The following is a 70,127-nucleotide window of genomic DNA, read 5'->3' as shown; positions in this document are numbered from 1 at the left end:
CGTGCTGACCCTCAGACTCTCCCCGGCTACCACTCCCAGCATGCCCAGCGGTACTACGAGCGCACAGGGGTCTCAGACTCCTGTTCTACCAGGACTGTGCACCTGACAGCTACATCTGCAAAGTTGTTCCCTCGAGTTACTGGAAACATTTCTTTATTATGTGATTTATACTTTACCACAGCTACTTCAGTCAGTAGCTGCAAAGCTTCTAACAGTTCAGAGAAAAACCCAGCATTCTTGATTGGAGTCCCTTCCATGTTGGGGAAATCCCTATTCCTTCACTGCCATCCAAAATTGTGGCATACACCAAATGTATATATACAGTCTATATAAATTGCAACAATTTTCCATTTAGCATATTTACAAGTTTCAATTAAATATTTTCATTCGGTCTGCTAGTTCTGCACCAGATTATTCACAGTTTATACAGCCAGGCAGGTAGCCTGCACAACACATAAACATGGCCCCTTGGCCACCGCGTCAAGGGGTCCTGAATAATAATAACCCACCAGACGATGCCTATCTCCATGCTCCTGCACCAGCACAACGGCTCACAACCCATTTCTTTCACTTACAGACAGATCACATACAGATGATCAGTCTGAGGGAATACAGTCCAGGGCCAGTGTCTGCAAGAAAGCTTGTTTCAAAACATCAAAAACGGTTTCTGCTGCAGGGGTCAAGGCAATTTTGTCTTTAGACTGCACTACCCCCCTTAAACCAATACGTCACTGGACAAGCTCGTTCTGAGAAGGCATTCACCCTGGCTTTATCATGCAGTTGGTTTTATACTCCTTTTTTTCCTCTTTAGATCCAATACTTGGAGTAGCCGGCCTTATGGATTCCGTAATTAGGTAAAACAATCACAATATCACATAACTCTATTGAGTTAGTTTACATAAATGCTATTTCATGCAGTAATTCCTTATAAAATGCTGCAGTCTGGGCCTAAAATAGGTCTGGGGTGTCCCCCACCCACATCAGTAGTTGAAACTGTACATCTTTTTCCAAGCAGACTGTGACAGCTTATATTTGCTTTAAACACAACCCTTGCACCCCTTCTCCTGTAGCCTCCTGTTACCCGTTAGAAAACGTTATATCACATCTTTGTGCTGTTTTAGTCTAAAAACAGGACAGCTGTGCTCCTGTGACCCCCAGTTACTGCACACTGTAAGATTATTTCACTTTTATTTAAATCCTGAGATAAATTTAGGAAGGCTACAGAGGGGTTTACTAGATTAAAGTTCACACACGGCTCTCGTTTCAGCTTCTGACAAGTTCTTTAATTGTGAAATCAAGCCTCTTTCTTACAATTTCTCCAAAAAACACCTTTTTTTTAGTAACTGTACACCAGCTTATTAGTAGTTTTGTCTTTGGGGTTTTATATCTCGGTATAACATTAAAGTCGTACAATAATTTCAACAAACTGGCGGCTCCCTTTTCTCCTCCTTGGGAGTCTTTTTACCTCCCATTTGCAGCGCTCGTACTTTTGCATGCATGCTTCGCGAGTTATTAAATCAAATCTGTCTCCGCTGTCCGTAATATCAGGAAAGCATAGTTGTACATTCTTGGCAACATCAGGTTTTAACCCACTCAAGTAAATTTGTTTTATTACTGTGGAAGTATCTTCATTCACTTCCTTCTCATCGGCTAACCCCGAGTATACTATCCATAAAGCTATAAACCTTTCTGTAAAATCTGAAACATCCTCACTTCCTTCTGCTGACATGCTGTCTAATCAGTTTTCGGTGGGTAATGCTCTTTCAAAAATCTCCACACTAATTCCCACCCTTCTCCTAGATTCTCTCTTAAGGCGTTCTATTTCTTCTTTTGGTGTTTCTTTTTCTGCATATATAACTTCGTTTCGTTAAGCCATTGCTTTTAGCTTTTCCATCAGAGATTTTTGTGTCTCATCTATGATATTCTGTTGAATTCTCAAATATTCCTCTAAATATTGTTTATTTTTATCCAAATGTTCATACACTTTTCTACATTCCTGTTCAGCCTAAATTCCGTCCGACATATTTCTTTGTTTCACATTGGATTAATCAAAATTCTTTTTTTCTTCACACCAAACCATTTTCACTTCTCCCACGCGCCCCGCGGAACCCCCCAGTCGAGACAAACTGACGAACTATCACAATTCGGGAACACGGACCAGGTTCCAAATCCTGGCTTTAAACACACAGTTGAATCGAGTTACCATTTTCGGCTCTTCTGTGAGTACAGTTCTAGTTACTACCTTCAGCCGTACTGCAGTCGTGTACCAGGATGCAACACCTGGATTGTTTCGCACGGGCAGGGCGAGACGCTATTCCTTCAGCAATCCCTTTTTTTCTACCCCACCTTCACAAAACAGGCATCTAAAAACACATACACCATTAACTCATTTTTCTGTTGTACTTGCTTCAGCACCACAGCAACATGGAGAGGACAAGGGACTTTTTAGAAAAGAGGAGTCCTTACCTCTTTTTAGAAGCGGCCGCCTAACTTTTCCTCTCCATGTCCGTGTGGTTTAATTTAGATGGATACTTCTTCATCATTTGGGTCACATATTCGCCAATCTGCCTCCTCCTTTTTAGAGGACGTTGTAAACCTTTAGGAACAATATAATCTAGCAACAAGGTTATGTCACTGTAATTAGGCTTAAGACAATCAAGAACAAGGCTTGCCTTTCTTCGAAATTCTTTACGGTCATCAGGCAATTTAGGAAAAGACTTAACTAATGCAAATAATTCACTAGGAGACCAATGTCAATGTACATAAGCTGGAGTTCCTTCTGGACCTGTAAAAGTGCACATTGGCATTTCACGAACAAGTGAAAAGGCTTTGGCTCCGGACCGCTTTCTAGTTTCGGTGGAGACTTTTTCTTTTTAGAAGGCATGGCCATGACTTTAGCTGCAGCTTGCTGTTCTTTAGTTTCAAGACTAGTCTTTTTTGAAGCTTCCCATTATTTCTGTGATTCCTCTTTCCATTACATAAGTTTTCCAATTCACTTTCTTTCCGTTCTTCTCCTTCTCTTCTAAGTTTCCCCTTCTTCAGAAAACTTCTTTTTCCTAATTCAACTTTCCTCTGTCCATTCTGATTCACTTACAAAGATCCTTCATAGTTATGGGCCCCTAATTATCATATATAAATTATGTGCAGGTTCCCTTACACCTATTACCCTAGCTTTACAGTTCATGAACATAAAACATTTTTTTTTACTCTAACCCAGGCTATAATTGTTTCTCTGAATTTGTCGTACATGTACTTTTGCTGGACTGCTCGGTCCCATTTTCATCTTTGAATTTTAATTTCCCATTTTTACCGATCGGTGCCTTACTTAGAACCTTATCACATCAACTACTCCGCAGAGCAAAAACCACACGTCTGTGTTAAGATAAGTTCTTTATATGAGTCCCAGACTCATCAAACCTGCGTGAGAACACCCCTGTGGCTCGCTTCTCAAACTATTAATTTTTAAGGATCACTTACTGGCGTCAGACAGCTGCCAATTCTCCAGACGCGTCTCTGGAAGGATAAACAATTTATCCTCTGAGGTTCGTCCAATTTTGCTAAAATTGTCAGGGTCCAGATGGAGTTTCAGCAGCCGTTCGCGTTCAGGTTTCTGATCCTGGACGAGCCCCCAAATTGTCATGGAACTATCAAGAAGCCACAAGAGAGAGTTCTCACCTGAGTAAGGTCTTTATTTCAATATTGCAAGCTCTGCTGCCACTTCGCAAAGTGCAACCAGAGACTCAATTTGTTACAAGCAGTACAGGGTTTTTAAAAGATGTTGCACTGTAAAAAAGCTAAGCGCTTTGTCCTTTCTAAAAGTTCCCCTTTCCCTAAGAGGAAACAGATTACATCAAAAAGCGAGAGAAGAGGCACTAGATTTGTTATTCAAAGCTAATCAGTTACTTTCAGCTAATTCTAACGACCCAGAAAGCATATATTGTTTTGGTAAATTGTCTTCTAAAGTAACCTAAACAGTGTACTTTGTTGATGCACTGTTTTCTAAAATTCTGCACGTACTGTAGCAAAGCATTTACATCCTTGAAATATATTATCTTAAAGCACCAATATATTTTTTGCAAAGCTCTCTACATTTTAAGAATGAATTTACTTATTAGATTTCCACTTCAAGACTTGTTCGGCTGGCGTTCTGGGAGTCGCGTTTATCAGAATTGTATTGAAATCGTTTCCCACAGAGCTCAAATGTCACAGCACAGCGATCCTCTATAGCGCCCTTTCTCCCGCAGCTCCGTCCTCATTGGAAGGAAGCAAGAGTGAAAGGCTGAAGTGAAATTGAGCGGGGACGAAGGCACTGAAGAGAGAGAACGTGGGAAGAAGAGAAAAACGCAAGGGAAAAAAAGCAGCGTCGTAAAAGAGGTGACGGAGCTGTCCTCTCAATAAGAAGGGTGCCAGCGAGCCTTGCTCTCGCTTACGGCCACACCCCCTTGAGCACGCCTGATATCGTCTGATCTCGGAAGCTAAACAGGGATGGGCCTGGTTAGTACTTGGATGGGAGATCGCCTGGGAATACCAGGTGCTGTAAGCTTTTAAGCGCAGGAGGCGCTCGCTCGCTCATTCCCCTGTTCACACGTGCAGTGCGGCTTTTCCACAGCTTTTCTTGCTTACGGCCACACCCCCTTGAGTTCGCCTGATCTCGGAAGCTAAACAGGGATGGGCCTGGTTAGTACTTGGATGGGAGACCGCCTGGGAATACCAGGTGCTGTAAGCTTTTAAGCGCAGGAGGCGCCCTATCCCCGCTCGCTCGCTCATTCCCCTGTTCACACGTGCAGTGCGGCTTGTCCGTCTGTTTATTTGTCAGCTGTGGCGAGACACGGGTGCTTGTGTATTAGCGTGAGCGTTTTTTATTCTGATCATGAACAGTTTTACAAGTCCGCAAAGGATCGAGGAAAGGTTTATCGCCAGCTGAAAAGAGACACCACGCTTCGGCTGTGGAGACTTGTTCGGCTGGCGTTCGGGGAGTCGCGTTTTTCAGAATTGTATTTAGATCGTTTTCCACAGAGCTCAAATGTCAAAGCACAGCAGCAGCTCTCCACAGCGATCCTCTATAGCGCCCTTTCTCCCGCAGCTCCGTCCTCATTGGAAGGAAGCAAGAGTGAAAGGCTGAAGTGAAATAGAGCGGGGACGAAGGCAGTGAAGAGAGAACGTGGGAAGAAGAGAAAAACGCAAGGGAAAAAAAGCAGCGTCGTAAAAGAGGTGACGGAGCTGTCCTCTCTATAAGAGGGGTGCCAGCGAGCCTTGCCCTCGTTTATGGCCACCCCCCCTTGAGCACACCTGATCTCGTCTGATCATGGAAACTAAACAGGGATGGGTCTGGTTAGTACTTGGATGGGAGACCGCCTGGGAATACCAGGTGCTGTAAGCTTTTAACCGGGGTAAAGTTAGCTTGAAGTTCGAAAACGATTTTGCCACGCCTGTAGCGTTTACACGAAACCTCTTAGAATCGCGAGAATACTTGCTTTGTGCATAAAATACATTGTGAATGCTTTCTCAGCCTTTACTTTTTCGTTTATATTACATTTTTTGGACCAAGCACGAATATTCTTTTGTCCATATCTTCGCAACGGAAGCACAGAACGCCTTCAAACCAAATGCATTTTAAAGACCACGACGTGGATATTTCCACAGCCTCTACATCAAAGTATCAGTGAGCTAATTATCTTTTTTTAAACCTCCGGTTTTTCATCGATGCGTAATTACGCACTAACTGGAACACAGGGGACCGCTGTATTCACAAGTTCACAACGCGAGAAATACTGTTCAATACGGCTTCATGCGAAAAACCCGTATATGACCATAGGCAACAGAATAGCGCAGTCTCCAATTACTCAGACTGTAAGCACGGGAATAAAGCTTTGTCTGATTTCTGAAACCCTTCCTTTACGTCCTGTTTTCATTCAGGTAAGAGTCAACTATATGCACAATACTACTGACAGCAGGAAGATTAAAATATTCTTTACTCAGCAGCTTATTAAAAACAGCTCCCATGATGTTCAAACCGATTTTTTACACAGAACACTGACACAGCTTTGCGTTCTGAATCTCTTTTTCTCGTGTGTTTATTTAATGTAAACACAATGCTGCAAGTAAGTGTTTTGCACACTAAGCAGAGAGCGATGTCTTCCTCGTTAGTATAGTGGCAAGTATCCCCACCTGTCACGCGGGAGACCAGGGTACATCAGGACGCGCATTGAAGTGAAAGCAGGATGCGCTGCGACATCCACTGTGCAGATCCCGCCACACAAAGAGGTGAGTGGGTCTGTTCGATCACAGCGCTAGGCGAATCCCCAAACAGTGTGAGTGGCAACAAACGAAACGGGCCTGTTTCCGCCCGGTTTCGATCCGGGGAAATCGGGCCCAGTAGTGGCGGGATCTGTACAGTGCATGTCGCAGCACTTCAATGTGCTTCCTAATGTCCTACCCCGAGAACAGAAAAGACAGCATCCACAGCAACAACAGCTCAGGTCTCTGCACAGGAGCTAAGCTGCCCCCATCTCCTCTGCTCTGCGGCTCCTGCGGAGTGGAGTCCTGCCTGGAGCCGTGTTTGCAGGCGGCGGCTCCCCGCGCCCTGTCTGTGCGTCGTGTCCAAGAGCTCCTGGGAGGAAGAGAGAGCCCTCCCACTCGGGGGCTTTTCCACGGTCTGTGTGAGGAGGGGCGGGTGTGTCCAGTAGCTTATCGAGCGGAAGCCTGGGGCGGCGGAGAGCTGTGATCGTGCAGACCTTGAGGTGTCACCTCTTTGTCTGCTTTCCCGCCCCCCCTCCGCCCAAGCTCTGCTCCAAAGTAGCCCGGCAACCCCTCACACCTGCACGTGTCACAACCTAAGGTGCGGTCATGAGACACCCATGGGGTGTCGTTCTGTTCTTGCTAATTGTTTCCTGCCCGTCGCAGGCAGGAGTCCATGCGAGGAAGATGCGCTGGACAGAGCTCAGAGGGTGCAGCTGGGTGGCTTTCCTTCTGAGTGACGTTCCTGCAACACTCTCCCGCTACTCTTGGTGCGCTCATGCCACAACACAGGAAGGCTGGAGCAGGTGGCTGTGGGCTCTGCGCACTGCCGAAATAGCTCAGTTGGGAGAGCTTTAGACTGAAGATCTAAAAGTCTCTGGGTCGATTCCGAGTTTCGGCATTTTGTTTCATCGCGCCCTATGTTCCTCTCTCCAGCGCCACCTGCCTAAAGTGACGCGTCCCTTTCTCAGCCCGAAAACGCAAGCGAGACACCAGCAGCGGTCCCTGCAGGTTTCCGTAGTGTAGCGGCTATCACGTTCGCCTAACCTGCGAAAGGTACCCGGTTCGAGACTGGGCAGAAACCGCCTCGTTTTGCACGCTCCTGTACTTCAAAGAGGTTTTGAGCGACCGGTCATTTGTTGCCAATGTATTTCCGGTGCCTTCATGCACTCTTGTACCAAACGCACGTTCCTTCTGTACACGGAGCCGATCATTTGCAATTGGGCTGTGCCGACAGACCAGGACGAGCTCTGTCGGCTCAAAAGCAGCGCAGGACCTGCAAGAACAACAGAAAGATTAGCATCCAGCGGGGGCCTCTTAGTGAGCCCAACAGCTCATCAAGAATCGGCTCCAGCATCAGGGCTGGGCGCATTGTTCCATTCTCCGCCCACTCTCGGTGTAAACAAGTCCCTCCTGGTCTCTGCTTGAAATGCACTTTCCTGCGTTTGCTTTGGTGTAACTGGCTTCCCCTGCATGGGCGAATGTGACGAAGATCCTTAGTAAGTCATTGAAGAAAACCGAGAAGAGGTCGGAGTGGCCTCTGTCGTTCATCAACGATCCAGTCAGGCAGTACTCCTCTGTAAAGCGCCGTTCGTTCACATCGATTGGCTTTTTTTTGCCTTCATTCGTGCGAGTAGTAAAAGCAGACGCCCCTATTCTGCCGTGACCCGGATTCGAACCGGGGTTGTTGCGGCCACAACGCAAAGTACTGACCACTATACGATCACAGCGAGTTACCGAGACACACGCGGCAGGGCGGAAAGGGCTGTGCTCTCTTCGTGTGACATAATTCGGAAAAGTCCTGACGTTGCATTTCAACTGAGCCCCAGTATACATCGAGTATACATCGACCCTTCGACACTCTGAGTGACAACTCTCTTGCGTGTTTTCTCATATTTATGTAGTTTGCTTGCATGATGCCGGGAACAGCATGGTTGTTCGCTGCCATATAGTCTAGCAGTTAGGGTTCCTGGTTTTCACCCAGGCGGTTCGACTCGGTTTTGCCTCCTGCTTTCCAAAAGATCAGCACCGTGTACGAAAGAGCCGCATTAAAACTACTCGAACGTGCAAAACGTGCGAGAAGAGGGGGCGCTTGTTTCCAACCGAAACTTCTCGCGTGTGAGACGAGCTGATCATCGCTGTGGGAGGGTTACTCTGGTAGACAGGGCTGACCTTCGGCAATAGGATTTATAGTCTCCAAGATGATATTTGCACTTTCTGGAGAGGCGATTTTCTCCACTTCAGTAGCCCGATTTCGTCGATTGCGTGGAGAGGGCTGTAGAATGTGGCGCCGCCTTTCCTGCTTCGTCCATGACAGGCGTGCTGGTCTCTGGAGAGAGAGCACGGTCCATCAGCGCACTCCAATAAAGGCACTGGAAGCAGCTGAATCGCATTGGCGAAGCTCAGCGCTGGGCCGCTGGGCACGTCTTCTCACCGTTTCCGTAGTGTAGTGGTTATCACGTTCGCCTCACACGCGAAAGGTCCCCGGTTCGAAACCGGGCGGAAACGGGAATCTTTTGTCGCCAGGCACAAAAGGGGATTGGGGATTCGCCTAGCGCTGTGATCAAACAGACCCACTCACCTCTTAGTGTGGCGGGATCTGCACAGTGCATGTCACAGCGCATCCTGCTTTCACTTCAATGCGCGTCCTGATGTACCCCAGTCTCCCGCGTGACAGGTGGGGACAGGTGACAGGTCCTATACTAACGAGGAAGACATCGCTCTCTCCGACCCCCGGCATCGTGTCCCGACCCACCGTGCTGGAAGCCGACGCGTGCTGTGATTCCTTTACGGAGCAGAAATGACAACCAAGGAGCCGAGAGATCATTTCAGCATTTCGCGTCTGAACGGAAAACACAAACGACCAACTCGGAATGACTTGCCTTTGACGCTTCTCAAAGCGTTCTTTGTGCATCGAACAGACCCACTCACCTCTTAGTGTGGCGGGATCTGCACAGTGCATGTCGCAGCGCTTCCTGCTTTCACTTCAATGTGCTTCCTGATGTCGAGTCGTGTGCCGTGCGGAGGCTCTGAAAGCGAGAGCAATGAAAAGGTGCACGACGCTGTGAAAGAAAACAGAGAAGTGAAAGGCAGTCATTTTTCTAAGGAGGTGAAAGAAAAGCTACTCCCCGTCGGGGAATCGAACCCCGGTCTCCCGCGTGACAGGCGGGGATACTTGCCACTATACTAACGAGGAAGACATCGCTCTCTCCAACCCCCGGCTTCGTGTCCCGACCCAGCATGCTGGAAGCCGACGCGTGCTGTGATCCCTTTACGGAGCAGAAATGACAACCGAGGAGCCGAGAGATCATTTCAGCATTTCGCGTCTGAACGGAAAACACAAACGACCAACTCGGAATGACTTGCCTTTGACGCTTTTCAAAGCGTTCTTTGTGCACGACGACTGCGCCGCCTAGCAGATACAAATGGGCTGTACAACTTTGAACTAGCAAATGGAAGAGGGCTAAGCCCCCTCTCCTTTAGCCCAGGTTCGATCTGTCTCCCAGAATCACCAGGGCGCACACACACACACACACCCGTGCCGTTGAAGTGCTCTGCTTCATTTCTAAGGGCAACTCAACATTCACTCCTACCCCGAGTGCAGAAAAGACAGCATCCACAGCAACAACAGCTCAGGTCTCTGCACGGGAGCTAAGCTGCCCTCATCTCCTCTGCTCTGCGGCTCCTGCGGAGTGGAGTCCTGCCTGGAGCCGTGTTTGCAGGCGGCGGCTCCCCGCGCCCTGTCTGGGCGTCGTGTCCAAGAGCTCCTGGGAGGAAGAGAGAGCCCTCCCACTCGGGGGCTTTTCCACGGTCTGTGTGAGGAGGGGCGGGTGTGTCCAGTAGCTTATCGAGCGGAAGCCTGGGGCGGCGGAGAGCTGTGATCGTGCAGACCTTGAGGTGTCACCTCTTTGTCTGCTTTCCCGCCCCCCCTCCGCCCAAGCTCTGCTCCAAAGTAGCCCGGCAACCCCTCACACCTGCACGTGTCACAACCTAAGGTGCGGTCATGAGACACCCATGGGGTGTCGTTCTGTTCTTGCTAATTGTTTCCTGCCCGTCGCAGGCAGGAGTCCATGCGAGGAAGATGCGCTGGACAGAGCTCAGAGGGCGCAGCTGGGTGGCTTTCCTTCTGAGTGACGTTCCTGCAACACCCTCCCGCTACTCTTGGTGCGCTCATGCCACAACACAGGAAGGCTGGAGCAGGTGGCTGTGGGCTTTGCGCACCGCCGAAATAGCTCAGTTGGGAGAGCGTTAGACAATTATCAACCCCCCATGACGAGGCAATATTTCATACCTTTGTTTCTTTGTGGGTTCAAAGTTCTGTCCTGTCGTTTCACACGTAACGTTTTGGTAGTTATCTCAATTTTCCTTTGCAATTATCTCCAAGATCATCATCAACTTTTTGTAAAACGCTACGCACAACTGATATTTAAAGAAAGTCCTGTACCAAAACGTCTTCGTAGGGAAAGACAACTTTTTTTTCCTTACGTCAGTCGCTACACGGTTACTCTTAAAATCCATTCATCGCCTTTAAAAAAAAGTTTCGTTTTTTATTGTGGTTCACTGACATTTCTGTCACAATTCTGAGGGACCCCAAATAAAATTCACTTGCCGGTATAAAGACGCCGGCGAGGATAAGACAGGTATCGAGCCACCTGCATATTTAGCGGCCGTTTAAAATAAAAAAATGGCGTGTAATGTTGCGAAGGGCTACTGTTTTTTTTATAGTTTGTCGATTGTAAGGGACGTGGGCCGCGACAGAAATACTGGACGGGGTGGGAAAAGGTTTATTGATGGTTTATTGTACCGCAACGGTCACAATTGACTCACCAGCAAAGATGGCGCCGAGGACACATCGACTCCCTCCCGCCCTGCCTCGACGCCAAACCGCCAAACCGCCGGTACGCGGGGGCGGGCGCCGGACATAGACGTCATAAACCCTTCCGAGGCGCAGGAATTATAGATCACTGTAATTTCTTCAAGACCCGGGTTAGGGACAGTGTGCCCTCCGTGAGAGTCTTCTGAGGAAGCCAGTGTCTCATGGGTGTCCAGGCTGGGTACCATCTGTCCATCACAGGACACACAGACACACACACTCACACATCCTGGACGGGACACCAGTCCATCACAGGACACACACACACTCACACACCCTGGACAGGACACCAGTCACTCACAGGACACACAGACACACTCACACACCCTGGACAGGACACCAGTCCATCACATGACACACACACTCACTCACACACCCTGGACAGGACAGCAGTCCATCACAGGACACACACACACACCAGGGCCAGTTTTCCCAGAAGCCAATTAGCCCAAAAGCCTGTCTTTGGACCCGGAGAACACAGGGAGAACATGCAGACTCCACACAGACAGTCCCCCCCCCCCCCGGGTCCAGACCCGAGCCCGGAGCCCCCCCGCGCTGAACCCCTCCGTACAGAGAACGCGGCGCCGGTGCCGACGACGAGCGGGACGCCCCCCCCCCCCCGAAAGCCCCTCGACGTCGGGGCCGCGGCCCGCCCCGGCGACAGCGCCCCCCGATCCGGCAGGCGGCCGGTCTCCCGCAGGGAGAAGACGATGAAGCAGCTGGGGAAAGTGTCTTCTGTCCGAGGTAGGAGCAGCAGGGCTGGGCGTTTTGTTGGAGCGAAGTCCCCCTCCAGATAACCCATGAACCCCGTCTCTACTGTCACTCCAGTCAGGACAGGAGGCTCTACTGTACACAGAAGGGGGTGGGGGTGGGGAACAAGCTACCCAGGCCTGTGGTTGAAGCCGATACCCCGGCTTCTCTCCAGACACAGCTGGGTGAGCTCCTCCAGTCAGGACAGGGGGCTCTACTGTACACAGAGGGTGGTGGAGGTGGGGAACAAGCCGCCCAGCCCTGTGGTTGAAGCCGATACCCCGGCTTCTCTCCAGACACAGCTGGGTGAGCTCCTCCAGTCAGGACAGGAGGCTCTACTGTACACAGAGGGTGGTGGAGGTGGGGAACAAGCCGCCCAGACCTGTGGTTGAAGCCGATACCCTGGCTTCTCTCCAGACACAGCTGGGTGAGCTCTTCCAGTCAGGACAGGGGGCTCTACTGTACACAGAGGGTGGGGGGGGGGGTGTGGAACAACTCTTGGGGCATTCTTGTTGTGAAAGGTGCTATATAAAAAACCTGAATTGAAATTGCATCTTACAGGTTTGGGTTTTTCGGAGATCTTGTCAGAGATCTTGTCTGACGTGCCCGTTTAAAAAATGTGACGGTACTCCTCACGTCCGAGCGCCGCCGGTCCGTGACGTAACGTATCCTTACACAACCATGACGGTTTCATCATGGACACCACGAAAGCCCGAAAAGTGGTTGACGTTTTAATTTGGCAACGCCACGATGGATCCCAGTTTTTTTTTATCTTGGAGGCCAAAGAGGACAAAAAAGGAAACGTCCGGAGGTGGATCGATGGTCATCTCTGCGCTTGTTCTGATGTTCTGGAAAAAACAAAACAAAAAAAAACGGCTCGCTTGCCCGGTCGTGTAGTGTTTCCACACCCCACGCAAATCAACTTCTCTTCGCCCCCGGGGGCTCGTCGCCCGCCGCACCCCTCTCACGTGATAGGGGCTTCCCCCGGCTGTGACGTACTTACCCTACCCCCTTCGGCCAACGTCATACCGAAGATCGCGCTTCGGGCCGCGGCGATGTTGACGGACTGTCTTGTAGCGTGAGAAGGGTTTACATTTCGACTTAAGGAGTTGGCCATCGTTATATTTCGCGAGGTATAATACGGGGGGAAAAAAAACATTTATATTTATCAACCTACTAGTAATACTGGGTGGATGTCACGTTCCCCAAAGTTCAGTGCCTCTCTCTAATAAAGTAGAAAAGCGACATTAAACTCCATTCGAAACGGGAGAAATCACCAGGACACGATCCAACTGACGTCCGGAAAAGAAAAAAGAGAACTCCTATTCCCATTTGTAATGACCCCGTCGTGTTTTTCCCGGTGTACGCTTATCTTTCGGAGACCGTTTCTCTCTGGTGTTGTTTTGCTGTTGGAATAAATGCCGAGGTGACCCTTCTGTGTGGAGTCTGCGTGTTCTCTCCAGCGGGTCGTTTCCTCCACCGCAGGGGCTGGTCAAACCGGGGTCTCCCAATCGTCACAGAAGTGTGTGTCGTTTTGGGTGGTGCGGGGGGGTGCATCGGGGATACTGCGCCCCGAGGGGGTGACCTCTCACCTTGCTCCGGACGAAGGGAGAAGACCTGTACCTTCACGAGTCCAGGTTGTGAAAACTTCTTCTGGCAGTTCAAAACGTTTCGAAGGGACTACAGCGCTACCCTGTTTTCCATTTCTATCGTGTATTATTATACAGTCATAAGTATCTGTCCTGATCACAGAGTCCCCCTCTCACTGCCAGGACTGAAGCCCAGTGCAGCACGAATAATAATAATAATTAATAAGTCTGGACCCTCCACTCAGAGGTCTTCCCAGGTCAGGGGGATCCCCTCCAGCCCCCCCTGGATGATGCTCCAGTCCGCTCAGCACACAGCAGCTCTCAGTGGGGAGGAGAGCAGAGGGATGGAGCCAGTTCAGAGAGGGGGGGGTGATTGGGAGGCCATGATGGGTCAAGACCAGGGGGGGAATCAGGCCAGGACACTGGGGTAACACCCCTACTCTTCTCCAGAAACACCCTGGGATTGTTAATGAGCACAGAGAGTCAGGACCTCGGTTTGACGTCTCATCTGAAGGACGGCGCCTGTTTACAGTCCAGTGTCCCCCCTCACTATACTGGGGCATCAGGACCCACACAGACCGCAGGGTGAGAGCGCCCCCTGCTGGCCCCACTCACACCTCTCCCAGCAGCAACCTTGGGGGGGGGGGGGGGGGGAGGGAAAAAAACAAAAGCTAAACAGATTTTTTTTTAAAAACATTTTATTGATGCTTTATAAAAGTCCAGTCCAGTCTGGTGTCCCTCAGCTCCAGTCCAATCCTGTCTGGTGTCCCTCAGCTCCAGTCCAGTCCAGACTGGGGTCCCTCAGCTTCGGTCCAGCACAGTCTGGTGTCCCTCAGCTTCGGCCCAGCACAGACTGGGGTCCCTCAGCTTCGGTCCAGTCCAGTCTGGGGTCCCTCAGCTTCAGTCCAGCACAGACTGGGGTCCCTCAGCTTCGGTCCAGCACAGTCTGGGGTCCCTCAGCTTCGGCCCAGCACAGTCTGGGGTCCCTCAGCTTCGGTCCAGCACAGACTGGGGTCCCTCAGCTTCGGTCCAGCACAGTCTGGGGTCCCTCAGCTTCAGTCCAGCACAGACTGGTGTCCCTCAGCTTTGGCCCAGCACAGACTGGGGTCCCTCAGCTTCAGTCCAGTCCAGTCTGGGGTCCCTCAGCTTCAGTCCAGCACAGTCTGGGGTCCCTCAGCTTCGGTCCAGCACAGACTGGTGTCCCTCAGCTTCGGTCCAGCACAGACTGGTGTCCCTCAGCTTCAGTCCAGTCCAGTCTGGGGTCCCTCAGCTTCGGTCCAGCACAGACTGGTGTCCCTCAGCTTCGGCCCAGCACAGACTGGGGTCCCTCAGCTTCAGTCCAGTCCAGTCTGGGGTCCCTGAGCTTCAGTCCAGCACAGTCTGGGGTCCCTCAGCTTCGGTCCAGCACAGACTGGGGTCCCTCAGCTTCGGTCCAGCATAGTCTGGTGTCCCTCAGCTTCGGCCCAGCACAGACTGGGGTCCCTCAGCTTCGGTCCAGCACAGACTGGGGTCCCTCAGCTTCGGTCCAGCACAGTCTGGGGTCCCTCAGCTCCAGTCCAGTCCACTCTGGTGTCTCTCAGCTCCGGTCCAGTCCAGCCTATTGTCCCTAGGCTCCAGTCCAGTCGTCTGGTGTCCCTCAGCTCTGGTCCAGTCCACTCCAGTCCAGTCCAGTCCAGTCCAGATCTTATCAGGCACAAAACCAGGAAAGGAACCTGGAAAGAATATTGTTATTGCAGGTGTGAGGGACACAGACACAGACGTCACCATGACATCAAACAGCAAGAGGAGACTCCTCCTTGAATCACAGACACGACCGGGCGGCGCCCCCCTGTCTGCTCACCTGCACCTCCTCTTCCTCTTCTTGTCCTTCCCGGCAGCCTCCTCCTCCTCTCCCTCGCTCTTCCTCTCCTGAGCTACGGTCTCCGCCGCCTCCATCGGCTCGTCCTGATCTTCTGTCTCCACCGACACGCAGCTCAGGGACTTTAAAAAGGCGCATCGGCGCTTCTGAAGCAGAGACAGGAGAGTCACGTTAAGAGTTGGACTGGACACTCCAGTACATGAACACTGCACTGAGAAAGAGAGGGGTTCATACAGACACACTGACTGGACACTCCAGTACATGAACACTGCACTGAGAGAGAGAGGGGTTCATACAGACACACTGACTGGACACTCCAGTACATGAACACTGCACTGAGAGAGAGAGGGGTTCATACAGACACACTGACTGGACACTGACTGGACACTGGACAGGAGTAAAGAGAGGATCAGAGCATTACCCACCTTATTTTTCTTCTGTCTCACAGGAGGTGGTGATTGGACCTCCTCCAGCTGGAGTCCAAGGAGGGAGAGAGGGGGCAGGAGAGGGACAGCACAGGGAGAGAAAGAGAGAGACAGGTGAGTCAAGTGTCCCAAGAGCACAGAGACTCTGCTGAGATCACACTCGCAGTGAGTGAGCCTGGGTGTAGCCCACTAATACTGACCCAATGGACACCATAGGACAGAGAGGAGGAGGAGAGAGACACACTGAGGACGGAGAGGAGGAGAAGAGATTCACTGACAGACAGGGCTGAAAGAGAGAGAGACAGAGAGGCAGGGACAGACAGACAGCAGGCCGAGAGAGAGACACTGAGATCGAGAGACAGACAGACTGACAGACAGGGCTGAAAGAGAGAGAGACAGAGAGGCAGGGACAGACAGACAGCAGGCCGAGAGAGACACTGACAGACAGGGCTGAAAGAGAGAGAGACACTGAGACCCAGGGACAGACAAGACGGCGAAACTCCACCACAGACAGGACAGGAGGCAGGGTGGGACCAGCACTGACCTCCTTCCTCTCTCCTGCCGGAGGAGCTGTCTCCACCTCCTCTTCCTCCTGCAAGTCAAGAGACAGGCTGAGAGAGAGACGGGCTGGCGGGAAATCGGCGAACAGAGCTGAAGGCAGAGAGCCGGGGAGACAGGCCCAGCTGGGACAACGCAGGACAGACAGAGAGACAGCCAGGGAGACACACGAAGAGACACAGGAAGAGAGACCCAGCTGGGACAATGCAGGACAGACAGAGAGCAGGGAGACACACGGAGAGACACAGGGAGACAGGCCCAGCTGGGACAACGCAGGACAGACAGAGAGCAGGGAGACACACGGAGAGACACAGGGAGAGAGACCCAGCTGGGACAACGCAGGACAGACAGAGAGCAGGGAGACACATGGAGAGAGAGAGGAGGGAGGGAGACCCAGCTGGGACAACGCAGGACAGATAGAGAGCGGGGAGACACACGGAGAGACACAGGGAGACAGGCCCAGCTGGGACAACGCAGGACAGACAGAGAGCAGGGAGACATGGAAAGACACAGGGAGAGAGACACGGAGAGAGGGACAGACACAGAGACTCAGACAGAAGGACAGAAAGACAGAAAGAGAGAAGTGCAGATGGACAGATGACAGAGACAGAGAAAAGGACAAATGGACTGATGGACAGAAAGACAGAAAACGACAGAAAGACAGATGGACAGAAGGACAGATGGACTGAAGGATAGACGGACAGAAGGACAGATGGACGGACAGACAGATGGACGGATAGACGGACAGACTCTGCCCCACTTGCCTCGTCAGACATCTCAGCCTCTCTCCTTGCCCTCCGCACCGGGGAGCCCCAGGCGGGGCCTGGCGGGGCCGGGCGGGCGATGGGGGGCAGGACGGGCGGGGGCAGGGGCACCGCCCCGCGCAGCAGGGGGGGCTCGAGGGGCATGGCGGGGATGAAGGGGGGGCGGCGGGGCGGGGCGGTCAGGGGCCTGAGGGGGCCGGAGGGGGGGGCCGGGGGCGGGGAGCGGAGGGGGCTCTCGGGCGAGGAGGGGGGCGACACCGAGCGGAACGAGCCGGGCGAGCCCGAGCGGGACGAGCCGGGTGACCCCGGGAGCTCCAGCTGCAGCTCGGCCGCCCTCTCCAGCTTCTGGACGAGCTCAGGGAAGCACGAAGACACCACAGGATTCTGTCCAGCGGGGTGGGAGACACAACGCAGGGGGGATGAGGAGCAGAGATTACGCCTGGACAGGTGAGTGTGTACAGTGTGTCTAGTGAGAATGTGGACAGGTGAGTGTGTCCAGTGTGTCCAGTAAGAGTCTGGACAGGTGAGTGTGTACAGTGTGTCCACTGAGAGTGTGGACAGGTGAGTGTGTACAGTGTGTCCAGTCAGAGTCTGGACAGGTGAGTGTGTACAGTGTGTCCAGTAAGAGTCTGGACAGGCGAGTGTGTCCAGTGTGTCCAGTAAGAGTCTGGACAGGTGAGTGTGTACAGTGTGTCCACTGAGAGTTTGGACAGGTGAGTGTGTACAGTGTGTCCAGTAAGAGTCTGGACAGGTGAGTGTGTACAGTGTGTCCACTGAGAGTGTGGACAGGTGAGAGTGGACAGTGTGTCCAGTGAGTGTGGACAGGTGAGTGTGTACAGTGTGTCCAGTGAGAGTGTTGACAGGTGAGAGTGGACAGTGTGTCCAGTGAGTGTGGACAGGTGAGTGTGGACAGTGTGTCCAGTGAGAGTCTGGACAGGTGAGTGTGGACAGTAAGAGTCTGGACAGGTGAGTGTGTCCAGTGTGTCCAGTAAGAGTCCGGACAGGCGAGTGTGTCCAGTGTGTCCAATAAGAGCCAGGACAGGTGAGTGTGGACAGTGTGTCCAGTAAGAGTCTGGACAGGTGGGTGTGTACAGTGAGAGTGTGGACAGGTGAGTGTGTACAGTGTGTCCAGTGAGAGTGTGGACAGGTGAGTCTGTACAGTGTGTCCAGTAAGAGTCCGGACAGGCGAGTGTGTCCAGTGTGTCCAGTAAGAGTCCGGACAGGCGAGTGTGTCCAGTGTGTCCAGAAAGAGTGTGGACAGGTGTGTCCAACAGTAAGAAGCTGTCTTACCCTGTAACCCAGCTCAGGGGTGTTAGGGGGTGCTCTGTCTCCTCCCCAGATCTCACCTTCAGGCCTGCTGAAATGCCGGACCACTAGGAGACGCTGGAAACGAGGACACAAGACAGAGGTCAGGTCCACAGAGCTCACTCAATCACTACAGCAAGCAGAGACCTCTCGGCCATCAGGACTGTGGGGGTCAGTGTGGGGAGCTGTAGGGTATCGGGAGTTTAGGGGTCAGTGTGGGGAGCTGTAGGGTATCGGGAGTTTAGGGGTCAGTGTGGAGAGCTGTAGGGTTTCGGGAGTTTAGGGGTCAGTGTGGGGAGCTGTAGGGTATCGGGAGTTTAGGGGTCAGTGTGGGGAGCTGTAGGGTATCGGGAGTTTAGGGGTCAGTGGGGGGAGCTGTAGGGTATCGGGAGTTTAGGGGTCAGTGTGGGGAGCTGTAGGGTATCGGGAGTTTAGGGGTCAGTGTGGGGAGCTGTAGGGTATCGGGAGTTTAGGGGTCAGTGTGGGGAGCTGTAGGGTATCGGGAGTTTAGGGGTCAGTGGGGGGAGCTGTAGGGTAGATGTGGGGCACCGGGCCCACCACAGGGCGGCCGGTCCAGTCTCGCGGAAGGCGACCGGGTCAGACTTACGGAAAAGCACCGGGACTTGGGCCGGGACCTCTCCCGCTGCCAGTCCGGGTTCGGCCTGACCGGTGTGACCTGTGAAGACGCCAAACAGCCCATCTCCGAGACAGCTCTGACCACATAGCCCAGCCCAGTCGTGTCGAGACTAGGGGCCTTGGGCAGTCTCTACAGTGTGTCCAGTGAGAGTGTGGACAGGTGAGTGTGTACAGTGTGTCCAGTGAGAGTCTGGACAGGTGAGTCTGACCAGTGTGTCCAGTAAGAGTCTGGACAGGTGAGTCTCTACAATGTGTCCAGTGAGAGTCTGGACAGGTGAGTCTGACCAGTGTGTCCAGTAAGAGTCTGGACAGGTGAGTGTGTACAGTGTGTCCAGTAAGAGTCTGGACAGGTGAGTCTCTACAGTGTGTCCAGTGAGAGTCTGGACAGGTGAGTGTGTACAGTGTGTCCAGTAAGAGTCTGGACAGGTGAGTCTCTACAGTGTGTCCAGTGAGAGTCTGGACAGCTGAGTGTGTACAGTGTGTCCAGTGAGAGTCTGGACAGGTGAGTGTGTACAGTGTGTCCAGTAAGAGTCTGGACAGTTGAGTCTCTACAGTGTGTCCAGTGAGAGTCTGGACAGGTGAGTAGTACAGTGTGTCCAGTAAGAGTCTGGACAGGTGAGTGTGTACAGTGAGTCCAGTAAGAGTCTGGACAGGTGAGTCTCTACAGTGTGTCCAGGAAGAGTCTGGGACGTTCAGAGGCAATCCGTGCTCTCAGAAGGCCATAATGGACCTGCAGCTTGGTTTTCCTCGGACCCGCGACCCTGTCTCTTGAGCCGAGGCATGTCCTCAGTCAAGATCACCACTGGAAGTGTCTCTCCTCATCTGGAGGTGTTACCGTGAGACCTGGTCTGTCAAGCGCTTTGGGCTGCTATGTGTGTGAAAGGTGCTCTATCAGTGAAGTTTATTATTATTATTATTATTATTATTATTATAATACAGCGAGCGCTGCTGGGGGTGGAGAGGTCAGTCGGAGGAGGGCTGGACGCTGGACGCTGGACGGCGGGCGGGAGGGGTGGACTTACGACGCCTCGCCGGGCCTGGGTCCTGCTGCGACCGCGCACGGCCGTGCAGCATCTCTGTCGGTCCATCGTCCTGCCGAGACAAGCAGAGTCACAGAGGGGAGGGGAGGGGGCGGAGCCACACAGCTGGGCGGCTTGTTCCCCACCCCCGCCCCCCTCTGTGTACAGAAGAGCCTCCTGTCCTGACTGGAGGAGCTCACCCAGCTGTGTATGGAGAGAAGCCAGGGTATCAGCTTTGTTCCACACCCCCACCACCCTCGGTGTACAGAAGAGCCTCCTGTCCTGACTGGAGGAGCTCACTCAGCTGTGTCTGGAGAGAAGCCAGGGTATCGGCTTCAACCACAGGGCTGGGCAGCTTGTTCCCCACCCCCACCACTCTCTGTGTAGAGGTGCACCTCCTCTCAATATCTTTTTACAGCACGATCACACCCATAAGAGTGGAGTAACGGTAAAAAAAACAACTTATTTCTCCACTTATTTTGTTATTTCTCGCCAGCAGCGCTTTTGACTGACTTACCGATTTCACGGGGATTCTGAAGAGCGATTCTGAAGCTGAAACTAACGATCTAAGTCGAAGTAACTTTATTGGAAGAAACACGTGTTTAGAAAGGACTATATAGCGCTTTCCTCCTCTCTCTTCACTCCTCTGAGCTCACGGGGCTCCGGCGCCGCCCCGCGCTAGAATCCGCCGCTCTGTGACGTCAGGCGGCTCATTGTGACGCCCCCGTGACGTCGCCCCAAACGCGCTCACGGCTCGGCCGCGAAACAAAAATGGCCGACATTTTTCACGGTTGCTGTTTTTTTTTGGGTGGACATTTTATTTTTCCAACTCTCGGCGGCCAGCCGGGTGTCCCTTCACGACCCCGGTAGTCGCCACCTCGGACAGGCAGGGGAAACGGGTCCAGCTGTTTCCGGCCCAAGGGTTACAAAAGCTGCACTTGAATTTAAAGACAAAATCACATCGAGGGCGCATTCAGCACCCCCACGTCCAACACGGGTTTCCGTGGGGTTTGGTTCAGTGAAATTAGACCCCCCCCCCCCGACCCCCAAATCAAAGAAAGACCAACCTCCACCCCCCTCTAGCGCCCAAGGGCGGAAATTTCGGGCCACGCCACTTCCAAAAAACACGGGTACCCCCCTGTCCTGCGGGGAAAAGAAACGCCATTTTCTTTTCCGAGCGCTGCGTGGGACCTCACGACCCCCCCCCCCCAAAAAAAAACGGGCTTCGCAGACGAGGAAGACCAGGCACGTCGACCTCTCTACAACACCACCCGGTTGTTTCTGTTTCAGACCGTGGGAAAAAAATAAATAAAATTTCGCCCCTCACCGACCGCTGCGCAAAAAAACACAACTTCACGCTACAGAAAAGGCCTGTGTGAGGGGGGGCATGGGAAAAAAATAAAACCACCCGCAGGGCTGAGCTTTTACTGCCGTGTCCCGCTTTCACTCTGGCGATGAAGGAGGGAATCAAGGAGGAGAATTAATATTGTGATCCACCAGTCCATCACAGGACACACACACACCCTGGACAGGACACCAGTCCTTCACAGGATACCAGTCCATCACAGTACACACACACACCCTGGACAGGACAGCAGTCCATCACAGGACACACACACACTCACACACCCTGGACAGGACAGCAGTCCATCACAGGACACACACACACTCACACACCCTGGACAGGACAGCAGTCCATCACAGGACACACACACACACTCACACACCCTGGACAGGACAGCAGTCCATCACAGGACACACACACACACTCACAACCTGGACAGGACACCAGTCCATCACGGGATGTTCAGTGCCTCTCTCTAATAAAGTAGAAACGCGACATGAAACGCGACATTGCTCCGGACGATGGGAGAAGACCTGTACCTTCACGAGTCCAGGTTGTGAAAACTTCTTCTGGCAGTTCAAAACGTTTCGAAGAGACTACAGCGCTACCCTGTTTTAAATTTAATCGTGTATTATTATACAGTCATAAGTATCTGTACTGATCACAGAGTCCCCCTCTCACTGCCAGGACTGAAGCCCAGTGCAGCACGAATAATAATAATAATTAATAAGTCTGGACTCTCCACTCATGGCTCTTCCCAGGTCAGGGGGATCCCCTCCAGCCCCCCCAGTGTGCAGCCCCCACCTGGATGATGCTCCAGTCCGCTCAGCACACAGCAGCTCTCAGTGGGGAGGAGAGCAGAGGGATGGAGCCAGTTCAGAGAGGGGGGTGATAAGGAGGCCATGATAGGTCAAGACCAGGGGGGGAATCAGGCCAGGACACTGGGGTAACACCCCTACTCTCCTCCAGAAACACCCCGGGATTGTAAATGAGCACAGAGAGTCAGGACCTCGGTTTGACGTCTCATCCGAAGGACGGCGCCTGTTTACAGTCCAGTGTCCTCCGTCACTATATACTGGTGCATCAGGACCCACACAGACCGCAGGGTGAGCGCCCCCTGCCGGCCCCACTAACACCTCTCCCAGCAGCAACCTTAGTTTTTCCCAGGAGTCTCCCCTCCATGTACTGACCAGGCTCCCACCTGCTGGGCTCCAGTGGGGAAGGGGCTGCCAGCTGGGAGCTGCAGGGTGAGATGGCTGCTGGGCAAACGATGGCTTAAGAGCTTCCTAGGACACCCTGGACTTCGTGGTCGACTTCCTTCTCTTCAGACGGAGGAGGCTTGAAATCTGTCTCGTTTCAAGGAGTATTGGACACGATGCCCCCCCGGCTATATCCCCGCCAACTGGTGGCACGCCGACGACAAGGGCTCTCGGCCTCAATCCGTCAACCACAAAAGAGAAAGAGAGAGACAGGTGAGTCAAGTGTCCCTAGAGCACAGAGACTCTGCTGAGATCACACTCGCAGGGAGTGAGCCTGGGTGTAGCCCACTAATACTGACCCACTGGACACCACAGGACAGAGAGGAAGAGGAGGAAGAGAGAGACACACTGCCTGGACACCACAGGACAGAGAGGAGGAGGAGGAGAGAAACACACTGCCTGGACACCACAGGACAGAGAGGAGGAAGAGAGAGACACACTGAGGACAGAGAGGAGGAGGAGAGAGACACACTGAGGACAGAGAGGAGGAGGAGAGAGACACTGACAGACAGGGCTGAAAGAGAGAGAGACACTGAGACCCAGAGACAGACAAGACGGCGAAACTCCACCACAGACAGGACAGGAGGCAGGGTGGGACCAGCACTGACCTCCTTCCTCTCTCCTGCCGGAGGAGCTGTCTCCACCTCCTCTTCCTCCTGCAAGTCAAGAGACAGGCTGAGAGAGAGATGGGCTGGTGGGACATCGGCGAACAGAGCTGAAGGCAGAGAGCCGGGGAGACAGGCCCAGCTGGGACAACGCAGGACAGACAGAGAAACAGACAGGGAGACACACGGAGAGACACAGGGAGAGAGACCCAGCTGTGACAACACAGGACAGACAGAGAGCAGGGAGACACACGGAGAGACACAGGGAGAGAGAGACCCAGCTGGGACAATGCAGGACAGACAGAGAGCAGGGAGACACACGGAGAGACACAGGGAGAGAGAGACCCAGCTGGGACAATGCAGGACAGACAGAGAGCAGGGAGACACATGGAAAGACACAGGGAGAGAGACAGGGAGAGAGGGACAGACACAGAGAAAAAGAGAGACTCAGACAGAAGGACAGAAAGACAGAAAGAGAGAAGTACAGATGGACAAAAAGACAGAGAAAAGGACAGAAAGACAGATGGAGAGAAGGACAGATGGACAGAGAAAAGAACAGAAAGTCAGAAGGACAGAGGGACAGAGAAAGGGACAGAAAGACAGATGGACAGAAAAAAGGACAGAAGGACAGAGAAAAGGACAGAGGAACAGACGGACAGAAGGACAGATGGACGGACAGACAGATGGACGGATAGACGGACAGACTCTGCCCCACTTGCCTCGTCAGACATCTCAGCCTCTCTCCTTGCCCTCTGCACCGGGGAGCCCCAGGCGGGGCCTGGCGGGGCCGGGCGGGCGATGGGGGGCAGGACGGGCGGGGGCAGGGGCAGGGGCACCGCCCCGGGCAGCAGGGGGGGCTCGAGGGGCATGGCGGGGAGGAAGGGGGCGCGGCGGGGCGGGGCGGGCAGGGGCCGGACGGGGGGGGCCGGGGGCGGGGAGCGGATTGGGCTCTCGGGCGAGGAGGGGGGGAGACACCGAGCAAAACGAGCCAGGCGAGCCCGAGCGGGACAAGCTGGGCGACCCCAGGAGCTCCAGCTGCAGCTCGGCCACCCTCTCCAGTTTCTGGACGAGCTCGGGGAAACAGGAAGACACCATGGGATTCTGTCCAGCGGGGAGAGGGGGAGACACAACGCAGGGGGGATGAGGAGCAGAGATTATGCCTGGACAGGTGAGTGTGTCCAGTAAGAGTCTGGACAGGTGAGTGTGTACAGTGTGTCCAGTAAGAGTCTGGACAGGTGAGTGTGTACAGTGTGTCCAGTGAGAGTGTAGACAGGTGAGTCTCTACAGTGTGTCCAGTGAGAGTGTGGACAGGTGAGTGTGTACAGTGTGTCCAGTAAGAGTCCGGACAGGCGAGTGTGTCCAGTGTGTCCAGTAAGAGTCCGGACAGGCGAGTGTGTCCAGTGTGTCCAGTAAGAGTGTGGACAGGTGTGTCAAACAGTAAGAAGCTGTCTTACCCTGTAACCCAGCTCAGGGGAGTTAGGGGGTACTCTGTCTCCTCCTCAGATCTCACCTTCAGGTCTGGTGAAGTGACAGACCACAAGGAGACGCTGGAAATGAGGACACAAGACAGAGGTCAGGTCCACAGAGCTCACTCAATCACTACAGCAAGCAGAGACCTCTCGGCCATCAGGACTGTGGGGGTCAGTGTGGGGAGCTGTAGGGTATCGGGAGTTTAGGGGTCAGTGGGGGGAGCTGTAGGGTAGATGTGGGGCACCGGGCCCACCACAGGGCGGCCTGGTCCAGTCTCGCGGAAGGCGATCGGGTCAGACTTACGGAAAAGCACCGGGACTTGGGCCGGGACCTCTCCCGCTGCCAGTCCGGGTTCGGCCTGACCGGTGTGACCTGTGAAGACGCCAAACAGCCCATCTCCGAGACAGCTCTGACCACATAGCCCAGCCCAGTCGTGTCGAGACTAGGGGCCTTGGGCAGTCTCTACAGTGTGTCCAGTGAGAGTGTGGACAGGTGAGTGTGTACAGTGTGTCCAGTGAGAGTCTGGACAGGTGAGTCTGACGAGTGTGTCCAGTAAGAGTCTGGACAGGTGAGTCTCTACAATGTGTCCAGTGAGAGTCTGGACAGGTGAGTGTGTGCAGTGTGTCCAGTGAAAGTCTGGACAGGTGAGTGTGTACAGTGTGTCCAGTAAGAGTCTGGACAGGCAAGTATGTACAGTGTGTCCAGTGAGAGTGTGGACAGGTGAGTCTCTACAGTGTGTCCAGTGAGAGTGTGGACAGTGTGTCCAGTGAGAGTCTGGACAGGTGAGTCTGACCAGCATGTCCAGTGAGAGTCTGGACAGGTGAGTGTGTACAGTGTGTCCAGTAAGAGTCTGGACAGGTGAGTCTCTACAGTGTGTCCAGTGAGAGTCTGGACAGGTGAGTCTGACCAGTGTGTCCATTGAGAGTCTGGACAGGTGAGTCTGACCAGTGTGTCCAGTGAGAGTCTGGACAGGTGAGTGTGTACAGTGTGTCCAGCAAGAGTCCGGACAGGTGAGTGTGTACAGTGTGTCCAGTAAGAGTCTGGACAGGAGAGTCTGACCAGTGTGTCCAGTAAGAGTCCGGACAGGTGAGTGTGTACAATGTGTCCAGGAAGAGTCTGGGACGTCCAGAGGCAATCTGTACTCTCAGAAGGCCATAATGGACCCGCGACCCTGTCTCTTGAGCCGAGGCGTGTCCTCAGTCAAGATCACCACTGGAAGTGTCTCTCCAAGTCTGGAGGTGTTACCGTGAGACCTGGTCTGTCAAGCGCTTTGCACTGCTATGTGTATGAAAGGTGCTCTATCAGTGAAGTTTATTATTATTATTATTATTATTATTATTATAATAATACAGCGAGCGCTGCTGGGGGTGGAGAGGTCAGTCGGAGGAGGGCTGGACGCTAGACGCTGGACGGCGGGCGGGAGGGGTGGACTTACGATGCCTCGCCGGGCCCGGGTCCTGCTGTGACCGCGCACGGCCGTGCGGCATCTTTGTTGGTGCATCGTCCTGCCGAGACAAGCAGAGTCACAGTGGGGAGGGGAGGGGGCGGAGCCACACAGCTGGGCGGCTTATTCCCCACCCCCGCCCCCCTCTGTGTACAGAAGAGCCTCCTGTCCTGACTGGAGGAGCTCGCCCAGCTGTGTCTGGAGAGGAGCCAGGGTATCGGCTTCAAGCACACGGGCTGGGCTGCTTGTTCCCCACCCCCACCCCCCTCTGTGTACAGTAGAGCCTCCTGTCCTGACTGGAGGAGCTCACCCAGCTGTGTCCTGAGAGAAGCCAGGGTATCGGCTTCACCCACAGGGCTAGGCGGCTTGTTCCACACCCCTGCCACCCTCTGTGTAGAGGTGCACCTCCTCTCAATATCTTTTTACAGCACGATCACACCAATAAGAGTGAAGTAACAGTAAAAAAAACAACTTATTTCTCAACTTATTTTATTTCTTGCCAGCGGCGCTTTTCAGCGACTTACCGATTTCACGGGGATACTGAAGAGCAATTCTGAAGCTGAAACTAATGATCGAAGTCGAAGTAACTTTATTGGAAGAAACACGTGTTTAGAAAGGACTCTATAGTCCTTTCCTCCTCCTCTCTCTTCACTCCTCTGAGCTCACGGGGCTCCGGCACCGCCCCCCGCTAGAATCCGCCGCTCTGTGACGTCAGGTGGCTCATTGTGATGCCCCCGTGACGTCGCCCCCGACGCGCTCACGGCTCGGCCGCGAAACAAAAATGGCCGACATTTTTCGCGGTTGTTTTTTTTGGGGTGGACATTTTATTTTTCCAACTCTCGGCGGCCAGCCGGGTGTCCCTGTACGACCCCGGTAGTCGCCACCTCGCACAGGCAGGGGAAACGGGTCCAGCTGATTCCAGCCCAAGGGTTACAAAAGCTGCCCTTGAATTTTAAGACAAAATCACGTCGAGGGCGCATTCAGCACCCCCACGTACAACATGGGTTTCCGTGGGGTGGGGTTCAGTAAAATAGACACCCCCCCTACCCCCAAGTCAAAGAAAGACCGACCTCCACCCTCCTCTAGCGCCCAAGGGCGGAAATTTCGGGCCACGCCACGTCCAAAAAACACGAGTCCCCCCCCCCCCGTCCTGCGGGGAAAAGAGACGCCATTTTCTTTTCGGAGCGCTGCGTGGGACCTCACAACCCCCCCAAAAAAATGGGTTTCGCAGACGAGGAAAACCAGGCACGTCGACCTCTCTACAACACCACCCGGCTGTTTCTGTTTCAGACCGTGGGAAAAAAAAAATTTTGCCCCTCACCGACCGCCGCGCAAAAAAACACAACTTCACGCTACAGAAACGGCCTGTGTGAGGGGGGGCATGGGAAAAAAATAAAACCTGTGTGTTTTTGGCAGAGTAAGCTCAGCGGGGAAACTCCCTGAATCTCGGGGTTGTTTCTTGAACCCCGAAAACGACCTTTTTTCTCTCGTTTTCTTGGTGTCTGGGACGTTCACGAACCCCGCCTGCAGGGCTGAGCTTTTACTGCCGTGTCCCGCTTTCACTCTGGCGATGAAGGAGGGAATCAAGGAGGAGAATTAATATTGTGATCCACCAGTCCATCACAGGACACACACACACCCTGGACAGGACAGCAGTCCATCACAGGACACACACACACTCACACACCCTGGACAGGACAGCAGTCCATCACAGGACATACACACTCACACACCCTGGACAGGACACCAGTCCATCACAGGACACACACACTCACACACCCTGGACAGGACAGCAGTCCATCACAGGACACAGACACAATCACACCCTGGACAGTACACCAGTCCATCACAGGATGTTCAGTGCCTCTCTCTAATAAAGTAGAAATGCGATATTAAGCTCCGTTCGAAACGGGAGAAATCACCAGGACACGATACACCTTGCTCCGGACGATGGGAGAAGACCAGTACCTTCACGAGTCCGGGTTGTGAAAACTTCTTCTGGCAGTTCAAAACATTTCGAAGAGACTACAGCGCTACCCTGTTTTCCATTTCTATCGTGTATTTTTATACAGTCATAAGTATCTGTACTGATCACAGAGTCCCCCTCTCACTGCCAGGACTGAAGCCCAGTGCAGAACGAATAATAATAATAATAATTAATAAGTCTGGACTCTCCACTCATGGCTCTTCCCAGGTCAGGGGGATCCCCTCCAGCCCCCCCAGTGTGCAGCCCCCACCTGGATGATGCTCCAGTCCGCTCAGCACACAGCAGCTCTCAGTGGGGAGGAGAGCAGAGGGATGGAGCCAGTTCAGAGAGGGGGGGTGATAAGGAGGCCATGATGGGTCAAGACCAGGGGGGGAATCAGGCCAGGACACTGGGGTAACACCCCTACTCTTCTCCAGAAACACCCCGGGATTGTTAATGAGCACAGAGAGTCAGGACCTCAGTTTGACGTCTCATCCGAAGGACGGCGCCTGTTTACAGTCCAGTGTCCTCCGTCACTATACTGGGGCATATACTGGGGCATCAGGATCAGGATCAGATCGTGTCTGGTGAGGCAAACAGGGCAGTGGTTGTAAGACAGCTGGAGTCCTTGGCATTAGGGACTAAATAAACTAAACATATGATGGTAAAATGTTATTTTCACATATATTAATGTAATAAATGATTGCTTATGCTTAAGAAACAAATCTAATTAAAATAAAAGCTTAAGTTTTGTATTTATCTTGTACCATAGAACATGATTTTCTTTGTATTTCAAGCCCACAAAGTGTCCAAATGACACACTACATGATATAAGGAAGATTATCACATACATATCGGTATTATCTTTCTTATGAAAATGCATTCCTTTCATTACCTTTTACTTTTTAAAATGAACTCAAATTGTGTATAATGTAATAATTTAAGTAGAGGACGCCTTCACTGTCCTGACTCTCCGCTGTGTCTCTGATCCTGTCTCTGTCTGTGGCTCTTCTCTCAGTGTATCTGATCTTCTCCATGAGGACTCCTTCACTGTCCTGACTCTCCGCTGTGTCTCTGATCCTGTCTCTGTCTGTGGCTCTTCTCTCAGTGTATCTGATCTTCTCCATGAGGACTCCTTCACTGTCCTGACTCTCCGCTGTGTCTCTGATCCTGTCTCTGTCTGTGGCTCTTCTCTCAGTGTATCTGATCTCCTCCATGATGATGCCTTCACTGTCCTGACTCTCCACTGTGTCTCTGATCCTGTCTCTGTCTGTCTGTGGCTCTTCTGTGAGTTTGACCTTGAGAGATCTGTAATGCTGAGTTCTCACTGGAGCAGTCCGATATGATGGTCAATAAAAAGTCCAGCAAAGTCAAAGCTGGTCGCTCCCAGAACAGGACAACGCAAGCTCAAGTATCAATTCATGACGTTTGTGGGTTTTAATGGATCCGGCCTGAGCAAGCCTGGTTCAGTTAGCAAACGGGCGGCCCACGATCGGCTTTCAACTCATTTCACAACTGCGGTCTCTCATCCTGTGTTTTGGGTTGTTTCAGAACGCCTGGAGAAAACGGACTCCGACTACTGCCTGGTGCAAACCCCACTCCCAGCCGGTAACGGTGAGATCCGAAGACCTTTTAGAACAGGACTTGTAAATATTCCCCTTCCATCGTCGTCAGAAGTATGAAGTGGCTCTGCGGGTTTTTTTAAAAAACCCAGCGACGCCGACTTTGTCTTCACCCGCAGCGGAGCAGGTCAAGGTTTATCCCTGCGCTGAAAGGACAGGAAAAGAGACGCGGCCGAAACGCCTCCTTCGGGCGCGTGAAGCCGGAAAAGACCACAGTCGAAATGTCGCGTCTCTTTCCCCTCTCTCTCGGCCGCGTGGAACGATCCCGTACCTGCTGCCTCTGCGGCCTGCGGGTGGCCAACACGGCCCCCTCCCTGACCGTTATCCCTACCTGCCGCGCGTCTTCAGCGACGCTTCCCTGACCGTTATCTCTCTCTTTCAGGAACCCGGGCACCGCAGGAATGCCACTACTCCGTGATCCGGGATCCCGGGCCCGCGGGCGGAAGTAGGTTTTGCCTTCTTGCGTGTAAGGGCTCGCAGGGCTCACACGGCAGCGGCGGGGGGCGGCGAGACGCCTGTGGTGCGCGGGCTTGCTAGGTCAGTGCAAGGTGAAGTCGGGGCAGAGCTCCTGGACCACAGCCCAACCACCGGGAGCTCTGCTAAGTGGTGGGTTGGGCAATCATTTCTGGATACGAGTGTCAAGTGTCGACACGAGTGTGAGCAGCGTCGATTCGAGTGTGAACGGTGTCGACACGAGTCCTGTTGTTCAGTACAGTGTCAATACGAGTGCGAACAGTGTCGACACGAGTGTGAACAGTGAGTCCTGTTGATCAAAAAAGTATCAATAGAAGTGTGAACGGTGAGTCCTGTTATCTGTACAGTGTCAATACGAGTGTGAACAGCGAGTCCTGTTGATCAAAAAACTATCAATATAAGTGTGAACAGTGAGTCCTGTTGTTCAGTATAGTGTCAATACGAGTGTGAACAGTGAGTCCTGTTGTTCAGTACAGTGTCAATACGAGTGTGAACAGTGAGTCCTGTTGTTCAGTACAGTGTCAATATGAGTGTGAACAGTGAGTCCTGTTGTTCAGTACAGTGTCAATACGAGTGTGAACAGTGAGTCCTGTTGTTCAGTACAGTGTCAATACGAGTGTGAACAGTGAGTCCGGTTCTGTACAGTGTTAACTCATTGAATTCCCTCTTGCTCTGCACAGTGTTAACGGGTGAGAACACATGTTTTATTCTTTGCAGAATTAACACAGACAGATACTGCTGTTGAATACTCCACAGTCAACAAACCCCGAGCCGCACAAAGTGAGGATCTTTTACTTCTATCTATTAAACTAGCAGAAAGAAAACATCATGATAACTTCTTGCTGCTCTGTCCAGTTTTAACTCAAGTGTGAACATTTGTAATAATAGTGAGTCCTGCTGTTGTGTCCAGCGTGAATACAAGCGTGAACAGTGAATCCTGTTGTTGTGTACAGTGTCAATACGAGTGTGAACAGTGAGTCCTGTCGTCTGAACAGTGTCAATACGCGTGTGAACAGTGAGCCCTGTTGTTCAGTACAGTGTCAATACGAGTGTGAACAGTAAGTCCTGGTGTTCAGTACAGTGTCAATACGAGTGGTATAAGTGTCGACATGAGTGTGAACACTGAGTCCTCTTGATCAAAAAAGTATTAATATAAGTGTGAACTGTGAGTCCTGTCGTCCGTACAGTGTCAATACGAGTGTGAACAGTGAGCCCTGTTGTTCAGTATGGTGTTAATGTAAGTCTTATCCTGTATAGTATAAGTTAACATAAGTATTGACCCGTATCCTGTTCGCTACAGACATCATACTACCCAACAGTGATGTGGAGTACGCCACCGTCAACAAACCGAGAGCAGCACAAAGTGAGGACTTTTTTAACTCTTTACCACAGTATAAAACCCACAGGAGTAATGAGAATGACACTAAAAACAACAACACTGATAGTGAACGAGAGATTTTGAACAATACACATTCTAGTCAGATTTAAATACCCACAGACCTGACCGTTGGAAGTTGTAAAAATATGCAAATTATTTTTTTTCTGCATGCAGGTTTTCTAAGAACTGAAGAAAGGTTAAAAACGAGAGAACGCCATTCGGTTTTTCAAGCCTGTCTGGTAGTTAGTGATTAATTGGACCCATGATTTAATCCACCTGTATCTGGAGAGAAGCCAGGGTATCGGCATCAACAACAAGGCTGGGCAGCTTGTTCCCAACCCGCCTCTGTGTAAAGACGCGTCACCCATTCTTGGTTTTATTTTCACCTTTCACTATACGTGAAGAATTCCAAAAGGTGCACAAATGCTCTGGAGCTATTCTGTGGTTCGGCGATGTCTCTAGAGCCTTTTGTCACAGTGTGCGACTTCCCTGTGTGTCTCCCTGAACACAGGGTCTTTCTGAAGGGGCACTGACCTGCAGGAATGGGAGGAGACCGAGCTGGGACGGTTCTGCCATGTCAGCGAAACTCTGGACCCCGACTTCATCTGCCAAAGAAACAGCAGCGTCAATTAACTCAGCCAGCGAGTTCAACTGTCGCCTCCCTTCTCTCCATCTCTGTGTGTCCCGTCTCCTATCAATATCTCCTATCATAACCCGTCTCCTATCAATCCTACTGTGTTTCATTTACTCTTCCTCACTCTGTCTCCTGTCCGGCTGTCTGCACTTAAAACTGAGGTATTTCCTGTGATCTCCTCTCTCTCGCTGTGTCTCCTGTCCTGTGTGTTTGTTACTGAGGGATTCTCTGTGATCTCCTCTCTCTCGCTGTGTCTCCTGTCCTGTGGGTTTGTTACTGAGGGATTCTCTGTGATCTCCTCTCTCTCTCACTGTGTCTCCTGTCCTGTGGGTTTGTTACTGAGGGATTCTCTGTGATCTCCTCTCTCTCTCACTGTGTCTCCTGTCCTGTGTGTTAGTATGTTTGTTACTGATGTATTTCCTGTGATCTCCTCTCTCTCACTGTGTCTCCTGTTCTTCAGTGTTTTAATCCTCTTAAATAATTTAGCTCATTCCTCTCTCACTCACTGCGACTCCTATCCATTCTGTGTTCAGTTCCTCTGACTTGCCTCTTGCATCAGCGCTAGCAATATCATGCATCTATTTAATTTAAAATTATTGATCTGTCACCTTGATAGTTTGATCTCGGCTACAGTTAGCATAGATGGCACAATTAAAAGGACGATGAGCTCAACATCTGTGCGCGTCTAATTAACTGAACCGTACAGAACATCCTGCCTCAGCTAGTCTCTCGCTGGCGGGGTAGCCCATCGGCTAGGCCACGTCTCCAGGAAATTCTGCGGACTGGACACTGCGGGAGGGTGGGGCTGTGTTTCCACACGAACGCCGGAAATCACTCAGGATCTCCAGAGAGACTCCTGTAGCCTTACAGCATCACAGTCAAAGGCCTCAGCATTGCAACTGTATAATATCAAACGCCCAGACACCCTGAGGTGAGACCGACCAGTCTGAAGTATTACCTGTAAACACCTGTAAACGTCCACTTAGCGCAGAGGTGGGGTGGACAGTCAGTTTTCTGGGGAGAAAAAAAACAACACCAGGAATTTAGCATACTGAAAGGATCATGTAGTGATGATCTGGCTGAACCCACTTGGCTGAGGGCTCCTGGCCAGAGGACGAGGTGGCTGGGACCCCGCCTGCACAGCGAGGAGGAGTGACCAGGGGGGGCAGCTACACAGGTGGAGACGGGGTGGGAGAGGGACGCGAGGGAGAGAGGGGGATCACGTGCAGTATTGACAGTGTTTCAGGAGAGGAGTCAGGAGTGATTGCTAAAATATCGACAGCCGAGTCTGACCGAACTAGGGTGTGGCCATCCCTCTCGAACTTTCATCACAAACTCCTGTCTTACTGCGGTGTCTCTGAGGAAGCTACCATTTTTCACTGGCTAATAAGAGGTGGAAGAGGTGTTAGTGGGACAGCAGGGGGGCGCTCACCCTGCGGTCTGATACCCCAGTATAGTGACGGGGGACACTATACTGTAAAGAGGCGCCGTCCTTCGGATGAGACGTAAAACCGAGGTCCTGACTCTCTGTGGTCATTAAAAATCCCAGGGCGTCTCTCGAAAAGAGTAGGGGTGTAACCCAGGCGTCCTGGCCAAATTTCCCATTGGCCCTTACCAATCATGGCCTCCTAATAACCCCCCTCTCTGAACTGGCTTCATCCCTCTGCTCTCCTCCCCACTGAGAGCTGGTGTGTGGGGAGCGTTCTGGCGCACTATGGCTGCCGTCGCATCATCCAGGTGGGGGCTGTACATTGGTGGCGGTAGTGGGATTCCCCATTCCCTGTGCAGCGCTTTGAGTGGAGTGTCCAGAAAAGCGCTATATAAGTGTAAGCAATTATTAGTAAGGCCCCTCAGTAGTTGAGATCTCTATTATACCCATCTAGAAACATGCAATCAGCATGTTATTGATGAAGCAATAGTCACAACATTATTCCACACCTCTAACCCTGCACTAGGGGGCATGCTTCATGCTCGGGCCAGGGTGAGAGGCGGGTTATGATGACAGTCATGCTTTCTACACCTTATACTGAGCTCAGAAATGGACCAAGCGGACATCTCACGAGCAGATCCCTCCGCGTATAAAAAGGCAACTTGTCTCGGCAAAAATACCACGGATTCACATCCGAAACATGATAAAAAGGCAAAAACACCACACTTGGAATGCAAACGTACCCTAAAAAGGAAACCCGGTTTTAAAACCAACTTGATTTTCCCCTGGAGAAACCTTTTTATGGACACACATCGCATCTATTACACATGTATAACTAAATATAAAGATAAAACTTAATATAAGAAGTCATGACATATCACACATGACGAAGTCTGGTCCAGAATAAACAGTTTACACTGACCCACCTTTATTTACCCTGGTCACTCACTTCTATTAACTGTCTTAATAAGGGTAACAAATGAATATTTGTTTCAATTTGGGATCTACACCTGGGAGCCCTGAAATGTTGGCCAGAGGGGAGAAGCTGATATTCAGACGTAAGAATATATTAAAAACAAGGATCTGATGTTGTTTTTCACCTGTCTAATCAAAGCTTGTTCAAAAATTATCTGATTATAGGACACACGAGTTTATAATCATACTCATTCCACTTTTTAACCCCGTATATATGCACAATATGAAACGTATATACACTAAATCTCACGTGTGACTCCCATAATATACATTTCTTTACGAAAATTAGGAACACTTATTACAATTATCAACCCCCCATGACGAGGCAATATTTCATACCTTTGTTTCTTTGTGGGTTCAAAGTTCTGTCCTGTCGTTTCACACGTAATGTTTTGGTAGTTATCTCAATTTTCCTTTGCAATTATCTCCAAGATCATTATCAACTTTTTGTAAAACGCTATGCACAACTGATATTTAAAGAAAGTCCTGTACCAAAACGTCTTCGTAGGGAAAGACAACTTTTTTTTCCTTACGTCAGTCGCTACACGGTTACTCTTAAAATCCATTCATCGCCTTTAAAAAAAAGTTTCGTTTTTTATTGTGGTTCACTGACATTTCTGTCACAATTCTGAGGGACCCCAAATAAAATTCACTTGCCGGTATAAAGACGCCGGCGAGGTTAAGACAGTTATCGAGCCACCTGCGTATCTAACGGACGTTTAAAATAAAAAAATGGCGTGTAATGTTGCGAAGGGCTACTGTTTTTTTATAGTTTGTCGATTGTAAGGGACGTGAGCCGCAACAGAAATACTGGCCGGGGTGGGAAAAGGTTTATTGATGGTTTATTGTACCGCAACGGTCACAATTGACTCACCAGCAAAGATGGCGCCGAGGCCACATCGACTCCCTCCCGCCCTGCCTCGCACCGAAGCTCGAGCTGCGGAGCGCGACGCCGAACCGCCGAACCGCCGGTCCGCGGGCGCGGGCGCCGGACATAGACGTCATAACCCCTTCCGAGGCGCAGGAATTATAGATCACTGTAGTTTCTTCTGGACCCGGGTTAGGGACAGTGTGCCCTCCGTGAGAGTCTTCTGAGGAAGACAGTGTCTCATGGGTGTCCAGGCTGGGTACCATCTGTCCATCACAGGACACACAGACATACACACTCACACACCCTGGACAGGACACCAGTCCATCACAGGACACACACACACTCACTCACACATCCTGGACAGGACACCAGTCCATCACAGGACACACTCACACTCACACACCCTGGACAGGACACCAGTCCCTCACAGGACACACACACACACAACCTGGACAGGACACCAGTCCCTCACAGGACACACACACACACAACCTGGATAGGACACCAGTCCCTCACAGGACACACAGACACACACACTCACACACCCTGGACAGTACAGCAGTCCATCACAGGACACACACACACTCACTCACACATCCTGGACAGGACACCAGTCCATCACAGGACACACACACACTCACACACCCTGGACAGGACACCAGTCACTCACAGGACACACACACACACACACACACACACACACACACACACACACTCACACTCACACACCCTGGACAGGACACCAGTCCCTCACAGGACACACACACACACAACCTGGATAGGACACCAGTCCCTCACAGGACACACAGACACACACACTCACACATCCTGGACAGGACACCAGTCCATCACATGACACACACAGACTCACTCACACACCCTGGACAGTACAGCAGTCCATCACAGGACACACACACACCAGGGCCAGTTTTCCCAGAAGCCAATTAGCCCAAAAGCCTGTCTTTGGACCCGGAGAACACAGGGAGAACATGCAGACTCCACACAAACAGTTCCGAAAGCCCGAAAAGTGGTTGACGTTTTAATTTGGCAACGCCACGATGGATCCCAGTTTTTTTTTATTTTGGAGGCCAAAGAGGACAAAAAAGGAAACGTCCGGAGTCTTGTAGCGTGAAAAGGGTTTAAATTTCGACTTAAGGAGTTGGCCATCGTTATATTTCGCGAGGTATAATACAGGGGGAAAAAGAACATTTACATTTATCAATCTACTAGTAATACTGGGTGGATGTCACGTTCCCCAAAGTTCAGTGCCTCTCTCTAATAAAGTAGAAACGCGACATTAAACTCCGTTCGAAACGGGAGAAATCACCAGGACACGATACAGCTGACGTCCGGAAAAGAAAAAAAGAACTCCTATTCCCATTTGTAATGACCCTGTCGTGTTTTTCCCGGTGTACACTTCTCTTTCGGAGACCGTTTCTCTCTGGTGTTGTTTTGCTGTTGGAATAAATGCCGAGGTGACCCTTCTGTGTGGAGTCTGCGTGTTCTCTCCAGCGGGTCGTTTCCTCCACCGCAGGGGCTGGTCGAACCGGGGTCTCCCAATCGTCACAGAAGTGTGTGTCGTTTTGGGTGGTGGTGCGGGGGGGGGTGCATCGGGGATACTGCGCCCCGAGGCGGTGACCTCTCACCTTGCTCCGGACGATGGGAGAAGACCTGTACCTTCACGAGTCCGGGTTGTGAAAACTTCTTCTGACAGTTCAAAACGTTTCGAAGAGACTACAGCGCTACCCTGTTTTCCATTTCTATCGTGTATTATTATACAGTCATAAGTATCTGTACTGATCACAGAGTCCCCCTCTCACTGCCAGGACAGGAGCCCAGTGCAGCACGAATAATAATAATAATTAATAAGTCTGGACTCTCCACTCAGAGCTCTTCCCAGGTCAGGGGGATCCCCTCCAGCCCCCCCAGTGTGCAGCCCCCACCTGGATGATAATCCAGTCCGCTCAGCACACAGCAGCTCTCAGTGGGGAGGAGAGCAGAGGGATGAAGCCAGTTCAGAGAGGGGGGTGATAAGGAGGCCATGATGGGTCAAGACCAGGGGGGGAATCAGGCCAGGACACTGGGGTAACACCCCTACTCTTCTCCAGAGACACCCCGGGATTGTTAATGAGCACAGAGAGTCAGGACCTTGGTTTGACGTCTCATCCGAAGGACGGGGCCTGTTTACAGTCCAGTGTCCCCTGTCACTATACTGGGGCATCAGGACCCACACAGACCACAGGGTGAGAGCGCCCCCTGCTGGCCCCACTCACACCTCTCCCAGCAGCAACCTTGGGGGGGGGGGGGCAGGGAAAAAACCAAAAGCTAAACAGATTTTTTTTTTAAAAAATTTATTGATGCTTAACAAAAGGTCATCAGTCCAATCTGGGGCCCCTCAGCTTCAGTCCAGTGCAGTCTGGGGTCCCTCAGCTTCAGTCCAGACTGGGGTCCCTCAGCATCGGTCCAGCACAGTCTGGGGTCCCTCAGCTTCGGTCCAGCACAGACTGGGGTCCCTCAGCTTCGGTCCAGTCTGGGGTCCCTCAGCTTCGGTCCAGCACAGACTGGGGTCCCTCAGCTTCGGTCCAGCACAGCCTAAGGTCCCTCAGCTTTGGTCCAGTCCAGTCTGGGGCCTCTCAGCTCCAGTCTAGTCCAGTCTGGGGCCCCTCAGCTCCAGTCCAGTCCAGTCTGGTGACCCTCAGCTCCAGTGCAGTCCAGTCTGGGGTCCCTCAGCTTCAGACCAGCACAGTCTGGGGTCTCTCAGCTTCAGTCCAGCACAGACTGGAGTCCCTCAGCTTCGGTCCAGCACAGACTGGGGTCCCTCAGCTTCGGTCCAGCACAGTCTGGGGTCCCTCAGCTTCAGTCCAGACTGGGGTCCCTCAGCTTCGGTCCAGCACAGTCTAGTGTCCCTCAGCTCCAGTCCAGTCTAGTGCCTCTCAGCTCCGGTCCAGTCCAGTCTGGTGTCCCTAGGCTCCAGTCCAGTCGTCTGGTGTCCCTCAGCTCCAGTCCAGTCCAGTCAAGTCCAGTCCAGTCCAGATCTTAGCAGGCACAGAACCAGGAAAGGAACCTGGAAAGAATATTGTTATTGCAGGTGTGAGGGACATAGACACAGACGTCACCATGACATCAAACAGCAAGAGGAGACTCCTCCTTGAATCACAGACATGACCGGGCGGCACCCCCCTGTCTGCTCACCTGCCCCTCCTCTTCTTCTTCTTGTCCTTCCCGGCAGCCTGCTCCTCTTCTCCCTCGCTCTTCCTCTCCTGAGCAACGGTCTCCGCCACCTCCATCGGCTCGTCTTGATCTTCTGTCTCCACCGACACGCAGCTCAGGGACATCAAAAAGACGCATCGGCGCTTCTGAAGCAGAGACAGGAGAGTCACGTTAAGAGTCGGACTGGACACTCCAGTACATGAACACTGCACTGAGAGAGAGAGAGGGGTTCATACAGACACACTGACTGGACACTCCAGGACATGAACACTGCACTGAGAAAGAGAGGGGTTCATACACACACACTGACTGGACACTCCAGTACATGAACACTGCACTGAGAGAGAGAGGGGTTCATACAGACACACTGACTGGACACTGGACAGGAGTAAAGAGAGGATCAGAGCATTACCCACCTTCTTTTTCTTCTGTCTCACAGGAGGTGGTGATTGGACCTCCTCCAGCTGGAGTCCGAGGAGGGAGAGAGGGGGCAGGAGAGGGACAGCACAGGGAGAGAAAGAGAGAGACAGGTGAGTCAAGTGTCCCAAGAGCACAGAGACTCTGCTGAGATCACACTCGCAGTGAGTGAGCCTGGGTGTAGCCCACTAATACTGACCCACTGGACACCACAGGACAGAGAGGAGGAGAGAGACACACTGAGGACAGAGAGGAGGAGGAGAGAGACACTGACAGACAGGGCTGAAAGAGAGAGAGACAGAGAGGCAGGGACAGGCAGACAGCAGGCCGAGAGAGACACTGACAGACAGGGCTGAAAGAGAGAGAGACACTGAGACCCAGGGACAGACAAGACGGCAAAACTCCACCACAGACAGGACAGGGGGCAGGGTGGGACCAGCACTGACCTCCTTCCTCTCTCCTGCCGGAAGAGCTGTCTCCACCTTCTCTTCCTCCTGCAAGTCAAGAGACAGGCTGAGAGAGAGACGGGCTGGCGGGACATCGCAGGACAGACAGCCGGGGACAACCCAGCTGGGACAACGCAGGACAGACAGAGAGCAGGGAGACACACGGAGAGAGAGGAGGGAGGGAGACCCAGCCTGGACAACGCAGGACAGACAGAGAGCAGGGAGACACACGGAGAGACACAGGGAGACAGACCCAGCTGGGACAACGCAGGACAGACAGAGAGCAGGGAGACATGGAAAGACACAGGGAGAGAGACAGGGAGAGAGGGACAGACACAGAGAAAAAGAGAGACTCAGACAGAAGGACAGAAAGACAGAAAGAGAGAAGTACAGATGGACAAAAAGACAGAGAAAAGGACAGAAAGACAGAGAAAAGGACAGAAAGACAGATGGACAGAAGGACAGATGGACAGAGAAAAGGATAGATAGTGATGGATAGAAAGACAGAAAAGGACAGAAAGACAGATGGACAGAGAAAAGAACAGAAAGACAGAAGGACAGAGAAAAGGACAGAAGGACAGGACAGAGAAAAGGACAGATGGACAGAGGGACAGATGGACTGAAGGATAGATGGACAGACGGACAGATGGACGGACAGACCGACAGACGGACAGACTGCCCCACTTGCCTCGTCAGACATCTCAGCCTCTCTCCTTGCCCTCCGCACCGGGGAGCCCCAGGCGGGGCCTGGCGGGGCCGGGCGGGCGATGGGGGGCAGGACGGGCGGGGGCAGGGGCAGGGGCACCGCCCCGGGCAGCAGGGGGGGCTCGAGGGGCATGGCGGGGAAGAAGGGGGGGCGGCGGGGCGGGGCGGGCAGGGGCCTGAGGGGGCCGGAGGGGGGGGCCGGGGGCGGGGAGCGGAGGTGGCTCTCGGGCGAGGAGGGGGGGGACACCGAGCGGAACGAGCCGGGCGAGCCCGAGCGGGACGAGCAGGGCGACCCCGGGAGCTCCAGCTGCAGCTCGGCCGCCCTCTCCAGCTTCTGGACGAGCTCAGGGAAGCACGAAGACACCACAGGATTCTGTCCAGCGGGGAGAGGGGGAAACACAACGCAGGGGGGATGAGGAGCAGAGACTACGCCTGGACAGGTGAGTATGTCCAGTGTGTCCAGTGAGAGTGTGGACAGGTGAGTGTGTACAGTGTGTCCAGTCAGAGTCTGGACAGGTGAGTGTGTACAGTGTGTCCAGTAAGAGTCTGGACAGGTGAGTGTGGACAGTAAGAGTCTGGACAGGTGAGTGTGTACAGTGTGTCCAGTAAGAGTCCGGACAGGCGAGTGTGTCCAGTGTGTCCAGTAAGAGTGTGGACAGGTGTGTCCAACAGTAAGAAGCTGTCTTACCCTGTAACCCAGCTCAGGGGAGTTAGGGGGTGCTCTGTCTCCTCCCCAGATCTCACCTTCAGGTCTGGTGAAATGACGGACCACTAGGAGACGCTGGAAACGAGGACACAAGACAGAGGTCAGGTCCACAGAGCTCACTCAATCACTACAGCAAGCAGAGACCTCTCGGCCATCAGGACTGTGGGGGTCAGAGTGGGGAGCTGTAGGGTATCGGGAGTTTAGGAGTCAGTGTGGGGAGCTGTAGGGTATCGGGAGTTTAGGGGTCAGTGTGGAGAGCTGTAGGGTATCGGGAGTTTAGGGGTCAGTGGGGGGAGCTGTAGGGTATCAGGAGTTTAGGGGTCAGTGGGGGGAGCTGTAGGGTATCGGGAGTTTAGGGGTCAGAGTGGGGAGCTGTAGGGTATCGGGAGTTTAGGGGTCAGTGTGGGGAGCTGTAGGGTATCGGGAGTTTAGGGGTCAGTGGGGGGAGCTGTAGGGTATCGGGAGTTTAGGGGTCAGAGTGGGGAGCTGTAGGGTATCGGGAGTTTAGGGGTCAGTGGGGGGAGCTGTAGGGTATCGGGAGTTTAGGGGTCAGAGTGGGGAGCTGTAGGGTATCGGGAGTTTAGGGGTCAGTGGGGGGAGCTGTAGGGTATCGGGAGTTTAGGGGTCAGAGTGGGGAGCTGTAGGGTATCGGGAGTTTAGGGGTCAGAGTGGGGAGCTGTAGGGTATCGGGAGTTTAGGGGTCAGTGTGGGGAGCTGTAGGGTATCGGGAGTTTAGGGGTCAGTGGGGGGAGCTGTAGGGTATCGGGAGTTTAGGGGTCAGAGTGGGGAGCTGTAGGGTATCGGGGGTTTAGGGGTCAGAGTGGGGAGCTGTAGGGTATCAGGAGTTTAGGGGTCAGTGGGGGGAGCTGTAGGGTATCGGGAGTTTAGGGGTCAGAGTGGGGAGCTGTAGGGTATCGGGAGTTTAGGGGTCAGTGGGGGGAGCTGTAGGGTATCGGGAGTTTAGGGGTCAGAGTGGGGAGCTGTAGGGTATCGGGAGTTTAGGGGTCAGAGTGGGGAGCTGTAGGGTATCGGGAGTTTAGGGGTCAGTGTGGGGAGCTGTAGGGTATCGGGAGTTTAGGGGTCAGTGGGGGGAGCTGTAGGGTATCGGGAGTTTAGGGGTCAGAGTGGGGAGCTGTAGGGTATCGGGGGTTTAGGGGTCAGAGTGGGGAGCTGTAGGGTATCAGGAGTTTAGGGGTCAGAGTGGGGAGCTCTAGGGTATCGGGAGTTTAGGGGTCAGAGTGGGGAGCTGTAGGGTATCGGGAGTTTAGGGGTCAGTGTGGGGAGCTGTAGGGTATCGGGAGTTTAGGGGTCAGTGGGGGGAGCTGTAGGGTATCGGGAGTTTAGGGGTCAGAGTGGGGAGCTGTAGGGTATCGGGGGTTTAGGGGTCAGAGTGGGGAGCTGTAGGGTATCGGGAGTTTAGGGGTCAGTGTGGGGAGCTGTAGGGTATCGGGAGTTTAGGGGTCAGTGGGGGGAGCTGTAGGGTATCGGGAGTTTAGGGGTCAGAGTGGGGAGCTGTAGGGTATCGGGAGTTTAGGGGTCAGTGGGGGGAGCTGTAGGGTATCGGGAGTTTAGGGGTCAGAGTGGGGAGCTGTAGGGTATCGGGAGTTTAGGGGTCAGTGGGGGGAGCTGTAGGGTATCGGGAGTTTAGGGGTCAGAGTGGGGAGCTGTAGGGTATCGGGAGTTTAGGAGTCAGTGTGGGGAGCTGTAGGGTATCAGGAGTTTAGGGGTCAGAGTGGGGAGCTGTAGGGTATCGGGAGTTTAGGGGTCAGAGTGGGGAGCTGTAGGGTATCGGGAGTTTAGGGGTCAGTGTGGGGAGCTGTAGGGTATCGGGAGTTTAGGGGTCAGTGGGGGGAGCTGTAGGGTATCGGGAGTTTAGGGGTCAGAGTGGGGAGCTGTAGGGTATCGGGGGTTTAGGGGTCAGAGTGGGGAGCTGTAGGGTATCGGGAGTTTAGGGGTCAGTGGGGGGAGCTGTAGGGTAGATGTGGGGCACCGGGCCCACCACAGGGCGGCCGGTCCAGTCTCGCGGAAGGCGACCGGGTCAGACTTACGGAAAAGCACCGGGACTTGGGCCGGGACCTCTCCCGCTGCCAGTCCGGGTTCGGCCTGACCGGTGTGACCTGTGAAGACGCCAAACAGCCCATCTCCGAGACAGCTCTGACCACATAGCCCAGCCCAGTCGTGTCGCGACTAGGGGCCTTGGGCAGTCTCTACAGTGTGTCCAGTGAGAGTGTGGACAGGTGAGTGTGTACAGTGTGTCCAGTGAGAGTCTGGGACATCCAGAGGCAATCTGTGCTCTCAGAAGGCCATAATGGACCCGCGACCCTGTCTCTTGAGCCGAGGCGTGTCCTCAGTCAAGATCACCACTGGAAGTGTCTCTCCTCGTCTGGAGGTGTTACCGTGAGACCTGGTCTGTCAAGCGCTTTGCGCTGCTATGTGTGTGAAAGGTGCTCTATCAGTGAAGTTTATTATTATTATTATAATACAGAGAGCGCTGCTGGGGGTGGAGAGGCCAGTCGGAGGAGGGCTGGACACTGGACGCTGGACGGCGGGCGGGAGGGGTGGACTTACGACGCCTCGCCGGGCCCGGGTCCTGCTGCGACCGCGCACGGCCGTGCGGCATCTCTGTCGGTCCATCGTCCTGCCGAGACAAGCAGAGTCACAGAGGGGAGGGGAGGGGGCGGAGCCACACAGCTGGGCAGCTTGTTCCCCACCCCCACCACCCTCTGTGTACAGTAGAGCCTCCTGTCCTGACTGGAGGAGCTCACCCAGCTGTGGCTGGAGAGAAGCCAGGGTATCGGCTTCAACCACAGGGCTGGGCGGCTTGTTCCCCACCCCCACCACCCTCTGTGTACAGTAGAGCCTCCTGTCCTGACTGGAGGAGCTCACCCAGCTGTGTCTGGAGAGGAGCCAGGGTATCAGCTTTGTTCCACACCCCCGCCACCCTCTGTGTACAGAAGAGCCTCCTGTCCTGACTGGAGAAGCTCACCCAGCTGTGTCTGGAGAGAAGCCAGGGTATCGGCTTCAACCACAGGGCTGGGCAGCTTGTTCCCCACCCCCACCACTCTCTGTGTAGAGGTGCACCTCCTCTCAATATCTTTTTACAGCACGATCACACCCATAAGAGTTGAGTAACGGTAAAAAAAACAACGTATTTCTCCACTTATTTTGTTATTTCTCGCCAGCAGCACTTTTGACTGACTTACCGATTTCACGGGGATACTGAAGAGCGATTTTGAAGCTGAAACTAACGATCTAAGTCGAAGTAACTTTATTGGAAGAAACACGTGTTTAGAAAAGACTATATAGCGCTTTCCTCCTCTTCTCTCTTCACTCCTCTGAGCTCACGGGGCTCCGGCGCCGCCACCCGCTAGAATCCGCCGCTCTGTGACGTCAGGCGGCTCATTGTGACGCCTCCGTGACGTCGCCCCCGACGCGCACACGGCTCGGCCGCGAAACAAAAATGGCCGACATTTTTCACGGTTGTTGTTTTTTTTTGGGTGGACATTTTATTTTTCCAACTCCCTGTACGACCCCGGTAGTCTGGACAGGCAGGGGAAACGGGTCCAGGTGTTTCCGGCCCAAGGGTTACAAAAGCTGCACTTGAATTTAAAGACAAAATCACGTCGAGGGCGCATTCAGCACCCCCACGTCCAACACGGGTTTCCGTGGGGTTTGGTTCAGTGAAATTAGCATCCCCCCCGAACCCCAAATCAAAGAAAGACCAACCTCCACTCCCCTCTAGCGCCCACGTCCAAAAAACACGGGTACCCCCCCGTCCTGCGGGGAAAAGAAACGCCATTTTCTTTTCCGAGCGCTGCGTGGGACCTCACGACCCCCCCCACCCCCCAAAAAAAAAAACCGGCTTCGCAGACGAGGAAAACCAGGCACGTCGACCTCTCTACAACACCACCCGGCTGTTTCTGTTTCAAACCGTGGGAAAAAAATAAATACAATTTCGCCCCTCACCGACCGCCGCGCAAAAAAACACAACTTCACGCTACAGAAACGGCCTGTGTGAGGGGGGGCACGGGAAAAAAAATAAAACCTGCGTGTTTTCGGCAGAGTAAGCTCAGCGGGGAAACTCCCTGAATCTCGGGGTTGCTTCTTGAACCCCGAAAACGACCTTTTTTCTCTCTCTCGTTTTCTTGGTGTCTGGGACGTTCACGAACTCCACCGCGTCGGTGCGATTCCCAGCGGGACTTGAAAAAGAACATTTATATTTATCAACCTACTAGTAATACTGGGTGGATGTCACGTTCCCCAAAGTTCAGTGCCTCTCTCTAATAAAGTAGAAATGCGACATTAAACTCCATTCGAAACGGGAGAAATCACCAGGACACGATACACCTTGCTCCGGACGATGGGAGAAGACCTGTACCTTCACGAGTCCGGGTTGTGAAAACGTCTTCTGGCAGTTCAAAACGTTTCGAAGAGACTACAGCGCTACCCTGTTTTCCATTTCTATCATGTATTATTATACAGTCATAAGTATCTGTCCTGATCAGAGAGTCCCCCTCTCACTGCCAGGACTGAAGCCCAGTGCAGCACGAATAATAATAATAATTAATAAGTCTGGACCCTCCATTCAGAGCTCTTCCCAGGTCAGGGGGATCCCCTCCAGCCCCCCCAGTGTGCAGCCCCCACCTGGATGATGCTCCAGTCCGCTCAGCACACAGCAGCTCTCAGTGGGGAGGAGAGCAGAGGGATGGAGCCAGTTCAGAGACGGGGGGTGATAAGGAGGCCATGATGGGTCAAGACCAGGGGGGGAATCAGGCCAGGACACTGGGGTAACACCCCTACTCTTCTCCAGAAACACCCCGGGATTGTTAATGAGCACAGAGAGTCAGGACCTCGGTTTGACGTCTCATCTGAAGGACGGCGCCTGTTTACAGTCCAGTGTCCCCGTCACTATACTGGGGCATCAGGACCCACACAGACCGCAGGATGAGAGCCCCCTGCTGGCCCTACTAACACCTCTCCCAGCAGCAACCTCAGTTTTTCCCAGGAGTCTCCCCTCCAGGTACTGACCAGGCTCCCACCTGCTGGGCTCCAGTGGGGAGGGGGCTGCCAGCTGGGAGCTGCAGGGTGAGATGGCTGCTGGGCAAACGAGGGCTAAAGAGCTTCCTAGGACACCCTGGACTTCGTGGTCGACTTCCTTCTCTTCAGACGGAGGAGGTTTGAAATCTGTCTCGTTTCAAGGAGTATTGGACACGATGCCCCCCCTGCTATATCCCCGCCAACTGGTGGCACGCCGACGACGAGGGCTCTCGGCCTCAATCCATCAACCACAAACTCTCCGGGATGAAAGAGAAGGACAGACTCTGCACGTTCGTTTCGGGGGGGGGGAGAGGGAAAAAAACAAAAGCTAAACAGATTTTATTTTAATTTTTTTATTGATGCTTAACAAAAGAACAAAATTTACAATACAGATTAATGTCAAGGGTTTATTTAGTGACCCCCCCCCCCCATCTTACGATCATCACAGGACCTTAAAATAATACTTAATAATACAAGGTCATGCAGACGGTCTGAGGACTCAGGTGGAGATAATGTGAAAGTTTTCCACAGTCCAGTCTGGGGTCCCTTAGCTTCAGTCCAGTCTGGGGTCCCTTAGCTTCAGTCCAGACTGGGGTCTGGGGTCCCTCAGCTTCAGTCCAGTCCAGTCTGGGGCCCCTCAGCTTCAGTCCAGCACAGACTGGGGTCCCTCAGCTTCGGTCCAGCACAGACTGGGGTCCCTCAGCTTCGGTCCAGTCCACTGGGGCCCCTCAGCTCCGGTCCAGTCCAGTCTGGGGTCCCTCAGCTCCAGTCCAGTCCAGTCTGGTGTCCCTCAGCTTCAGTCCAGCACAGACTGGGGTCCCTCAGCTTCGGTCCAGCACAGTCTGGGGTCCCTCAGCTTCAGTCCAGACTGGGGTCCCTCAGCTTCGGTCCAGCACAGTCTGGTGTCCCTCAGCTCCAGTCCAGTCCAGTCTGGTGTCCCTCAGCTCCGGTCCAGTGCAGTCTGGGGTCTCTCAGCTTCGGTCCAGCACAGTCTGGTGTCCCTCAGCTCCAGTCCAGTCCAGTCTGGTGTCCCTTGGCTCCAGTCCAGTCCAGTCTGGTGTCCCTCAGCTCCAGTCCAGTCCAGTCCAGTCCTTGGTGGGGAAGGCGACTCCGATCTTAGCTGGCACAGAACCAGGAAAGGAACCTAGAAAGAATATTGTTATTGCAGGTGTGAGGGACACAGACACAGACGTCACCATGACATCAAACAGCAAGAGGAGACTCTTCCTTGAATCACAGACATGACCGGGCGGCGCCCCCCTGTCTGCTCACCTGCACCTCCTCTTCTTCTTCTTGTCCTTCCCGGCAGCCTGCTCCTCCTCTCCCTCGCTCTTCCTCTCCTGACCTACAGTCTCCACCGCCTCCATCAGCTCGTCCTGATCATCGCTCTCCACCGACACGCAGCTCAGGGAGTTTAAAAAGACGCACCAGCGCTTCTGAAGCAGAGACAGGAGAGTCACGTTAAGAGTCGGACTGGACACTCCAGTACATGAACACTGCACTGAGAGAGAGAGAGGGGTTCATACAGACACACAACTGGACACTCCAGTACATGAACACTGCACTGAGAGAGAGAGAGAGAGAGAGGGGTTCACACAGACACACTGACTGGACACTGACTGGACACTGGACAAGAGTAAAGAGAGGATCAGAGCATTACCCACCTTCTAATTCTTCTGTCTCACAGGAGGTGCTGATTGGACCTCCTCCAGCTGGAGTCCGAGGAGGGAGAGAGGGGGCAGGAGAGGGACAGCACAGGGAGAGGAAGAGAGAGACAGGTGAGTCAAGTGTCCCAAGAGCACAGAGACTCTGCTGAGATCACACTCGCGGTGAGTGAGCCTGGGTGTAGCCCACTAATACTGACCCACTGGACACCACAGGACAGAGAGGAGGAGGAGTAGAGAGACACACTGCCTGGACACCACAGGACAGAGAGGAGGAGGAGAGAGACACACTGCCTGGACACCACAGGACAGAGAGGAGGAGGAGAGAGACATACTGACTGGACACCACAGGACAGAGAGGAGGAGGAGAGAGACACACTGACTGGACACCACAGGACAGAGAGGAGGAGGAGAGAGACACACTGAGGACAGAGAGGAGGAGGAGAGAGACACTGACAGACAGGGCTGAAAGAGAGAGAGACACTGAGACCCAGGGACAGACAAGACGGCGAAACTCCACCACAGACAGGACAGGAGGCAGGGTGGGACCAGCACTGACCTTCTTCCTCTCTCCTGCCGGAGGAGCTGTCTCCACCTCCTCTTCCTCCTGCAAGTCAAGAGACAGGCTGAGAGAGAGACGGGCTGGTGGGACATCGGCGAACAGAGCTGAAGGCAGAGAGTCGGGGAGACAGGCCCAGCTGGGACAACGCAGGACAGACAGAGAGACAGACAGAAAGGAAGGAGAAAGAGACAGAGATGAAGGCACAGAAAGACAGCGGGCAAAGAGAAAGATTGAGATTGAGGGACAAACAAACCGAGAGAGAGAGAGGAAGGAGAGAGAGAGAGACAGATCGAGGGACAGACAGACTGACAGACGGGGCTGAAAGAGAGAGACAGAGAGGCAGGGACAGACAGACAGCAGGGCGAGAGAGAGACAGAGATCGAGGGACAATAATTTGGTTTCGGAATTTATTCTGAAAATATACAATCATTCACTCCTGAAAAATATCGAGTTCAAATTATACATTATGTACAATATTGTAATCAACATATGGCTAATCATCAAAAATAAAAATAAAAAACTGTACTGGGGGACACAGCTGGCTGTGCTGCTCTGGACAGAACACACTGAGGTCCAGTTTCCACCTCCTGCAGGATCAAACAGCACCTCAACTGGCTCTCCAGTGAACAGAGGGACAGACAGAGAGGCTTCAGGCTGCAGGTTGACAGTGTCTCTGTGAGCTGAAAGACGATCAGGACAGAGGATGATATAAGAACACACTCTGTCAAGAATATAGAGCCCTCTAGTGACCCTACTGTAGACCTGCTTACCACCCACAGTGACGATCACAGTGCTGATACTGCTTCCCTTAAGGTCTCTCTCTGTGTAGTTGCCCTGATCAGCTGGAGTGAGGGAGCGGAGTGTCAGAGAGCTGTTCTGCACTGACACTCACTGTTCGTACCTGGGGCCAGGGAGCCCTGCGCTGCTCAGTAAGACTATACGAGACTGGACAGATCCTGCAGGATCAAACAGCACCTCCACTGGACCAGCAGTGTGGAGAGGGAGAGAGAGAGAGGCACCAGGCTGCAGGCTATGGACTTCCGAGTGAGCTGAAAAGGGACAGGTAGAAACATGTTGAATATTTAGTTTTACAACAATACCTTGAGTTTGGACTGCGATCAGCTTCATTTTGTATTTCAGCTGTGAAAATGCAATTTCAAAAATGCACGCCCCAGTCATGTTAGGTTCAAGTTACAGTTGCATCACAACTCAATACATTTGCAATTCACTTCAAATGTTTTTGTTTGATCCAGTCTTTCCTCACCTAAAGGAGATACTTACTTTTAACACCTTTTATTTCTTCTGGGAGGTTAACTGGCTTCTGAGATAATTGTTCCTGGTGTTTGTGTTGTATAGGCCTTGCAATGGAGGGGTGAGAAAAAATTGACTTATTACATTATAATGAATAATAATTGCTTACACTTATATAGTGCTTTTCTGGACACTCCACTCAAAGCGCTTTACAGGTAATGGGGACTCCCCTCCACCACCACCACCAGTGTGCAGCATCCACCTGGATGATGCGACGGCAGCCATAGTGCGCCAGAACGCTCCCCACACACCAGCTATCAGTGGGGAGGAGAACAGAGTAATGAAGCCAATTCATAAATGGGGGTTATTAGGAGGCCATGATTGGTAAGGGTCAATGGGAAATTTGGCCAGGACATTGGGGTAAAACCCCTACTCTTTTCGAGAAACACCCTGGGATTTTTAATGACCACAGAGAGTCAGGACCTCGGTTTTACGTCTCATCCGAAGGACGGCGCCAGTTTACAGTCCAGTGTCCCCATCACTAGACTGGGGCATTAGGACCCACACAGACCGCAGGGTGAGCACCCCCTGCTGGCCCCATTAACACCTCTTCCAGCAGCCACCTTAGTTATTATTGTCGAGAAGGAAAGAATATTAGGAACATGAAAAGGCTGAATGTCTTAAATCCATTTTTTATACTGAAACAGAGAGGCACACACACGTCATTACAAACACACACCCGCACAGAGACGTCCTCAAGCGCCTTGTTCACAATTATGGGCTCCAACAGGAACAAAAAACGCCAGCCTGACAACTCGAGCATTCAAACCAAGAACCCAACACGTACTCACATTGGCAGCCTGTGCAGAAAAGCAGAAAGAACCACAAGCCTTCTCTATTGGGAGGAAAAACACACAGTCCCTCTCTCACACTCCTGATTTCCTTAAATAGCTCATTCTTCATCTCTGGCTCCTACATACAGTATAGCAGCACTCAGTCTGCTTTGAGTAAGTCATAAATCCAAGATTTGTTTTATCTGTTCCTCTTGTTTAGGCCTAGAGCTGCTTTTCATAAAAGAGCTGTTTGCATAAATAGCTAGGGTTACAGCTGAAGACACCAGCTTCATCCCCCAGTGTGTTGTACGTCGGGAGCAAGAGAAGAGGGCCAGGCCGTGCCTTTTCATAGGTTCTCAGAGGCAGATTTAGCCCCTCATGCATTGTAGAGAGATAGACAGGCCCGCGCGCACACAGTTAGAGCTGCACCTTCACACAGAGTCAGACCCGCACAGACACGTCCTCTTGTTTAAACAAATACACAAACCTGACGGCGCTCACAATGATCCAGACACACACACACACACACACACACACACACACACACACACACACACACACACACACACACACGTGACATCAGCAGTCACTCTCGCACACTGGACCCCAGCTCAGTCCACACCTCCAGCTCCTGCGAACCGCTTCGAACAAACTGCATTAAGAAAATTAGGTTGCGTTCCGGTAGCAGGTCATCCTGGGCACCAGTGTGAGTTACACACTCATTTGTAAAAGCCCTTCCGCATCATCGGGCATGCTTCACAGTGCTGGACCTGGGGTGTGGGTGCTGTCTGTGTGGAGTTTGCATGTTCTCTCCCTGGTCCGTGGGGGTTTCCTCCAGGTGCTCCAGTTTCCACCCACAGTCCAGGGAGAGGCTGCCACTTTCACTGGCCAGTGCACCGTCGCCGTGGCAGCATGGTGGGTCGGATCTGATTTCAGTCTTTATTTCCTTTTTTAGAGATCCTGTAACCAGGACCTGTTCACTGCCACGACGGACAGGGAAGCACGTCATCACTGGACATCCTCTTACCTCCTGTGGCAAAGGGCAGCTGATGAAGCTTTGTGCTCGCCGGATCATGGCAATCGCCACTCCACCCTGATCCTGGCTCAGCACAGGGCACCTGGGTTCACTCCCTTCAGACTAAAGAGACTCAGTTCCTCCGGCCTGTCAGTGTGAGACACTCCCTTCAGACTAAAGAGACTCAGTTTCTTCAATCTGTCAGTGTGGGACGCTCCCTTCAGACAAAAGAGACTCAGTTTCTTCAATCTGTCATTGTGGGACGCTCCCTTCAGACTAAAGAGACTCAGTTTCTTCAATCTGTCAGTGTGAGACACCCCCTTCAGACTAAAGAGACTCAGTTCCTCCGGCCTGTCAGTGTGAGACACTCCCTTCAGACTAAAGAGACTCAGTTTCTTCAATCTGTCAGTGTGGGACGCCTACACCAGCTTCGAATGCCTGTACACAATACCGCGGACCGCCTGCCAGACCAAATTCTGGGCTTACAGCAAACCACCCATTACATACACCGGTGTCTTCCCCGGGCCAGAGGAATTCAGGAACTCACGTTTACTCCGTCATCTCGGGCGATTCTCGCAGGGAGCAGAGATTTCCCAATCGATCAGAGAGAGTCGGGACTTTTTTTTTAAAAAAAAGAGGAGTCCATACCTCTTAGTAATGTGAGCGCTGACCGTCTCTCCTACCGATGGGAAGTTCTGCGCCTTCTGGAGCATCCGAAGACTAAGCCAAATTCGTTGTAACAGAAAGAATAAGGTTCTGGATCCCGAGATGAAGTAAAACAGATGAGTGTATTGCATGCAAGGAACAATAAAGCCGAAGTCTTGTTTCCCGCAAGAAACAACAAAACCGAAGTATTGTTCGATGTGCCGGTACAAACTTTTAGGTTATATAGTCCTTCCTTGCTGCTTCAGACCTCATTCGGTGTTATGGTAAGGGGGGGGGGTCATGGTATTTGGCCAGTTAAGAGACCCTGGCCAAATGGTCAGTTTAAGATGATGCCCCCTCGCATCTGGAATCCTTATCAGTTAACCCCCTTTCCTGCCATAAACCCCTGTTGCTTAGAAGTCTAATTTTCAGGCAGAACTGACTTAAGTTAACCCTTCTTACATCTTGTCTCTTACTTCAGCCCTCTTCCATTTGCTAGTTCAAAGTTGTACAACCCATTTGTATCTGGTAAGCGGCGCAGTCGTCGTGCACAAAGAACGCTTTGAAAAGCGTCAAAGGCAAGTTATTCCGAGTTGGTCGTTTGTGTTTTCCGTTCAGACGCGAGATGCTGAAATGATCTCTCGGCTCCTCGGTTGTCATTTCTGCTCCGTAAAGGAATCACAGCACGCGTCGGCTTCCAGCACGGTGGGTCGGGACACGATGCCGGGGGTCGGAGAGAGCGATGTCTTCCTCGTTAGTATAGTGGCAAGTATCCCCGCCTGTCACGCGGGAGACCGGGGTTCGATTCCCCGACGGGGAGTAGCTTTTCTTTCACCTCCTTAGAGAAATGACTGCCTTTCATTTCTCTGTTTTCTTTCACAGCGTCGTGCACCTTTTCATTGCTCTCGCTTTCAGAGCCTCCGCACGGCAGTCGACTCGACATCAGGAAGCACATTGAAGTGAAAGCAGGAAGCGCTGCGACATGCACTGTGCAGATCCCGCCACACTAAGAGGTGAGTGGGTCTGTTCGATGCACAAAGAACGCTTTGAGAAGCGTCAAAGGCAAGTCATTCCGAGTTGGTCGTTTGTGTTTTCCGTTCAGACGCGAAATGCTGAAATGATCTCTCGGCTCCTCGGTTGTCATTTCTGCTCCGTAAAGGAATCACAGCACGCGTCGGCTTCCAGCACGGTGGGTCGGGACACGATGCCGGGGGTCGGAGAGAGCGATGTCTTCCTCGTTAGTATAGGACCTGTCACCTGTCCCCACCTGTCACGCGGGAGACTGGGGTGCATCAGGACGCGACTTGAAGTGAAAGCAGGATGCGCTGTGACATGCACTGTGCAGATCCCGCCACACTAAGAGGTGGGTCCAGTGGGTCTGTTCGATCACAGCGCTAGGCGAATCCCCAATCCCCTTTTGTGCCTGGCGACAAAAGAAGTCTGTTTCCGCCCGGTTTCGAACCGGGGACCTTTCGCGTGTGAGGCGAACGTGATAACCACTACACTACGGAAACGGTGGTAAGACGTGCCAGGCGGCCCAGCGCTGAGCTTCGCCAATGCGATTTAGCTGCTTCCAGTGCCTTTATTGGAGTGCGCTGATGGACCGTGCTCTCTCTCCAGAGACCAGCACGCCTGTCATGGACGGAGCAGGAAAGGCGGCGCCACATTCTACAGCCCTCTCCACGCAATCGACGAAATCGGGCTACTGAAGTGGAGAAAATCGCCTCTCCAGAAAGTGCAAATATCATCTTGGAGACTATAAATCCTATTGCCGAAGGTCAGCCCTGTCTACCAGAGTAACCCTCCCACAGCGATGATCAGCTCGTCTCACACGCGAGAAGTTTCGGTTGGAAACAAGCGCCCCCTCTTCTCGCACGTTTTGCACGTTCGAGTAGTTTTAATGCGGCTCTTTCGTACACGGTGCTGATCTTTTGGAAAGCAGGAGGCAAAACCGAGTCGAACCGCCTGGGTGAAAACCAGGAACCCTAACCGCTAGACTATATGGCAGCGAACAACCATGCTGTTCCCGGCATCATGCAAGCAAACTACATAAATATGAGAAAACACGCAAGAGAGTTGTCACTCAGAGTGTCGAAGGGTCGATGTATACTGGGGCTCAGTTGAAATGCAACGTCAGGACTTTTCCGAATTATGTCACACGAAGAGAGCACAGCCCTTTCCGCCCTGCCGCGTGTGTCTCGGTAACTCGCTGTGATCGTATAGTGGTCAGTACTTTGCGTTGTGGCCGCAACAACCCCGGTTCGAATCCGGGTCACGGCAGAATAGGGACGTCTGCTTTTACTACTCGCACGAATGAAGGCAAAAAAAAGCCAATCGACGTGAACGAACGGCGCTTTACAGAGGAGTACTGCCTGACTGGATCGTTGATGAACGACAGAGGCCACTCCGACCTCTTCTCGGTTTTCTTCAATGACTTACTAAGGATCTTCTTCACATTCGCCCATGCAGGGGAAGCCAGTTACACCAAAGCAAACGCAGGAAAGTGCATTTCAAGCAGAGACCAGGAGGGACTTGTTTACACCGAGAGTGGGCGGAGAATGGAACAATGCGCCCAGCCCTGTTGCTGGAGCCGATTCTTGATGAGCTCTTGGCTCACTAAGAGGCCCCCGCTGGATGCTAATCTTTCTGTTGTTCTTGCAGGTCCTGCGCTGCTTTTGAGCCGACAGAGCTCGACCTGGTCTGTCGGCACAGCCCAATTGCAAATGATCGGCTCCGCGTACAGAAGGAACGTGCGTTTGGTACAAGAGTGCACGAAGGCACCGGAAATACATTGGGAACAAATGACCGGTCGCTCAAGACCTCTGTGAAGTACAGGAGCGTGCAAAACGAGGCTGTTTCCGCCCGGTCTCGAACCGGGGACCTTTCGCGTGTTAGGCGAACGTGATAGCCGCTACACTACGGAAACCTGTAGGGACTGCTGCTGGTGTCTCGCTTGCGTTTCGGGCTGAGAAAGGGACGCGTCACTTTAGGCAGGTGGCGCTGGAGAGAGGAACAAAGGGCGCGATGAAACAAAATGCCGAAACCCGGGATCGAACCAGGGACCTTTAGATCTTCAGTCTAACGCTCTCCCAACTGAGCTATTTCGGCGGTGCGCAAAGCCCACAGCCACCTGCTCCAGCCTTCCTGTGTTGTGGCATGAGCGCACCAAGAGTAGCGGGAGAGTGTTGCAGGAACGTCACTCAGAAGGAAAGCCACCCAGCTGCGCCCTCTGAGCTCTGTCCAGTGCATCTTCCTCGCATGGACTCCTGCCTGCGACGGGCGGGAAACAATTAGCAAGAACAGAACGACACCCCATGGGTGTCTCATGACCGCACCTTAGGTTGTGACACGTGCAGGTGTGAGGGGTTGCCGGGCTACTTTGGAGCAGAGCTTGGGCGGAGGGGGGGCGGGAAAGCAGACAAAGAGGTGACACCTCAAGGTCTGCACGATCACAGCTCTCCGCCGCCCCAGGCTTCCGCTCGATAAGCTACTGGACACACCCGCCCCTCCTCACACAGAACGTGGAAAAGCCCCCGAGTGGGAGGGCTCTCTCTTCCTCCCAGGAGCTCTTGGACACGACGCCCAGACAGGGCGCGGGGAGCCGCCGCCTGCAAACACGGCTCCAGGCAGGACTCCACTCCGCAGGAGCCGCAGAGCAGAGGAGATGAGGGCAGCTTAGTCCTGTGCAGAGACCTGAGCTGTTGTTGCTGTGGATGCTGTCTTTTCTGCACTCGGGGTAGGAGTGAATATTGAGTTGCCCTTAGAAATGAAGCAGAGCACTTCAACGGCACTGGTGTGTGTGTGTGTGCGCCCTGGTGATTCTGGGAGACAGATCGAACCTGGGCTAAAAGAGAGGGGGCTTAGCCCTCTTCCATTTGCTAGTTCAAAGTTGTACAACCCCTTTGTATCTGCTAGGCGGCGCAGTCGACGTGCACAAAGAACGCTTTGAAAAGCGTCAAAGGCAAGTCATTCCGAGTTGGTCGTTTGTGTTTTCCGTTCAGACGCGAAATGCTGAAATGATCTCTCGGCTCCTCGGTTGTCATTTCTGCTCCGTAAAGGGATCACAGCACGCGTCGGCTTCCAGCATGCTGGGTCGGGACACGATGCCGGGGGTTGGAGACAGCGATGTCTTCCTCGTTAGTATAGTGGCAAGTATCCCCGCCTGTCACGCGGGAGACCGGGGTTCGATTCCCCGACGGGGAGTAGCTTTTCTTTCACCTCCTTAGAGAAATGACTGCCTTTCACTTCTCTGTTTTCTTTCACAGCGTCGTGCACCTTTTCATTGCTCTCGCTTTCAGAGCCTCCGCACGGCACACGACTCGACATCAGGAAGCACATTGAAGTGAAAGCAGGAAGCGCTGCGACATGCACTGTGCAGATCCCGCCACACTAAGAGGTGAGTGGGTCTGTTCGATGCACAAAGAACGCTTTGAGAAGCGTCAAAGGCAAGTCATTCCGAGTTGGTCGTTTGTGTTTTCCGTTCAGACGCGAAATGCTGAAATGATCTCTCGGCTCCTCGGTTGTCATTTCTGCTCCGTAAAGGGATCACAGCACGCGTCGGCTTCCAGCACGGTGGGTCGGGACACGATGCCGGGGGTCGGAGAGAGCGATGTCTTCCTCGTTAGTATAGGACCTGTCACCTGTCCCCACCTGTCACGCGGGAGACTGGGGTACATCAGGACGCGCCTTGAAGTGAAAGCAGGATGCGCTGTGACATGCACTGTGCAGATCCCGCCACACTAAGAGGTGAGTGGGTCTGTTCGATCACAGCGCTAGGCGAATCCCCAATCCCCTTTTGTGCCTGGCGACAAAAGATGTCTGTTTCCGCGCGGTTTCGAACCGGGGACCTTTCGCGTGTGAGGCGAACATGATAACCACTACACTACGGAAACGATGGTAAGACGTGCCCAGCGGCCTAGCGCTGAGCTTCGCCAATGCGATTCAGCTGCTTCCAGTGCCTTTATTGGAGTGCGCTGATGGACCGTGCTCTCTCTCCAGAGACCAGCACGCCTTTTCATGGACGGAGCAGGAAAGGCGGCGCCACATTCTACAGCCCTCTCCACGCAATCGACGAAATCGGGCTACTGAAGTGGAGAAAATCGCCTCTCCAGAAAGTGCAAATATCATCTTGGAGACTATATATCCTATTGCCGAAGGTCAGCCCTGTCTACCAGAGTAACCCTCCCACAGCGATGATCAGCTCGTTTCACACGCGAGAAGTTTCGGTTGGAAACAAGCGCCCCCTCTTCTCGCACGTTTTGCACGTTCTAGTAGTTTTAATGCGGCTCTTTCGTACACGGTGCTGATCTTTTGGAAAGCAGGAGGCAAAACCGAGTCGAACCGCCTGGGTGAAAACCAGGAACCCTAACCGCTAGACTATATGGCAGCGAACAACCATGCTGTTCCCGGCATCATGCAAGCAAACTACATAAATATGAGAAAACACGCAAGAGAGTTGTCACTCAGAGTGTCGAAGGGTCGATGTATACTGGGGCTCAGTTGAAATGCAACGTCAGGACTTTTCCGAATTATGTCACACGAAGAGAGCACAGCCCTTTCCGCCCTACCGCGCGTGTCTCGGTAACTCGCTGTGATTGTATAGTGGTCAGTACTTTGCGTTGTGGCCGCAACAACCCCGGGTCGAATCCGGGTCACGGCAGAATAGGGGCGTCTGCTTTTACTACTCGCACGAATGAAGGCAAAAAAAAAAGCCAATCGATGTGAACGAACGGCGCTTTACAGAGGAGTACTGCCTGACTGGATCGTTGATGAACGACAGAGGCCACTCCGACCTCTTCTCGGTTTTCTTCAATGACTTACTAAGGATCTTCTTCAGATTCGCCCATGCAGGGGAAGCCAGTTACACCAAAGCAAACGCAGGAAAGTGCATTTCAAGCAGAGACCAGGAGGGACTTGTTTACACCGAGAGTGGGCGGAGAATGGAACAATGCGCCCAGCCCTGATGCTGGAGCCGATTCTTGATGAGCTCTTGGGCTCACTAAGAGGCCCCCGCTGGATGCTAATCTTTCTGTTGTTCTTGCAGGTCCTGCGCTGCTTTTGAGCCGATAGAGCTCGTCCTGGTCTGTCGGCACAGCCCAATTGCAAATGATCGGCTCCGCGTACAGAAGGAACGTGCGTTTGGTACAAGAGTGCACGAAGGCACCGGAAATACATTGGGAACAAATGACCGGTCGCTCAAGGAAACCTGCACGGACCGCTGCTGGTGTCTCGCTTGCGTTTCGGGCTGAGAAAGGGACGCGTCACTTTAGGCAGGGGGCGCTGGAGAGAGGAACAAAGGGCGCGATGAAACAAAATGCCGAAACCCGGGATCTTTAGATCTTCAGTCTAACGCTCTCCCAACTGAGCTATTTCGGCGGTGCGCAAAGCCCACAGCCACCTGCTCCAGCCTTGCTGTGTTGTGGCGTGAGCGCACCAAGAGTAGCGGGAGAGTGTTGCAGGAACGTCACTCAGAAGGAAAGCCACCCAGCTGCGCCCTCTGAGCTCTGTCCAGCGCATCTTCCTCGCATGGACTTCTGCCTGCGACGGGCAGGGAACAATTAGCAAGAACAGAACGACACCCCATGGGTGTCTAATGACCACACCTTAGGTTGTGACACGTGCAGGTGTGAGGGGTTCCCGGGCTACTTTGGAGCAGAGCTTGGGCGAAGGGGGGCGGGAAAGCAGACAAAGAGGTGACACCTCAAGGTCTGCACGATCACAGCTCTCCGCCGCCCCAGGCTTCCGCTCGATAAGCTACTGGACACACCCGCCCCTCCTCACACAGACCGTGGAAAAGCCCCCGAGTGGGAGGGCTCTCTCTTCCTCCCAGGAGCTCTTGGACACGACGCACAGACAGGGCGCGGGGAGGCGCCGCCTGCAAACACGGCTCCAGGCAGGACTCCACTCCGCAGGAGCCGGAGAGCAGAGGAGATGAGGGCAGCTTAGCTCCTGTGCAGAGACCTGATCTGTTGTTGCTGTGTACGCTGTCCTTTCTGTTCTCGGGGTAGGACATCAGGAAGCACATTGAAGCACTGCGACATGCACTGTACAGATCCCGCCACCACTGGGCCCGATTTCTCCGGATCGAAACCGGGCGGAAACAGGCCCGTTTCGTTTGTTGCCACACACACTGTTTGGGGATTCGCCTAGCGCTGTGATCGAACAGACCCACTCACCTCTTAGTGTGGCGGGATCTGCACAGTGCATGTCGCAGCGCATCCTGCTTTCACTTCAATGCATGTCCTGATGTACCCCGGTCTACCGCGTGACAGGTGGGGATACTTGCTACTATACTAACGAGGAAGACATCGCTCTCTGCTTAGTGTGCAAAACACTTACTTGCAGCATTGTGGGTGCTGTGGTTTAAATGCTATTGGTTTGTGAACAGAATACCCCTATCCCAGTGCATTGTGCCACATTAAATAAACGCACGAGAAAAAGAGATTCAGAACGCAAAGCTGTGTCAGTGTTCTGTGTAAAAAATCGGTTTGAACATCATGGGAGCTGTTTTTAATAAGCTGCTGAGTAAAGAATATTTTAATCTTCCTGCTGTCAGTAGTATTGTGCATATAGATGACTCTTACCTGAATGAAAACAGGACGTAAAGGAAGGGTTTGAGAATTCAGACAAAGCTTTATTCGCGTGCTTACAGTCTGAGTAATTGGAGACTGCACTATTCTGTTGCCTATAGTCATATACGGGTTTTTCGCATGAAGCCGTATTGAACAGTATTTCTTGCGTTGTGAACTTGTGTATACAGCGGTCCCCCGGGTTCCAGTTAGTGCGTAATTACGCATCGATGAAAAACCGGAGGTTTAAAAAAAGATAATTAGCTCACTGATACTTTGATGTAGAGGCTGTGGAAATATCCACGTCGTGGTCTTTAAAATGCATTTGGTTTGAAGGCGTTCTGTGCGTCCGTTGCGAAGATATGGACAAAATAATATTCGTGCTTGGTCAAAAAAATGTCATATAAATGAAAAAGTAAAGGCTGAGAAAGCATTCACAATGTGTTTTATACACAAGTATTCTCGCGATTCTTAGAGGTTTCGTGTAAACGCTACAGGCGTGCCAAAATCGTTTTTGAACTTCAAGCTAACTTTACCCCAGTCTGGTACCGTAGGTCACGTAGCTTAAAATCCCAGTCATGTTTTTTTTTCCTATCTTCTTCTATCATAACGTACTATTTCGGACTGTCACAAAGGGCTTGATTTCGTTAAATGCATGTATTCATACCCTTTCTGGGAAACTTGTATTTCAAGAAATTCACACAGCTTGCGAGAAATGAAATTCAATTCTTGATTATCAGTGCAGAAGAAATATTACCAGCTGGCAAAAAAAGGTTTTTTTTTAACCGGAAAGTTGTGATGCAAGACACGGACCCACCATTCCCTCTGTGTGGCGTGTTTGGTTGTTAACTGAAAGGTTGGTGGTTCCAGCCCACCCAGGGACAGGTTTCTTTTGCGATGTAAACATTGTCTTCGCAAAGGTCGATTGGATTTCTCAGCGAAACCTTTACCATTTTAATATTTGCAGGAAATGCGAGTGCTTAACACGTGTCAGAATCACCGGGAAATGTCCAATTACTGTATGCCCAACGTCGCAACTCCCCAGAAAACCATATTCACCCAAGAAAAAGTCGAGTCGTCATTTATACCCCCGTTGCATCCTCTGCTGAAATATTTTAAAAATACAATGCAAATTTGTTAAGGAACTTGCAAGCATTGTTACATTAGCACCGTGCATTTGGACTTCGATATTTTGACACATTTACTTTAAACATAAATACTGTACAATCTATTGTAATTTTGTTGTACTATTAAAATATGTTAGCTGAGGATGCAAAGGGGTGAAAGGGAAAGGTCAGAGTGTGTAGTAACACCAAGGTTAGGATTGGTGGAGGTGATAAGGGTGTTGATGGTTTTTCTCTGTAGAGGATTTTGAGTTTTTTATCCTTCTCTGAAGTGAGAAACTTGAAGAGTTGGGAGTTGAGGGATCTGATGAGGTTAGTTATGAAAGGAAGTTGATGTGGAGCTGTTAGCCGTAAAATCTCCTTAATGTCTTTGATGTTGTCATCAGCGATAAACTGAACTCAGCAAAGATAAAAAGAAAATTATCTTTGCTTACTGCCCTGTCTTTCTCACATCTGAAGAAGGCTCCACAGCCGAAACATTGTGATTCTTTTCTTCTCTTTTCAGCTGGAATAGTCCTTTACTTGTTCCTTTGCAGCCTACGCATGCTGACGCAGCTACCCACCCGATATCTAACATTCTATAATCACAACTATGAATGTCCACTTTGGGTATTTTTTCCATGCTTATTTATTATTATTATTATTTATTCTGTCATTGAAGCATATTTTATGTCATACTGAAGTGTCATAATCACTGAAAAAATATTTTTTTCATTTAGAAAGTAAGAAAATGATAAATCACTAGGAATTGCATTTAGCCTGTTCTGATCTAGATTTTCTATATACTTTAACATGCCATGTTCACAATGTCACAACTCATTAATGAAACAGTGAAGTGTTGTAATTACAAATGTACATAATGCCGGGACATTGAGATGTTTTGGTAATGAGGAAGGAGGGACATGCAATGTTCACAGGGTCAAATTTATAAAACGCTACAGTAAAATTTCTTGTATTTCGGGATTATGAGAGCCTGTTACATTGTGTCTCACACCTCAGTGTCAGAATTTTGAGACATTTTTATAACCAGGGGTAGGTTCATAGCAATAAGCAGAAAGCGCAATCATCCTTTGCTCATTCTCGGTTAACCATATATTCTCATATGCCATGTTCTGAATGTCCCATTTAAAACTGCTATATTAAAATTAAGACTTTTTATGATCAGAAGGCAAGGTTGTGGTAAATATGCATAAAGTGAAAGTGAAACTTATGTTTTGCCTATGTCTTGTTATTGTGAGTTTTGAAAATTGGTTTTCAATTTTCTGAAATGTGTTTCACACAAAAATGCAATTTGGATAGTCACTACTTATATATTCCCCTTTACTGAGGATATGTACAGTAATCCATCCCGATTAGTACTTTTAAAATTACTGTAGAGAGCCATCAGAAAGGGAATGAAAACTTGCATTAAACAAAATCAAGCTGCATGTAATCATCCATAGTGAAACATTTTGTAAGACAAGACAGGAAGAAAGACACTGCTGGGATTTGAACGCAGAATCTCCTGTTTAATAGGAAAACACTTTAACCAAATCAGCCAAGATGCTGTCAGAGTATTAACATCATGTCTGCATCAGTGATTACAGCTGACTATCGCTGGAGGACAGTGAAGTCAGCCTGCATAATGAGGGGGAAGAGACTGACCTCTGTGATGCACTATAGAGTTACACTAACCTTCTATCCAACTGTTCTATGCTGCATTCTATCCTAGTGGTAAATATTGATTTCCGTGCGTGTAATATTCCTTTTTTTGTCAAATATTTTCAAGCACAAATTTTGATGTTGAAAATAAGCCTTGTGGTTTTCAATGTTGTGATCCTTTTCCCCCAGTGTCACCCAAATTGATACACTGTGCTTTGGCAATTCTTCAGGCGATATTGTTTAGAGGAGCTCAGTTGAATTAGTTTGCGTATATAAAGTATTTCTTTTCCCTTTAATCCTTTAAAACATATTACATTTTCAAAACATTGTATCTTTCTTCCTACTAATTGTAGCGGCAATGCTTGTTAATAAGAGAATTAAGTGTTGCTGAGCTTTCCCAAATGAGGCCCCATCTCTCTCTTCATCTCTGTGGTGCAGCCACAGAGAAGCTATTCAGGCAGGCTGATTTAAAGATGTTTTCTTTTGATAAGGGACAGCTCCCAAATGGGGATGCATTTAGCTAAGCCTGGCTATCATGATCAATGGGCATCCATTGGCGCCTATCTGTCTAGGGAGTGCCAGATGGACATCTGGACTGCATTCCTAAGTGTCAGGAGTAAGTGACTCATATCTCACCTTGATCAACCAATCAGGGACTGGTAGGGCCGAGTAACCCACGTGGGTCTCTGATGCCCATGAAACTTTCATCCAATAAACGAGCTGAAGTTCCTACAGGTAAAAACAGGCAACACAGAGCTCCGAGACTATTCTAAAGGGAATTCAAAGGAGAATTCCAGGGCTGTGAGACAATTCCAGGGCGGGACGGCCCAGAAGCAGAAAGGCTCCCAAGGGCAGAACATTCTCGCAGCGCGCCTCCTGACCATCCTGAGACTCAGCCTGGACAACCACGGAACGGCCAGTGTGTCCGAGTGCCAGAACTTTGCTTTGTTCTAAGAGTCGAGAGCAGAGGTTGCCAGAGAGTAACCAAAGGATCCACCCGAGGTTAGCACCAGCAGCAAGCCTCGTGAACAGGTCAGAACTGTGGACAGCTGAATCACTATTCAGAACTATCGCTTCATCAGGAACGAACTGGTCTTCTTCCTGACCTGCTGGGACCCACAGTCATCTTTTCTCCTGTGCACAAACTTCGCTAGTTTCAGCCAAAACTAACTAGCCGGTCTTCAGAGAGCATCAGCAGCGCAACGTCGCAAGCCGCACACCACAGCCATGCACGGAGCCATTGAGCCCGCAGGAGACCTAAATCCCCAGAGATTGGATGAGTATTCCACTTCACTGCATTACTGCTCGAGAATTCAATTGTTATCCCAACCAGTTGATATCAATTTAATTCCTAAGAGTTATGTACTTGTTTTGAGTATCTAATGTAGAAGTTATAACCAAGTTCAATTACGAAACGGTCTAAATGAATGATATACTGAACGTATGTCCTCTAGATATGTGTAACTGTAACTGAATGAATATATATCTTTTGTATTCTGATAACCTTTACGATAAGATCTGTTAGGTTTACATGCATATTCCATATAATAATAAATGTATCCTCGTGTATAAGTACCTGTGTGTGCGTTTTTTTGAGTTATATCGCATGGTTGGATACTAAGACCATTAAAAGAATCAATTTTGTGATTTACTGCCACAATTAATAATTGTCCCAGTAAATGCCCAAACCCCTACAGAACTGGTGCCTCGTGAGAGCACACTACAACAGTGTGTGATCTCCTGTCCCAGCCTGAGGAGCAGACAGCGAGCCTGTCTCTCAATAATAATAATACAGTGTGTCATTTTCTGCCCCAACCAGAGGAACAGACAGTCAGCCCGTCTCTCAATAATAATAGTACTGTTACGATCCCTGCCTCCCGGCAACGGAAGAGGCAGAAGTAGGCGTAGCCCTACTCCATCAGTTTTCCTATCAGTTTTCCTATTCACCACCACACCCCCGTCTCATCCTACTTAAACACCTGTCTTTCCCTACCTCCTTGCTCAGTATTGGTTTCCCTTTCGAGCTTCCTGGTTGCGCTACTCCTTCTTCTACCTAGTGTTCTTCTTGGCTTTCGGTTTACGGTTTTTCCACTTTTGACTACGGCTTTTCGGATCACGGCTTGGCTTCGTTACTCACGCTCTGTTTTGGATCTCTGGCTACCCCTGGACTATCGGATTGCTCTATTGTCTACGATTTCGGATCACGCTTTGGCTTCGGTAACTCGTTCCCTTTTGGATCTCTGGCTTCCCCTGGACTCTCGGTTCGTTCCTTGGACTGTGGCTTTCTTTGGATCATGGCTAGGCTTTGTCAGCTCCTGCAAGTGGGTTCTCTCACTGGTTTCGGTTTCTCTTACCGAATCCGTAACATATACGGTGTGTGATCTCCTGTCCCAGCCTGAGGAACAGACAGGAGTGAGCCAGTCTCTCAATAATAATAATACAGTGTGTGACTTCCTGTCCTAGCCTGAGGAACAGACAGTGAGCCTGTCTCTCAATAATAATAATACAGTGTGTGATCTCCTGTCCCAGCCTGAGGAGCAGACAGCGAGCCTGTCTCTCAATAATAATGATACAGTGTGTGATCTCCTGTCCCAGCCTGAGGAGCAGACAGCGAGCCTGTCTCTCAATAATAATAGAACAGTGTGTGATCTCAAGTCCCAGCCAGAGGAACAGACAGTGAGCCTGTATCTCAATAATAATAATACAGTGTGTGATCTCCTGTCCCAGCCTGGGGAACACTGAGCCTGTCTCTCAATACTAATAATACAGTGTGTCATTTCCTGCCCCCGCCAGAGGAATAGACAGTGAGCATGTCTCTCAACAATAATATTAATAAACTGTGTGATCTCCTGTCCCAGCATGAGGAACAGACAGTGAGCTTGTCTCTCAATAATAATACAGTGTGTGATCTTCTGTCCCAGTCTGGGGAATAGAAAGTGAGCCTGTCTCTCAGTTATAATAATATAGTATGTGATCCACTGTCCCAGCCTGAGGAACAGACAGGAGTGAGCCCGTCTCTCAATAATAATACAGTGTGTGATCTCCTGTCCCAACCTAGGGAACAGACAGGAGTGAGCCAGTCTCTCAATAATAATAAAGCAGATTATGATCTCCTGTCCCAGCCTAAGGAACAGTCAGGAAAGAGCAGGTCTCTCGATAATAATAATACAGTGTGTGATCTCCTGTCCCAGCCTGAGGAACAGACAGTGAGCCTGTCTCGCAATAATAATAATACAGTGTGTGACTTCCTGTCCTAGCCTGAGGAACAGACAGTGAGCCTGTCTCTCAATAATAATAATACAGTGTGTGACCTCCTCTCCCAGCCAGAGGAACAGTGAGCTTGTCTCTCAATAATAATAATACAGTGTGATCTCCTGTCCCAGCCTGAGGAACAGTGAGCCTGTCTCTCAATAATAAAAATACAGTGTGTGATCTCCTGTCCCAGCCTGAGGAACAGACAGTTAGCCTGTCTCTCAATAATAATAATACAGTGTGTGACCTCCTCTCCCAGCCTGGGGAACAGTGAGCCAGACTCTCAATAATAATAATACAGTGTGATCTACTGCCCCAGCCTGAGGAACAGTGAGCCTGTCTCTCAATAATAATAATACAGTGTGTCATCTCCTGTCCCAGCCTGAGGAACAGTGAGCCTGTCTCTCAATAATAATAATACAGTGTGTCATCTCCTGTCCCAGCCTGAGGAACAGTGAGCTTGTCTCTCAATAATAATAATGCAGTGTGTGATCTCCTTTCCCAGCATTAGGAACAGACAGTGAACCTCTCTCTCAGTAATAAAAATACATACAGTGAGCCTGTCTCTCAATAATAATAATACAGTGTGTCATCTCCTGTCCCACCCTGAGGAACAGTGAGCCTGTCTCTCAATAATAAAAATAATAATAATAATACAGTTGTAGTGTGCTCTCACGAGGCACCAGTTCTGTAGGGTTTGGGCATTTACTAGGACAATTATTAATTGTAGCAGTAAATCATAAAATGATTATTTTAATGGCCTTAGAATCCAACCATGCGATATAACTCAAACAACGCATACACACAGGTACTAATACATGAGGAAATATTTATTAATACATAAAATATGCATGTAAACCTAACAGATCTTATCGAGAGGGTTATCAGAATACAAGAGGTATATATTCAATCAGTTACGAAGAGTTACATATATCAAGAGGACATATGTTCAGTATATCATTCATTTAGACCGTTTCGTAAATGAACTTGGTTATAACTTCTACATTAGATACTCAAAACAAGTACATAACTCTTAGGAATTAAATTGATATCAACTGGTTGGAATAACAATTGAATTCTCGAGCTGTGATGCAGTGAAGTTGAATGCTCATCCAATCTCTGGGGATGCAGATCTCCTGCGGGCTCTCTGGCTCCGTGCCAGGCTGTGCTGTGTGGCTTGCGACGGTGCGCTGCTGATGCTCACTGACCGGCTAGTTAGTGTTGGCTTTAACTAGCAAAGTTTGTGCACAGGAGAAAAGATGAGTGTGGGTCCCAGCAGGTGAGGAAGAAGACCGGTTCGTTCCTGATGAAGCGCTAGTTCTGAATAGTGATTCAGCTGTCCACAGTTCTGACCTGTTCACGAGGCTTGCTGCTGATGCTAACCTCAGGTGGATCCTCTGGTTACTCTCTGGCAACCTCCGCTCTAGACTCTTAGAACAGATGAAAGTTCTGGCACTCGGACACACTGGCCGTTCCGTGGTGGTCCGGGTTGAGTCTCAGATGGGGCCTCATTTGGGAAAGCACAGCAACACTTAATTCTGTCTTATTAACAAGCATTGCTGCTACACTGTAGTCTGCATTATTTAGGCTGATTATCGAGGTTAGCCTTTATTTGGTCATGGGGGCCTCGGTACTGTATGCTAATTCTCAAGACAGATTCACCTGTTTTCTGATTGCTTGGTTCTGGACCAGGGCAGACATGTCAAATAGTGAATGGCTGTACCTCTATCGCATCCGTGCTCAATGAATGAAATCAGTAAGAAATGAATATATGCATAGTTATACGAAAAACCAGTGGTGGATCAGACAAGATCGGGCGTGTTCAGGGTGGTGTGGCCGTAAGTGAAAGCAGTGGCGTCTGACTCACTACTTGAAGCTGTGTGGCGGGGGCTCCGTGTCCCCTGAGCGGGACTGAAGGATTGTTCGTGTGCAACTCATTGGAAACGAGCTTCTTTCCAAATCGCATTGCGTGCCTGGATGTTGGCGAATGTGCTCCCTTGTGTTGGCTTGTCCTGCACTGGAGGAGCACAAGGCAAGTCTTCACAAGACAAAAACCTCCTGCACTCTGAAAACACACTGGAGGTTTTTGTCTTGTGAAGACTTGCCTTGTGCTCCTCCGTGCAGTTTGTTTGTCCTCCTCCAGTGTGGGACAAGTTCCAAAGCAGGCACACAGGACCGCACCCAGCGTTCTAAGTGCCATGAGAACACCGGGGGAGGGAAAGGGCTAGAAAAGGCTGAACAAAAGGATTCAGTAGCCGCCCGCCTGGCCAGGCTTGAACAAACTTTATTAGGACAGGGACAACCGCTCCCCAAGGCTGCCGGAAGCGTGAATGAGCTAATACTCTCCACTGGAGGAGGCGGAGACCCGCCCCCTCTCCCTCCCTCAGTCTATCTGATTGAGCGGAAGGGTTCCTGCCTGGATAAGGTCAGCCACTCCCAAGTGAGTGCTGACTCCACCCCTGAAGTCACAGAGCAGGCAGTAAAACACAGAGGAAAAGCAAGAAGCTTTTACCTCAAGGCTGCCATGGGAGATGTCTCACCCAGTGAGACACTGATTGACACTGAGGTTGAAAGGTGTTTGATGTCACACAGCAAGCTCAAACGGGTTGAAAAAGAAAAGGGCATGCAACTCAGAGAGGAACCTTTGGTGGATCACCAGAAAGGCAAAGTGTGGAAACAGGTCAAGGCTCCTAAGCCTTCTGTACAGAAGGAAAGGGGGGCCAAGAGGCAGACTGTGCTCACACAGTGCCCACCGAACACAGAAGCCAATGCGGAGATTCCTTCTGTTTCCTCTGGACAAGAAATAAAAATATTTTCTTGTTCCCCGAATATACAGGGAAGTCGTGTCCTGGCCGAGGTCCCAGCAGCCTCCCTGCCACAGGAGCGGTGCTCCAAGCAGCCGCCTGATCCACCAGGTAAAGCACACCCCTTTTACATCCCTTAAGAGGAGCTGATCTCCCCACCTGGTGATGAAAAGGAGCTTTCCCTGTGCATCCTGGCACCCAAGAGGGGTCAGGACCACCACCCTGCAGTGGTGGAAGGGATCCAGATGGCAGGAGAGCAGGTTGGTGATGTAGCCCTCACCCTTAGCCCTGAGAGGTCCTCTATTAGTAACGATCTGCTTGAGCAGCTGTCGCAGGGCCACCGCCAGGTGTCCCTGGTGCAACATTCACAGGTTAGACAGGAGGTCCAGCTGGACGCTGAGACTACTGCGCTGTGGACACACCTGATCCCAGATGCCAATTCCCTCTGCTGTGACCCAGGGAACCTGCAGTCAGGTAACATTATTTCTCACAACTACCAGGTAGTGAGTGAGACTGACCTGATTGTTCCTGCCTCAACGGCAGGGTTGCCAACAAACCCAGTCCCCAGGAAGGGACAGGGAATGAAAGCTGAGACGGTTTTCTCACAGCCACCAGCTCAGTCTGTCAGTCTGAGTCTGACCAACAGTGGTTCACCCAGACTGGAGCTGGATGGTCAAGCCACCCGCCTGCCAGTGCAGGACATCGCAAAGAGGGGTGTCAGAATCCCCACCCGCACTGACATGGGCCTGGTGAGTGATAGTGAGTTCAAAGACAGTGAACTAGCTATCCCAGTGCTGGGGCAGCTCCCTGAACCCCTAGCGAGGGAAGGGGGGAGTAAACAGGTGTCCTACACCTACCCCCAGCGAACGACTGTAAACATGCCGATAGAGGGATTCCTCAATCAGGAGGTGTGCAGGGTGGACCGGAACAGTGAGAATGGGGTAACAATCCCAGATCACTCAGGTGCTCCAGATGACCACTCAGCCGAGGGTCAGGCATGCTCCACCGCTGCACCGCCCCCTGCAGGGTTCCTAGAGCACAGGCATGAACAAATCGAAAAAGCAGATGCGCTGGAAACGGAGGAGCAGCATCAGCCGCTGCGTCAGATCTCCCCAGATTTCCAGGATGTTGGTGCCCAAGATGCCACAAGGCATACTGAGAAAGACACCATGTACAGGCTGTGCCAGCTTAGAAAGGCAACAGTCACTCAGAAGGAGATGACTGGGATCAGCCACCCGAAAATACTTTTGGGAGGACTGATTGCTGCCGCCACTGTTGCACGTTTGCTTTTTCTGGTAGGTTTGTGTGCTACTGGCACTCTCCCCCTGACTGCCCCAAGAAGGCAGGTGTCAGAGATGCCAGAGGGTAGTGACAGACTGTATCAACAGCAGCAAAAGTTGGAAAGCTTAGGAAAAATCCTACAGGCAACTTCCTATGCAACAGGGTTAAACCTTATCCCCCAACCAGTGGACATGATTGCCAGTGTTATACAGTGGGTTTATGCTTGTGTGCAACAGGCCAGAATGTTGACACAAGACCTGTTAAGGGAGCTTAGTGCCACTGTAGCCAATCTAACCATGGCACAATTCCCAAACCCACTTGATTCCACTCTTCTCAGTAGAGGAGTATGTGACATTCACCCCATCGTTCATAGCTCACCCAGAAGGCAAACCAAGATTGAATTCGGTTCCAAATCTTGAGATGGATATGGCTATCCATTGGCTGTGTCTAAACAATTCACCAATGAAGGGTGTAAAGCTA

General features: G+C 51.6%; 1 long non-coding RNA gene, 9 other non-coding genes and 3 pseudogenes across 11 annotated transcripts; 7 read left to right on the top strand and 6 right to left on the bottom strand.

Moving 5' to 3' along the window:
* Window positions 1-4,424: 4,424 nt before the first annotated feature.
* Window positions 4,425-4,543, top strand: LOC148664733 (5S ribosomal RNA; annotated as a pseudogene).
* A 74-nt stretch (window positions 4,544-4,617) lies between these two features.
* LOC148664732 (5S ribosomal RNA) lies at window positions 4,618-4,726 on the top strand (annotated as a pseudogene).
* A 535-nt stretch (window positions 4,727-5,261) lies between these two features.
* LOC148664731 (5S ribosomal RNA) lies at window positions 5,262-5,380 on the top strand (annotated as a pseudogene).
* Window positions 5,381-7,895: 2,515 nt separating this feature from the next.
* On the bottom strand, window positions 7,896-7,967 carry trnah-gug (transfer RNA histidin (anticodon GUG)). Its single transcript has one exon. It is a non-coding gene; the product is annotated as a tRNA-His (tRNA).
* A 705-nt stretch (window positions 7,968-8,672) lies between these two features.
* On the top strand, window positions 8,673-8,745 carry trnav-cac (transfer RNA valine (anticodon CAC)). The gene has a single exon. It is a non-coding gene; the product is annotated as a tRNA-Val (tRNA).
* Window positions 8,746-9,361: 616 nt separating this feature from the next.
* trnad-guc (transfer RNA aspartic acid (anticodon GUC)) lies at window positions 9,362-9,433 on the bottom strand. Its single transcript has one exon. It is a non-coding gene; the product is annotated as a tRNA-Asp (tRNA).
* Window positions 9,434-23,987: 14,554 nt separating this feature from the next.
* On the bottom strand, window positions 23,988-35,578 carry LOC148664727 (uncharacterized). 2 transcript variants are annotated; one of them, XR_015936503.1, is made up of 7 exons: window positions 34,955-35,110; window positions 33,170-33,225; window positions 32,112-32,182; window positions 26,129-26,198; window positions 24,997-25,065; window positions 24,678-24,770; window positions 23,988-24,324 (listed from the first exon to the last, which is right to left on the bottom strand). It is a non-coding gene; the product is annotated as an uncharacterized LOC148664727 (long non-coding RNA). The 2 variants fall into 2 exon arrangements; XR_015936502.1 differs by lacking the exon at window positions 34,955-35,110 and adding an exon at window positions 35,490-35,578 and having other exon boundaries at window positions 23,993-24,324.
* A 17,147-nt stretch (window positions 35,579-52,725) lies between these two features.
* On the top strand, window positions 52,726-52,797 carry trnad-guc (transfer RNA aspartic acid (anticodon GUC)). The gene has a single exon. It is a non-coding gene; the product is annotated as a tRNA-Asp (tRNA).
* Window positions 52,798-53,418: 621 nt separating this feature from the next.
* Window positions 53,419-53,491, bottom strand: trnav-cac (transfer RNA valine (anticodon CAC)). Its single transcript has one exon. It is a non-coding gene; the product is annotated as a tRNA-Val (tRNA).
* Window positions 53,492-54,185: 694 nt separating this feature from the next.
* Window positions 54,186-54,257, top strand: trnah-gug (transfer RNA histidin (anticodon GUG)). The gene has a single exon. It is a non-coding gene; the product is annotated as a tRNA-His (tRNA).
* A 573-nt stretch (window positions 54,258-54,830) lies between these two features.
* On the bottom strand, window positions 54,831-54,903 carry trnav-aac (transfer RNA valine (anticodon AAC)). The gene has a single exon. It is a non-coding gene; the product is annotated as a tRNA-Val (tRNA).
* Window positions 54,904-55,012: 109 nt separating this feature from the next.
* Window positions 55,013-55,085, bottom strand: trnaf-gaa (transfer RNA phenylalanine (anticodon GAA)). The gene has a single exon. It is a non-coding gene; the product is annotated as a tRNA-Phe (tRNA).
* A 1,023-nt stretch (window positions 55,086-56,108) lies between these two features.
* trnad-guc (transfer RNA aspartic acid (anticodon GUC)) lies at window positions 56,109-56,180 on the top strand. Its single transcript has one exon. It is a non-coding gene; the product is annotated as a tRNA-Asp (tRNA).
* Window positions 56,181-70,127: the final 13,947 nt, after the last annotated feature.

This window comes from Lepisosteus platostomus, chromosome 5, assembly GCF_059453375.1.
Source record: "Lepisosteus platostomus isolate fLepPlt1 chromosome 5, fLepPlt1.hap1, whole genome shotgun sequence".
Classification (NCBI taxonomy): domain Eukaryota; kingdom Metazoa; phylum Chordata; class Actinopteri; order Semionotiformes; family Lepisosteidae; genus Lepisosteus; species Lepisosteus platostomus.
This window is presented reverse-complemented; position numbering and strand designations above follow the sequence as displayed.